The 72,089-nt window shown below is 33.6% G+C and overlaps 1 long non-coding RNA gene across 1 annotated transcript; it reads left to right on the top strand.

Annotated features, from left to right (window-relative positions):
* Nucleotides 1-46,525: 46,525 nt before the first annotated feature.
* LOC143043399 (uncharacterized) lies at nucleotides 46,526-59,321 on the top strand. The gene is made up of 3 exons (XR_012968365.1): nucleotides 46,526-46,609; nucleotides 57,885-57,920; nucleotides 58,597-59,321. It is a non-coding gene; the product is annotated as an uncharacterized LOC143043399 (long non-coding RNA).
* The last annotated feature ends 12,768 nt before the right edge of the window (nucleotides 59,322-72,089 follow it).

Genomic DNA, 72,089 nt, shown 5'->3' with positions numbered 1-72,089 from the left:
ATCCTCTAATCATATGATAACGAGATTAGCGGTAGTCTAGACAATCGATGATAATCACTCGGAACACCCTGTTGTTTTTCTTTGTATTAAGGACCAGGACAAAGACTTTTAGAATTAAAATCAGGTGAATAATATGACACTGTTTACATGTAGCATCGATCGGTCTGTTAATTAGGGGGTCCCATGATTAGGTGTGTATGTGGAAAATTATTATCTTTGCAGGAAATAACTGTGTAATGTCGAAGATGTCAGCAAGCGAAATTACCCCTTTTAAAATTAATTTTCATCTCAATATTTATATCTATATTAAAATTGATGCTTGGTGGTTGTTGTGATATTCACGATGTCCAAGACAGATTTTTTTTTATTATGGGACGACAATTTAGATTTAGATTGTTAGGGGAATACACAGACACTGACCCGATTGTAGATAGTGACGACGACTTTGTTCTAGCGACAGGTGTGCACCCCCCCCCCCCCCCCAAAAAAAAAAAGGTCAAGGAAATTGACAAGAGTTTAAGTGCAGATGTTACTGCTACTTTGGTTACAAATGTCCTGACTGTGACAAGATTCCGAAATCTATCTCTGGGTTCCGTGGACACATTTCAAGACAACATGGAAAACAATTGAAAGGTAATTTAGGCGAAAATGTTATTTTTTTCTTCATTCTTTTAACAAGAACGCATTTGTTAAAAAAAAAAAAATATGCAAAAGTACACGTCCTTTAAAAGTATTTAAAGGTCCTGTCCATGCATGCTATGTTAATTTTGTAATACTCCCCTAAGAAAAACTTTAAGAATCATCAATTCCGCCAAGATTGAATAATTCTTTATATGAAAACAAAATGTCAAAGTGGCTTGGTACTTAATTTAAATGGCTTCGTGGTGCATATATGTCTTATTAAGCATAACAACTTGACAAGATATGTCGGGCTACTTTACACTGTGATAAAAGTTTCAAGTTTTAACACAAGGGGTTCACACTACCTTGTTATGATGTTAATAATTAATCTAGAAAGACTTCATCAATTTGTTAACAACAGGTGACATTTCTGCATGTCCAACTTGTTTAATTACATGAGTTACAAACTTATTAAGAGGAAGAATCATACAGCTACTGATAACATAGCATGTTTGATCTTTACTTCATGTACCTTACAGGATGTTGACTTATTAATAGGTGTCAAATTATAAACAGTTTTATTACCATGATCAAGATTTTTAATTAGCAACATTAAAACCTGAATCAATGGAGCTTAACAACAAGAACATTAGCATGTGTTTAGTAATTTAATTATCATTGCTTTAATTTTCAAGTAATAGAACATTATGACTCTGAAGCCATTTTGAGACCATTCAAGTAGTTTTGTTATCCAACTATCATTTTATTCAGGATTATCCCAGTCCAACCGTTTTATAAACCTTATATGTCATTGTTTAAACAAACACAACCTCGAAATATTGCTTAGTTTTATTTATTTTTGTTCCAAAAGTCGGGAGCCTTATCGAGTACTGAATCTAAAATTTGGGCTTCTTGAATCGGGCTATAAATTCGCCTATAATTTTATTAACTATTACTAAAGAAAGCTTAGAATTACAAATAAACTATGCCTCTACATAAATTGAAGTTATTCTTAATTGAATTGTCTTGATATAGATTGTATTTTATTATAATTTTGTAGTTTTCTGTACGTTAAAGCTGTTTGTAAATAATCAAAATGGCGGATTGTTTGGCGAATTTTCTACTCTCGAGAAATCTCGTGCACACGCGTGAAGTTGACCGCTGGTTAATAGCCGTAACCTTAAGTTGCCAATCTCTGTATTTAAATGTCTCTGTCAAAATGAAGGTCAGATTCTGTGTTTATTGTTCTATTGTTTGTCTGTTGATTTTTTTCTTTTTAGCAATAGCGTTGTCAGGTTTTATTCGGCTTATGGGTTTGAGTGTTCCTCTGGTATCTTGAAAAATAATCAATCATCGGACTAAATACATGTCAAATCTCTGGTCTATAACAACCTAATAAGAAAGTATTTCATAGTAAAGACCGCAGATGCTCTTTGACCATATCCAACTAAGTTAGACATCACGTGACTTTTGTGACGTATAATAGCCGCCATTTTGTATTATATTTCCCCATATAAAATGCATATATGCTTCAATAAAGTTTAATATTCTCATAAACCTGATCCGTTTTCTTACTTTTGCAAATCAATCCTTGATATTCAAACATATTTCTATCAAACAATGTTGGTCCTAACAGTTTAATTTTTGCTTAAATTCTGTCAAATCGGAATCGTAAAACATGCACTTTTACTCGTCATTTCTCCTTTGAATCAATGCTAAATTACCGATACCCATGTCTACTTTTACAACAAATAAAGAAATTCTGTAAAAAAACCACAAACTTTGCAAATCGATTAAGTATATTCAAATATATAGCTGGCGAAAATAACTACTTAAAACAGTTTAATTTCAGGGCAAATTCGGTCAAACATCGATTTTAAAAAGGGAATTTTCCGAGATTTTTCAAAATGGCGACATATGGAAATGTTGCATCAAATCAATGATATCATAGTGAGACTTTCCTAGATTATATTTAATATTCTATAAATAATCTCTGATGTTTCTGTTATTATTTCCTTTAGTGATATTTCGATATCATTGATTTCAAAATCCCTTAATTAAAAAAAAATATTTTAAGTGTGACACGGGAACATTTATTTTGACAGATATTCATCCAGGAGATACTGTTACCAGAAAAAAGTTTACAATATCTATAATAAAAAAAAATCTCTTCTTTTTTTAAAGGTGTTTTCAAGTTTTCTGTATATTTTATCTTTCTTTAGAAATATCTTTATACATTCCTTTTAAAACAAACAAAAAATGTTTTCATCCTAAGAGAAAAAACAACAATGTCCAATTATAATAGATAAATAGAGAGCCGTGGTGTAGTGGTTAATGCATCGGACTACTAACACAAAGGTTCCTGGTTCGATTCCCGTTTGGGATGAAAATTTCAGGAACTCAATTTTCGGCTCTCCCTTGACACCATTTGCGAGTATGGTCTTGAGGAAACGATGATAGTCCGTCGGACGGGGACGATAAATGGCTGACCCGTGTTAAGAGAGAGCCATATCTCTTGCACGTTAAAGACACCCTTGTAGATTTCAAAAGAGTAGGATCATGCCGCTACAAGGCAGCACTCGCACCCGCAAAGTGGAAAGGGATTAATATAAGTTGCAAAACCTGTTTCCCAATCCACTATAAATAAATATGTTAAGAGAAATAGATAAATATTTTATACCTTTAAAATATCATTCCTTGACCGGACAGGTGAAATCTAATCTTATAATGTTACATCATAATATATTGTCAGGTAGACCAAAAGCAACCAGGTGACATTCACATCCTGTCAGTGTGTATACATGTATTACCATGCAGAGTTTAAATTTTGTGATATACAAAAGTTTTCATAAATGTACAAATAAATATCCTCTCCTTCCCGTGTCAAATCAGAAGAAGTATGTTTCATAATAAACTTTAGGAAAATATGAATATTATGAAAATTTCTTTAAAAAAATATTTTTTGCTTAAAAGGCATTCAAATATTTTTATGTTTCTATAATTATTTCAAAGAAATAATCTGATTCAATTTTAATTTAAATGAATTTCGATCATTGAATATGATTTTATACTTATTTATTTTTTAAATCCAGGCAATGAATCGATATAAAGTTTAAATTGTGTAAAAAAAATAGTTATTGTATACATTCCAGCAGAGACGTATAATACGATTGGTTTGGTTTTAACAATGTTGTATGTATCCGATAATATATATGATATCGACAGAGTTATCGGTCCTGAATAGGACTGATATAGTTGGGTATGGAAGCCCGTGATTTATAAGTGTTAATGTCTGTCATTTGGTCTCTTTAGATTGTGGAGAGCTGTATCAATCGCAATAAAACCACATCCTCTTTTTTTTTTAAGATTTGTTATGTTTTGGGTTTTTAAATTTCTCGAAAGCATGATTACAGAAAACATTAACAAGTAGACAAAATAAAGAAATGCATTTCATTGCCTATGAAATCAGAGACAATTATAACCTTCTCGATATGTAGGTGCTTTTGTTTGATTTTTTACTAAATATTAGGTTGAAAAGGATGATTTTAAAAGTTCAATATGTAATAATAACATGAATAGACAACTTTGATAAATTCCACAGTCGCATTCTAGATCAAATAAATACTAAATACATAAGATATTGACACTCAAGATAACATTAATAAATAATTACATTAGATGTATGTTTCATTATAATACTTTATGATCACTTAGTTTTTCTTTGTTGGATTATACATTATTGTAATAGGATTTTGCAATTTATTTGTTTCATATAGTTTATTGATTAATTTATGTATGGTCATTTTTTACAGTTATTTATCATGTTTATCGACTTTTATGTATAAAGTGAAAAGTAAATTTCAGCGGTCACTTTAAGGTTCATCATAACAAATGGACAAATATGGCCGTATTTTCACCCCAAAAACTACTCTATGTACAGACTTACCTGTGCTGTTTGGAAAGTTTTAATGCCTAGCATCCACTAGATATATAAAAGTTAAATGCATTTTGTGTTTAAGAAAGATAAAATCTTTCTTAGTTTTTGATGGGCATTTTTTTTCCTTTCTGCAGAAGGTGTAAAAATAAACAAACACCTGAATTACTTTGATACTGTCCACTCACTGACTCAGTTAAACTCTTTAACTCACCTATAGTTGTGAAGATAACTCTTGTCCATGTCAATTAAGGACAATCAAAACAATACAAACCGGTTTTTTACCTGAGGGAGCATCTCATAGTTGTTCCACAACTTAGTTAATTTTCACACCTTTTGCATGAAGGAAAAAAAATGCCCATCAAAATCCAAAAGAGATTTTATCTTTCTGAAACACAAAATGCATGTAACTTTATTATATCTAGTGGATGCCAGGCATTAAAACTTTTCCAACTTCACAGGTAAGTCTGTACTCAGAGTAATTTTTGGCATGTAAATACAGCCATATTTTTCCGTTTGTTATGATGAACCTTAAATTATCTTAGGGCAAATAGAATATTTAATATCAGGTTGTCAGAATGACCTCTATTCATTTATAACATTGATGTTATGCAATTTTATCTTCAGTTCTGACCGAAATTGACTATTACTTAATTTTGATGGATAAATGCCAAGTAGCATGTGTTTGGACAATGGTCAAACTACGCAGGCAATTTTGAGTGGTGTTAAGATATTTGAACAACATAAACAACAAATGGAAGTTTTTAACGACCTTGACTGGCTATACAGCCCTTGCACGGTCGGCCCTGGCTTGCGCCTTTTTGGGCATTAAATAATTTATATTTTTACCATGTGGTAATTTAAATAATTTAGAATGATAAGAAAGTTTAATAAAAACAAAAATTTAAAAAGCAAAAAATTTTGATAAATAAATGAATAAAATAAGTAAAATTTTTAAGATTAAGTAAATAATAAAATAATAAAAAATAATGAAAGAATATAAAAATAAATATAATAAAATAATATAGAAATAATTTTGTATAAAAATAAAAATAAAAATAAAACAAAATAATAAATAATTATTAAACTCGGAGCCACCGGAAGTAGGAACAGGAGGAAAGCTTGGCCAAGCAAACAGCAGTGAACGGCAGCAACGTTGTCCTGGTACACCAGCAGCCAAGTAAAGAGCGGATAATTTTGATATGCCAAATTGTGTATGTGAATTTATATGCCAAATATTATGTATAAACCACAATAAGCCTAAATTTGTGTATGTGAGTTTTGCAAAAATATTTAGTGGGATGTTTTGTATGTACTAGAAAAAAAAAAGAAAAGTGAAATAAAATAAAATAAAATAAATAAAAAACCAAAGTGTGTATGTAAATTTTGACTGCTTTGTGCTAGCCTACCGTAGTTGCAGGACTTTAGAGTGCTAGTAAACTGGAACACTTATCCGCAGGAAGACAGTGCCCCACGCTAATTAAAACTGGATTAGCGCAAACCAGATCTTGCGAAGTACCATTTTTTAAGTCTTAGATTTGACTAACAACATAAATTAGTAATATTGACATTTATAAATATCTTAACTTATATAAATTATGATTGTTGTATATTATGTTGTGTATATTTTTAATAACAAATTGTTTTATATTATAAAAGAAAAACGTTTATAAATATATTTAAAATATAATTTGGTAAATTTCGAAATAAGAAATTAAAGAAACTAAAGAAAAACTGTTTTCATATAATTTCGAGTTTTGGCCTGGTTTTTGACCAATACTATATTTGGTCATCCTAATCTAATTTTTCATTTGCGTAGTAGTTTGTTTTGGAAACTATGGAAGTTATTGTTGCTAAGTCCGAACCGAATACTATATAAACTAAATCAAGCCGCTGTTACAGTAATAGCGAGTTTCTTGATCTTTCTAGGTGAGTTCTTAGTTTGAAAAATAATTTATTTTTATTTTTATTTTTATTTTGGAAAAGTTAAATAAAGTTTATAAGTAACTTGTATTTATTCTAACTTACAAGGTTTAAATTTATAACAATAATATTTTATTATTCAACAATTAATTGTAATTATATGTTGTACTTTATTAATGTTTTCAATTTATTTTGACTTTGAAATTATATTGTAAAACTTTGATGTTTTATTTATTAAAATAGCGAGTTTCTTGATATTTCTAGTTGGTTTACTTTCCTGTGGCGTTCCCAGTCTTTCTACTGTGAGTCTTACCCCTAAATTGTGCTGTAAAGCAATACAATTGGAAAAGTACGAAAACATCCACACAATACATAGTCCAAATACACATCAACATTTAACTGACTCTTCTATGATTTGGTAGAAAAAAACCTTACAAAAAAAATCATTCCGGATACTAGACTTGAACTTGGCAGTGTTATTATCACAGTTATATGTTTCGGTACCAGCGACTAGACGATCCCGTATTATAATTATCAAGAGAGGAACAAAAGGTATATAGTCAATATATTCCGCAACGCATATTAGAGGAGTAACAAAGGACTAAAATGTCGAATTAAGCGTGCAAATTAAGAAATAGCCAATTTTGAATAATTAAATGGATATTTTTAATAATGGAATGGACTGCTATGACCCTTCAGCCCCTTATTACAGATATATATAAAATCTCAATCGAAAGCTTATCAAGAGAAGAACAAAATGTATATAATCGATATGTTCCTCAACGGATATTACAGGAGTAACGAAGGACTAGAATATCGAAATACGCGTGAACATTGAGAAGTAGCCAATTTTGAATAATGGAATGTATATTTTGAATAATGGAATGGACTGCTATGACCCTTCAGCCCCTAATTACAGGTATATATTATACCTCAATCGAAAGCTTATCAAGAGAGGACCAAATATATATAGTCAATATGTTCCTCAACGGATATTACAGGAGAATCGACGGACTTTAATATCGAAATACGCGTGAACATTGAGAAATAGCCTATTTTGAATAATGAAATGGATATTTTGAATAATGGAACGGACTGCTATGACCCTTCAGCCCCTAATTACAGATATATATTAGACCGCAATCGAAAGCTTATCAAGAGAGGAACAAAATTTATATAGTCAATATGTTCCGCAATGGACATTAGAGGAGTAACGAAGGACTTAAACATCGAAATCCGCGTTAACATTAAGAAATAGCCAATTTTCAATAATGAAATGGATATCTTGAATAATGGAATGGACTGCTATGACCCTTCAGCCCCTAATTACAGATATATATTATACCTCAATCGAAAGCTTATCAAGAGAGGAACAAAATGTATATAATCAATATGTTCCTCAACGGATATTACAGGAGTTACGAAGGACTTGAATATCGAAATACGCTTGAACATTGAGAAATAGCCAATTTTGAATAATGAAATGGATATTTTGAATAATGGAATGAACTGGTAGAACCCTTCAGCCCCTAATTACAGATATATATTATTCCTCAATCGAAAGCTTATCAAGAGAGGAACTAAAGGTATATAGTCGATATGTTCCGCAACGCATATTAGAGAAGTAACGAAGGACTTAAATATCGAATTACGCCTGCAAATTAAGAAATAGCCAATTTTGAATAATGGAATGGATATTTTGAAATATGGAATGGACTGGTAGAACCCTTCAGCCCCTAATTACAGATATATATTGTACCTCAATCGAAAGCTTATCAAGAGAGGAACAAAATGTATATAGTCAATATGTTCCTCAACGGATATTACAGGAGTAAAGAGGGACTTGAATATCGAAATACGCGTGAACATTGAGAAATAGCCAATTTTGAATAATGAAATGGATATTTTGAATAATGGAACGGACTACTATGACCCTTCAGCCTCTAATTACAGATATATATTAGACCGCAATCGAAAGCTTATCAAGAGAGGAACAAAAGGTATATAGTCAATATATTCCCTAACGGACATTAGAGGAGTAACGAAGGACTTAAACATCGAAATCCGCGTTAACATTAAGAAATAGCCAATTTTCAATAATGAAATGGATATCTTGAATAATGGAATGGACTGTTATGACCCTTCAGCCCCTAATTACAGATATATATTATACCTCAATCGAAAGCTTATCAAGAGAGGAACAAAATGTATATAATCAATATGTTCCTCAACGGATATTACAGGAGTAACGAAGGACTTGAATATCGAAATACGCTTGAACATTGAGAAAAAGCCAATTTTGAATAATGAAATGGATATTTTGAATAATGGAATGGACTGCTATGACCCTTCAGTCCCTAATTACAGATATCAAATATATTATACCTCAATCGAAAACTTATCAAGAGAGGAACTAAAGATATATAGTCGATATGTTCCGCAACGCATATTAGAGAAGTAACGAAGGGCTTGAATATCGAATTACGCGTGCAAATTAAGAACTAGCCAATTTTGAATCATGGAATGGATATTTTGAAATATGGAATGGACTGGTAGAACCCTTCAGCCCCTAATTACAGATATATATTGTACCTCAATCGAAAGCTTATCAAGAGAGGAACAAAATGTATATAGTCAATATGTTCCTCAACGGATATTACAGGAGTAAAGAGGGACTTGAATATCGAAATACGCGTGAACATTGAGAAATAGCCAATTTTGAATAATGAAATGGATATTTTGAATAATGGAACGGACTGCTATGACCCTTCAGCCTCTAATTACAGATATATATTAGACCGCAATCGAAAACTTATCAAGAGAGGAACTAAAGGTATATAGTCGATATGTTCCGCAATGCATATTGGAGAAGTAACGAAGGTTTTAAATATCGAATTACGCGTGCAAATTAAGAAATAGCCAATTTTGAATAATGAAATGGATATTTTGAATAATTAAATGGACTGCTATGACCCTTCAGCCCCTAATTACAGATATATATTAGACCTCAATCGAAAGCTAATCAAGTGAGGAACAAAATGTATATAGTCAATATGTTCCGCATTGGATATTACAGGAGTAACGAAGGACTTGAATATCGAAATACGCTTGAACATTGAGACAAAGCCAATTTTGAATAATGAAATGGATATTTTGAATAATGAAATGGACTGCTATGACCCTTCAGTCCCTAATTACAGATATCAAATATATTATACCTCAATCGAAAACTTATCAAGAGAGGAACTAAAGGTATATAGTCGATATGTTCCGCAACGCATATTAGAGAAGTAACGAAGGGCTTGAATATCGAATTACGCGTGCAAATTAAGAACTAGCCAATTTTGAATAATGAAATGGATATTTTGAATAATTAAATGGACTGCTATGACCCTTCAGCCCCTAATTCAGATATATATTAGACCTCAATCGAAAGCTAATCAAGTTAGGAACAAAATGTATATAGTCAATATGTTCCGCATTGGATATTACAGGAGTAACGATAGACTTGAATATCGAAATACGCGTGAACATTGAGAAATAGCCAATTTTGAACAATGAAATGGATATTTTAAATAATGTAATGGACTTGTAGAACCCTTCAGTCCCTAATTACAGATATATATTATACCATAATCGAAAGCTTATCAAGAGAGGAACAAAATGTCTATAGTCAATATATTCCGTAACGGACATTAGAGGAGTAACGAAGAATTTAAATATCGAAATACGCGTTAACATTGAGAAATAGACAATTTTGAATAATGAATTGGATATTTTGAATAATGGAATGGACTACTATGTCCCTTCAGTCCCTAATTACTGATATATATTATACCTCAATCGAAAGCTTATCAAGAGAGGAACAAAATTTATATAGTCAATATGTTCCTCAACGGATATTACAGGAGTAACGAAGGACTTGAATATCGAAATACGCGTGAACATTGAGAAATAGCCAATTTTGAATAATGAAATGGATATTTTGAATAATAAAATGGACTGATATGACCCTTCAGTCCCTAATTACAGATATATATTATACCTCAATCGAAAGCTTATCAAGAGAGGAACAAAATGTATATAGTCAATATGTTCCTCAACGGATACTTCAGGAGTAACGAAGGACTTGAATATCGAAATACGCGTGAACATTGAAAAATAGCCAATTTTGAATAATGAAATGGATATTTTGAATAATGAAATGGACTGATATGACCCTTCAGTCCCTAATTACAGATATATATTATACCTCAATCGAAAGCTTATCAAGAGAGGAACAAAATGTATATAGTCAATATGTTCCTCAACGGATACTTCAGGAGTAACGAAGGACTTGAATATCGAAATACGCGTGAACATTGAAAAATAGCCAATTTTGAATAATGAAAATGATATTTGGAATAATAGAATGGACTGCTACCCTTCAGCTCCTAATTACAGATATATATTTTACTGCAATCGAAAGCTGATCAAGAGAGGAACTATAGGTATATAGTCGATATGTTCCGCAACGCATATTAGAGAAGTAACGAAGGACTTAAATATCGAATTACGCCTGCAAATTAAGAAATAGCCAATTTTGAATAATGGAATGGATATTTTGAAATATGGAATGGACTGGTAGAACCCTTCAGCCCCTAATTACAGATATATATTGTACCTCAATCGAAAGCTTATCAAGAGAGGAACAAAATGTATATAGTCAATATGTTCCTCAACGGATATTACAGGAGTAAAGAGGGACTTGAATATCGAAATACGCGTGAACATTGAGAAATAGCCAATTTTGAATAATGAAATGGATATTTTGAATAATGGAACGGACTACTATGACCCTTCAGCCTCTAATTACAGATATATATTAGACCGCAATCGAAAGCTTATCAAGAGAGGAACAAAAGGTATATAGTCAATATATTCCCTAACGGACATTAGAGGAGTAACGAAGGACTTAAACATCGAAATCCGCGTTAACATTAAGAAATAGCCAATTTTCAATAATGAAATGGATATCTTGAATAATGGAATGGACTGTTATGACCCTTCAGCCCCTAATTACAGATATATATTATACCTCAATCGAAAGCTTATCAAGAGAGGAACAAAATGTATATAATCAATATGTTCCTCAACGGATATTACAGGAGTAACGAAGGACTTGAATATCGAAATACGCTTGAACATTGAGAAAAAGCCAATTTTGAATAATGAAATGGATATTTTGAATAATGGAATGGACTGCTATGACCCTTCAGTCCCTAATTACAGATATCAAATATATTATACCTCAATCGAAAACTTATCAAGAGAGGAACTAAAGATATATAGTCGATATGTTCCGCAACGCATATTAGAGAAGTAACGAAGGGCTTGAATATCGAATTACGCGTGCAAATTAAGAACTAGCCAATTTTGAATCATGGAATGGATATTTTGAAATATGGAATGGACTGGTAGAACCCTTCAGCCCCTAATTACAGATATATATTGTACCTCAATCGAAAGCTTATCAAGAGAGGAACAAAATGTATATAGTCAATATGTTCCTCAACGGATATTACAGGAGTAAAGAGGGACTTGAATATCGAAATACGCGTGAACATTGAGAAATAGCCAATTTTGAATAATGAAATGGATATTTTGAATAATGGAACGGACTGCTATGACCCTTCAGCCTCTAATTACAGATATATATTAGACCGCAATCGAAAACTTATCAAGAGAGGAACTAAAGGTATATAGTCGATATGTTCCGCAATGCATATTGGAGAAGTAACGAAGGTTTTAAATATCGAATTACGCGTGCAAATTAAGAAATAGCCAATTTTGAATAATGAAATGGATATTTTGAATAATTAAATGGACTGCTATGACCCTTCAGCCCCTAATTACAGATATATATTAGACCTCAATCGAAAGCTAATCAAGTGAGGAACAAAATGTATATAGTCAATATGTTCCGCATTGGATATTACAGGAGTAACGAAGGACTTGAATATCGAAATACGCTTGAACATTGAGACAAAGCCAATTTTGAATAATGAAATGGATATTTTGAATAATGAAATGGACTGCTATGACCCTTCAGTCCCTAATTACAGATATCAAATATATTATACCTCAATCGAAAACTTATCAAGAGAGGAACTAAAGGTATATAGTCGATATGTTCCGCAACGCATATTAGAGAAGTAACGAAGGGCTTGAATATCGAATTACGCGTGCAAATTAAGAACTAGCCAATTTTGAATAATGAAATGGATATTTTGAATAATTAAATGGACTGCTATGACCCTTCAGCCCCTAATTCAGATATATATTAGACCTCAATCGAAAGCTAATCAAGTTAGGAACAAAATGTATATAGTCAATATGTTCCGCATTGGATATTACAGGAGTAACGATAGACTTGAATATCGAAATACGCGTGAACATTGAGAAATAGCCAATTTTGAACAATGAAATGGATATTTTAAATAATGTAATGGACTTGTAGAACCCTTCAGTCCCTAATTACAGATATATATTATACCATAATCGAAAGCTTATCAAGAGAGGAACAAAATGTCTATAGTCAATATATTCCGTAACGGACATTAGAGGAGTAACGAAGAATTTAAATATCGAAATACGCGTTAACATTGAGAAATAGACAATTTTGAATAATGAATTGGATATTTTGAATAATGGAATGGACTACTATGTCCCTTCAGTCCCTAATTACTGATATATATTATACCTCAATCGAAAGCTTATCAAGAGAGGAACAAAATTTATATAGTCAATATGTTCCTCAACGGATATTACAGGAGTAACGAAGGACTTGAATATCGAAATACGCGTGAACATTGAGAAATAGCCAATTTTGAATAATGAAATGGATATTTTGAATAATAAAATGGACTGATATGACCCTTCAGTCCCTAATTACAGATATATATTATACCTCAATCGAAAGCTTATCAAGAGAGGAACAAAATGTATATAGTCAATATGTTCCTCAACGGATACTTCAGGAGTAACGAAGGACTTGAATATCGAAATACGCGTGAACATTGAAAAATAGCCAATTTTGAATAATGAAATGGATATTTTGAATAATGAAATGGACTGATATGACCCTTCAGTCCCTAATTACAGATATATATTATACCTCAATCGAAAGCTTATCAAGAGAGGAACAAAATGTATATAGTCAATATGTTCCTCAACGGATACTTCAGGAGTAACGAAGGACTTGAATATCGAAATACGCGTGAACATTGAAAAATAGCCAATTTTGAATAATGAAAATGATATTTGGAATAATAGAATGGACTGCTACCCTTCAGCTCCTAATTACAGATATATATTTTACTGCAATCGAAAGCTGATCAAGAGAGGAACTATAGGTATATAGTCGATATGTTCCGCAACGCATATTAGAGAAGTAACGAAGGACTTAAATATCGAATTACGCCTGCAAATTAAGAAATAGCCAATTTTGAATAATGGAATGGATATTTTGAAATATGGAATGGACTGGTAGAACCCTTCAGCCCCTAATTACAGATATATATTGTACCTCAATCGAAAGCTTATCAAGAGAGGAACAAAATGTATATAGTCAATATGTTCCTCAACGGATATTACAGGAGTAAAGAGGGACTTGAATATCGAAATACGCGTGAACATTGAGAAATAGCCAATTTTGAATAATGAAATGGATATTTTGAATAATTGAACGGACTGCTATGACCCTTCAGCCCCTAATTACAGATATATATTAGACCGCAATCGAAAGCTTATCAAGAGAGAAACAAAAGGTATATAGTCAATATATTCCGCAACGGACATTAGAGGAGTAACGAAGGACTTAAACATCGAAATCCGCGTTAACATTAAGAAATAGCCAATTTTGAATAATGAAACGGATATTTTCAATAATGAAATGGACTGCTATGACCCTTCAACCCCTAATTACAGATATATATTATACCTCAATCGAAAGCTAATCAAGAGAGGAACAAAATGTTTATAGTCAATATGTTCCGCATTGGATATTACAGGAGTATCGAAGGCCTTGAATATCGAAATACGCGTGAACATTGAGAAATAGCCAATTTTGAATAATAAAATGGATATTTTGAATAATGGAATGAACTGGTATAACCCTTCATCCCCTAATTACAGATATATTTTATACCTCAATCGAAAGCTTATCAAGAGAGGAACTAAAGGTAATCAGTCGATATGTTCCGCAACGCATATTAGAGGTGTAACGAAGTAATTAAATAACGAAATACGCGTGCAAATTAAGAAATAGCCAATTTCGAATAATGAAATGGATATTTTGAATAATGAAATGGACTGCTATGACCCTTCAGCCCCTAGCTACAAATATTTATTATACCTCAATCGAAAGCTTATCAAGAGAGGAACTAAAGGTTTATAGTCGATATGTTCCACAACGCATATTAGAGGTGTAACGAAGTAATTAAATAACGAAATACGCGTGCAAATTAAGAAATAGCCAATTTCGAATAATGAAATGGACATTTTGAATAGTGGAATGGACTGGTAGAACCCTTCAGCCCCTAATTACAGATATATATTATACCGCAATCGAAAGCTTATCAAGAGAGGAACAAAATTTATATAGTCAATATATTCCGCAATGGACATTAGAGGAGTAACGAAGGACTTGAACATCGAAATCCGCGTTAACATTAAGAAATAGCCAATTTTCAATAATGAAATGGATATCTTGAATAATGGAATGGACTGCTATGACCCTTCAGCCCCTAATTACAGATATATATTATACCTCAATCGAAAGCTTATCAAGAGAGGAACAAAATGTATATAATCAATATGTTCCTCAACGGATATTACAGGAGTAACGAAGGACTTGAATATCGAAATACGCTTGAACATTGAGAAATAGCCAATTTTGAATAATGAAATGGATATTTTGAATAATGGAATGGACTGCTATGACCCTTCAGTCCCTAATTACAGATATCAATTATATTATACCTCAATCGAAAACTTATCAAGAGAGGAACTAAAGGTATATAGTCGATATGTTCCGCAACGCATATTAGAGAAGTAACGAAGGGCTTAAATATCGAATTACGCGTGCAAATTAAGAAATAGCCAATTTTGAATAATGAAATGGATATTTTGAATAATTAAATGGACTGCTATGACCCTTCAGCCCCTAATTACAGATATATATTAGACCTCAATCGAAAGCTAATCAAGTGAGGAACAAAATGTATATAGTCAATATGTTCCGCATTGGATATTACAGGAGTAACGATAGACTTGAATATCGAAATACGCGTGAACATTAAGAAATAGCCAATTTTGAACAATGAAATGGATATTTTAAATAATGTAATGGACTTGTAGAACCCTTCAGCCCCTAATTACAGATATATATTATACCATAATCGAAAGCTTATCAAGAGAGGAACAAAATGTCTATAGTCAATATATTCCGTAACGGACATTAGAGGAGTAACGAAGAATTTAAATATCGAAATACGCGTTAACATTGAGAAATAGTCAATTTTGAATAATGAATTGGATATTTTGAATAATGGAATGGACTGCTATGACCCTTCAGTCCCTAATTACAGATATATATTATACCTCAATCGAAAGCTTATCAAGAGAGGAACAAAATGTATATAGTCAATATGTTCTTCAACGGATATTACAGGAGTAACGAAGGACTTGAATATCGAAATACGCGTGAACATTGAGAAATAGCCAATTTTGAATAATGAAATGGATATTTTGAATAATGAAATGGACTGATATGACCCTTCAGTCCCTAATTACAGATATATATTATACCTCAATCGAAAGCTTATCAAAGGAGGAACAAAATGTATATAGTCAATATGTTCCTCAACGGATACTTCAGGAGTAACGAAGGACTTGAATATCGAAATACGCGTGAACATTGAAAAATAGCCAATTTTGAATAATGAAAATGATATTTGGAATAATAGAATGGACTGCTACCCTTCAGCTCCTAATTACAGATATATATTTTACTTCAATCGAAAGCTGATCAAGAGAGGAACTATAGGTATATAGTCGATATGTTCCGCAACGCATATTAGAGAAGTAACGAAGGACTTAAATATCGAATTACGCCTGCAAATTAAGAAAGAGCCAATTTTGAATAATGGAATGGATATTTTGAAATATGGAATGGACTGGTAGAACCCTTCAGCCCCTAATTAAGGATATATATTATACCTCAATCGAAAGCTTATCAAGAGAGGAACAAAATGTATATAATCAATATGTTCCTCAACGGATATTACAGGAGTAACGAAGGACTTGAATATCGAAATACGCTTGAACATTGAGAAATAGCCAATTTTGAATAATGAAATGGATATTTTGAATAATGGAATGGACTGCTATGACCCTTCAGTCCCTAATTACAGATATCAATTATATTATACCTCAATCGAAAACTTATCAAGAGAGGAACTAAAGGTATATAGTCGATATGTTCCGCAACGCATATTAGAGAAGTAACGAAGGGCTTAAATATCGAATTACGCGTGCAAATTAAGAAATAGCCAATTTTGAATAATGAAATGGATATTTTGAATAATTAAATGGACTGCTATGACCCTTCAGCCCCTAATTACAGATATATATTAGACCTCAATCGAAAGCTAATCAAGTGAGGAACAAAATGTATATAGTCAATATGTTCCGCATTGGATATTACTGGAGTAACGATAGACTTGAATATCGAAATACGCGTGAACATTGAGAAATAGCCAATTTTGAACAATGAAATGGATATTTTAAATAATGTAATGGACTTGTAGAACCCTTCAGCCCCTAATTACAGATATATATTATACCATAATCGAAAGCTTATCAAGAGAGGAACAAAATGTCTATAGTCAATATATTCCGTAACGGACATTAGAGGAGTAACGAAGAATTTAAATATCGAAATACGCGTTAACATTGAGAAATAGACAATTTTGAATAATGAATTGGATATTTTGAATAATGGAATGGACTGCTATGACCCTTCAGTCCCTAGTTACAGATATATATTATACCTCAATCGAAAGCTTATCAAGAGAGGAACAAAATGTGTATAGTCAATATGTTCCTCAACGGATATTACAGGAGTAACGAAGGACTTGAATATCGAAATACGCGTGAACATTGAGAAATAGTCAATTTTGAATAATGAAATAGATATTTTAAATAATGAAATGGACTGATATGACCCTTCACTCCCTAATTACAGATATATATTATACCTCAATCGAAAGCTTATCAAGAGAGGAACAAAATGTATATAGTCAATATGTTCCTCAACGGATACTTCAGGAGTAACGAAGGACTTGAATATCGAAATACGCGTGAACATTGAAAAATAGCCAATTTTGAATAATGAAAATGATATTTGGAATAATAGAATGGACTGCTACCCTTCAGCTCCTAATTACATATATATTTTTTACTTCAATCGAAAGCTGATCAAGAGAGGAACTATAGGTATATAGTCGATATGTTCCGCAACGCATATTAGAGAAGTAACGAAAGACTTAAATATCGAATTACGCCTGCAAATTAAGAAATAGCCAATTTTGAATAATGGAATGGATATTTTAAAACATGGAATGGACTGGTAGAACCCTTCAGCCCCTAATTACAGATATATATTGTACCTCAATCGAAAGCTTATCAAGAGAGGAACAAAATGTATATAGTCAATATGTTCCTCAACGGATATTACAGGAGTAAAGAGGGACTTGAATATCGAAATACGCGTGAACATTGAGAAATAGCCAATTTTGAATAATGAAATGGATATTTTGAATAATGGAACGGACTACTATGACCCTTCAGCCTCTAATTACAGATATATATTAGACCGCAATCGAAAGCTTATCAAGAGAGGAACAAAAGGTATATAGTCAATATATTCCCTAACGGACATTAGAGGAGTAACGAAGGACTTAAACATCGAAATCCGCGTTAACATTAAGAAATAGCCAATTTTCAATAATGAAATGGATATCTTGAATAATGGAATGGACTGTTATGACCCTTCAGCCCCTAATTACAGATATATATTATACCGCAATCGAAAGCTTATCAAGAGAGGAACAAAAGGTATATAGTCAATATATTCCGCAACGGACATTAGAGGAGTAACGAAGGACTTAAACATCGAAATCCGCGTAAACATTAAGAAATAGCCAATTTTAAATAGTGAAATGGATATTTTTAATAATGAAATGGACTGCTATGACCCTTCAGCCCCTAATTACAAATATATATAATACCTCAATCGAAAGCTAATCAAGAGAGGAACAGAATGTATATAGTCAATATGTTCCGCATTGGATATTACAGGAGTATCGAAGGCCTTGAATATCGAAATACGCTTGAACATTGAGAAATAGCCAATTTTGAATAATGAAATGGATATTTTGAATAATGGAATGAACTGGTAGAACCCTTCAGCCCCTAATTACAGATATATATTATTCCTCAATCGAAAGCTTACCAAGAGAGGAACTAAAGGTATATAGTCGATATGTTCCGCAACGCATATTAGAGGAGTAACGAAGGAATTAAATAACGAATTACGCGTGCAAATTAAGAAATAGCCAATTTTGAATAATGAAATGGATATTTTGAATAATGAAATGGACTGCTATATGACCCTTCAGCCCCTAATTACAGATATTTATTATGCCTCAATGGAAAGCTTTTCAAGAGAGGAACTAAAGGTATATAGTCGATATGTTCCCCAACGCATATTATACATGTTATAGGAGTAACGAAGGACTTGAATATCGAAATACGCGTGAACATTGAGAAATAGCCAATTTTGGATAATGAAATGGACATTTTGAATAGTGGAATGGACTGGTAGAACCCTTCAGCCCCTAATTACAGATATATATTATACCGCAATCGAAAGCTTATCAAGAGAGGAACAAAATTTATATAGTCAATATGTTCCGCAATGGACATTAGAGGAGTAACGAAGGACTTAAACATCGAAATCCGCGTTAACATTAAGAAATAGCCAATTTTCAATAATGAAATGGATATCTTGAATAATGGAATGGACTGCTATGACCCTTCAGCCCCTAATTACAGATATATATTATACCTCAATCGAAAGCTTATCAAGAGAGGAACAAAATGTATATAATCAATATGTTCCTCAACGGATATTACAGGAGTTACGAAGGACTTGAATATCGAAATACGCTTGAACATTGAGAAATAGCCAATTTTGAATAATGAAATGGATATTTTGAATAATGGAATGAACTGGTAGAACCCTTCAGCCCCTAATTACAGATATATATTATTCCTCAATCGAAAGCTTATCAAGAGAGGAACTAAAGGTATATAGTCGATATGTTCTGCAACGCATATTAGAGAAGTAACGAAGGACTTAAATATCGAATTACGCCTGCAAATTAAGAAATAGCCAATTTTGAATAATGGAATGGATATTTTGAAATATGGAATGGACTGGTAGAACCCTTCAGCCCCTAATTACAGATATATATTGTACCTCAATCGAAAGCTTATCAAGAGAGGAACAAAATGTATATAGTCAATATGTTCCTCAACGGATATTACAGGAGTAAAGAGGGACTTGAATATCGAAATACGCGTGAACATTGAGAAATAGCCAATTTTGAATAATGAAATGGATATTTTGAATAATGGAACGGACTACTATGACCCTTCAGCCTCTAATTACAGATATATATTAGACCGCAATCGAAAGCTTATCAAGAGAGGAACAAAAGGTATATAGTCAATATATTCCCTAACGGACATTAGAGGAGTAACGAAGGACTTAAACATCGAAATCCGCGTTAACATTAAGAAATAGCCAATTTTCAATAATGAAATGGATATCTTGAATAATGGAATGGACTGTTATGACCCTTCAGCCCCTAATTACAGATATATATTATACCTCAATCGAAAGCTTATCAAGAGAGGAACAAAATGTATATAATCAATATGTTCCTCAACGGATATTACAGGAGTAACGAAGGACTTGAATATCGAAATACGCTTGAACATTGAGAAAAAGCCAATTTTGAATAATGAAATGGATATTTTGAATAATGGAATGGACTGCTATGACCCTTCAGTCCCTAATTACAGATATCAAATATATTATACCTCAATCGAAAACTTATCAAGAGAGGAACTAAAGATATATAGTCGATATGTTCCGCAACGCATATTAGAGAAGTAACGAAGGGCTTGAATATCGAATTACGCGTGCAAATTAAGAACTAGCCAATTTTGAATCATGGAATGGATATTTTGAAATATGGAATGGACTGGTAGAACCCTTCAGCCCCTAATTACAGATATATATTGTACCTCAATCGAAAGCTTATCAAGAGAGGAACAAAATGTATATAGTCAATATGTTCCTCAACGGATATTACAGGAGTAAAGAGGGACTTGAATATCGAAATACGCGTGAACATTGAGAAATAGCCAATTTTGAATAATGAAATGGATATTTTGAATAATGGAACGGACTGCTATGACCCTTCAGCCTCTAATTACAGATATATATTAGACCGCAATCGAAAACTTATCAAGAGAGGAACTAAAGGTATATAGTCGATATGTTCCGCAATGCATATTAGAGAAGTAACGAAGGTTTTAAATATCGAATTACGCGTGCAAATTAAGAAATAGCCAATTTTGAATAATGAAATGGATATTTTGAATAATTAAATGGACTGCTATGACCCTTCAGCCCCTAATTACAGATATATATTAGACCTCAATCGAAAGCTAATCAAGTGAGGAACAAAATGTATATAGTCAATATGTTCCGCATTGGATATTACAGGAGTAACGAAGGACTTGAATATCGAAATACGCTTGAACATTGAGACAAAGCCAATTTTGAATAATGAAATGGATATTTTGAATAATGAAATGGACTGCTATGACCCTTCAGTCCCTAATTACAGATATCAAATATATTATACCTCAATCGAAAACTTATCAAGAGAGGAACTAAAGGTATATAGTCGATATGTTCCGCAACGCATATTAGAGAAGTAACGAAGGGCTTGAATATCGAATTACGCGTGCAAATTAAGAACTAGCCAATTTTGAATAATGAAATGGATATTTTGAATAATTAAATGGACTGCTATGACCCTTCAGCCCCTAATTCAGATATATATTAGACCTCAATCGAAAGCTAATCAAGTGAGGAACAAAATGTATATAGTCAATATGTTCCGCATTGGATATTACAGGAGTAACGATAGACTTGAATATCGAAATACGCGTGAACATTGAGAAATAGCCAATTTTGAACAATGAAATGGATATTTTAAATAATGTAATGGACTTGTAGAACCCTTCAGTCCCTAATTACAGATATATATTATACCATAATCGAAAGCTTATCAAGAGAGGAACAAAATGTCTATAGTCAATATATTCCGTAACGGACATTAGAGGAGTAACGAAGAATTTAAATATCGAAATACGCGTTAACATTGAGAAATAGACAATTTTGAATAATGAATTGGATATTTTGAATAATGGAATGGACTGCTATGTCCCTTCAGTCCCTAATTACTGATATATATTATACCTCAATCGAAAGCTTATCAAGAGAGGAACAAAATGTATATAGTCAATATGTTCCTCAACGGATATTACAGGAGTAACGAAGGACTTGAATATCGAAATACGCGTGAACATTGAGAAATAGCCAATTTTGAATAATGAAATGGATATTTTGAATAATAAAATGGACTGATATGACCCTTCAGTCCCTAATTACAGATATATATTATACCTCAATCGAAAGCTTATCAAGAGAGGAACAAAATGTATATAGTCAATATGTTCCTCAACGGATACTTCAGGAGTAACGAAGGACTTGAATATCGAAATACGCGTGAACATTGAAAAATAGCCAATTTTGAATAATGAAATGGATATTTTGAATAATGAAATGGACTGATATGACCCTTCAGTCCCTAATTACAGATATATATTATACCTCAATCGAAAGCTTATCAAGAGAGGAACAAAATGTATATAGTCAATATGTTCCTCAACGGATACTTCAGGAGTAACGAAGGACTTGAATATCGAAATACGCGTGAACATTGAAAAATAGCCAATTTTGAATAATGAAAATGATATTTGGAATAATAGAATGGACTGCTACCCTTCAGCTCCTAATTACAGATATATATTTTACTGCAATCGAAAGCTGATCAAGAGAGGAACTATAGGTATATAGTCGATATGTTCCGCAACGCATATTAGAGAAGTAACGAAGGACTTAAATATCGAATTACGCCTGCAAATTAAGAAATAGCCAATTTTGAATAATGGAATGGATATTTTGAAATATGGAATGGACTGGTAGAACCCTTCAGCCCCTAATTACAGATATATATTGTACCTCAATCGAAAGCTTATCAAGAGAGGAACAAAATGTATATAGTCAATATGTTCCTCAACGGATATTACAGGAGTAAAGAGGGACTTGAATATCGAAATACGCGTGAACATTGAGAAATAGCCAATTTTGAATAATGAAATGGATATTTTGAATAATGGAACGGACTGCTATGACCCTTCAGCCCCTAATTACAGATATATATTAGACCGCAATCGAAAGCTTATCAAGAGAGAAACAAAAGGTATATAGTCAATATATTCCGCAACGGACATTAGAGGAGTAACGAAGGACTTAAACATCGAAATCCGCGTTAACATTAAGAAATAGCCAATTTTGAATAATGAAACGGATATTTTCAATAATGAAATGGACTGCTATGACCCTTCAACCCCTAATTACAGATATATATTATACCTCAATCGAAAGCTAATCAAGAGAGGAACAAAATGTTTATAGTCAATATGTTCCGCATTGGATATTACAGGAGTATCGAAGGCCTTGAATATCGAAATACGCGTGAACATTGAGAAATAGCCAATTTTGAATAATAAAATGGATATTTTGAATAATGGAATGAACTGGTATAACCCTTCATCCCCTAATTACAGATATATTTTATACCTCAATCGAAAGCTTATCAAGAGAGGAACTAAAGGTAATCAGTCGATATGTTCCGCAACGCATATTAGAGGTGTAACGAAGTAATTAAATAACGAAATACGCGTGCAAATTAAGAAATAGCCAATTTCGAATAATGAAATGGATATTTTGAATAATGAAATGGACTGCTATGACCCTTCAGCCCCTAGCTACAAATATTTATTATACCTCAATCGAAAGCTTATCAAGAGAGGAACTAAAGGTTTATAGTCGATATGTTCCACAACGCATATTAGAGGTGTAACGAAGTAATTAAATAACGAAATACGCGTGCAAATTAAGAAATAGCCAATTTCGAATAATGAAATGGACATTTTGAATAGTGGAATGGACTGGTAGAACCCTTCAGCCCCTAATTACAGATATATATTATACCGCAATCGAAAGCTTATCAAGAGAGGAACAAAATTTATATAGTCAATATATTCCGCAATGGACATTAGAGGAGTAACGAAGGACTTGAACATCGAAATCCGCGTTAACATTAAGAAATAGCCAATTTTCAATAATGAAATGGATATCTTGAATAATGGAATGGACTGCTATGACCCTTCAGCCCCTAATTACAGATATATATTATACCTCAATCGAAAGCTTATCAAGAGAGGAACAAAATGTATATAATCAATATGTTCCTCAACGGATATTACAGGAGTAACGAAGGACTTGAATATCGAAATACGCTTGAACATTGAGAAATAGCCAATTTTGAATAATGAAATGGATATTTTGAATAATGGAATGGACTGCTATGACCCTTCAGTCCCTAATTACAGATATCAATTATATTATACCTCAATCGAAAACTTATCAAGAGAGGAACTAAAGGTATATAGTCGATATGTTCCGCAACGCATATTAGAGAAGTAACGAAGGGCTTAAATATCGAATTACGCGTGCAAATTAAGAAATAGCCAATTTTGAATAATGAAATGGATATTTTGAATAATTAAATGGACTGCTATGACCCTTCAGCCCCTAATTACAGATATATATTAGACCTCAATCGAAAGCTAATCAAGTGAGGAACAAAATGTATATAGTCAATATGTTCCGCATTGGATATTACAGGAGTAACGATAGACTTGAATATCGAAATACGCGTGAACATTGAGAAATAGCCAATTTTGAACAATGAAATGGATATTTTAAATAATGTAATGGACTTGTAGAACCCTTCAGCCCCTAATTACAGATATATATTATACCATAATCGAAAGCTTATCAAGAGAGGAACAAAATGTCTATAGTCAATATATTCCGTAACGGACATTAGAGGAGTAACGAAGAATTTAAATATCGAAATACGCGTTAACATTGAGAAATAGTCAATTTTGAATAATGAATTGGATATTTTGAATAATGGAATGGACTGCTATGACCCTTCAGTCCCTAATTACAGATATATATTATACCTCAATCGAAAGCTTATCAAGAGAGGAACAAAATGTATATAGTCAATATGTTCTTCAACGGATATTACAGGAGTAACGAAGGACTTGAATATCGAAATACGCGTGAACATTGAGAAATAGCCAATTTTGAATAATGAAATGGATATTTTGAATAATGAAATGGACTGATATGACCCTTCAGTCCCTAATTACAGATATATATTATACCTCAATCGAAAGCTTATCAAAGGAGGAACAAAATGTATATAGTCAATATGTTCCTCAACGGATACTTCAGGAGTAACGAAGGACTTGAATATCGAAATACGCGTGAACATTGAAAAATAGCCAATTTTGAATAATGAAAATGATATTTGGAATAATAGAATGGACTGCTACCCTTCAGCTCCTAATTACAGATATATATTTTACTTCAATCGAAAGCTGATCAAGAGAGGAACTATAGGTATATAGTCGATATGTTCCGCAACGCATATTAGAGAAGTAACGAAGGACTTAAATATCGAATTACGCCTGCAAATTAAGAAAGAGCCAATTTTGAATAATGGAATGGATATTTTGAAATATGGAATGGACTGGTAGAACCCTTCAGCCCCTAATTAAGGATATATATTATACCTCAATCGAAAGCTTATCAAGAGAGGAACAAAATGTATATAATCAATATGTTCCTCAACGGATATTACAGGAGTAACGAAGGACTTGAATATCGAAATACGCTTGAACATTGAGAAATAGCCAATTTTGAATAATGAAATGGATATTTTGAATAATGGAATGGACTGCTATGACCCTTCAGTCCCTAATTACAGATATCAATTATATTATACCTCAATCGAAAACTTATCAAGAGAGGAACTAAAGGTATATAGTCGATATGTTCCGCAACGCATATTAGAGAAGTAACGAAGGGCTTAAATATCGAATTACGCGTGCAAATTAAGAAATAGCCAATTTTGAATAATGAAATGGATATTTTGAATAATTAAATGGACTGCTATGACCCTTCAGCCCCTAATTACAGATATATATTAGACATGTTAGACCTCAATCGAAAGCTAATCAAGTGAGGAACAAAATGTATATAGTCAATATGTTCCGCATTGGATATTACTGGAGTAACGATAGACTTGAATATCGAAATACGCGTGAACATTGAGAAATAGCCAATTTTGAACAATGAAATGGATATTTTAAATAATGTAATGGACTTGTAGAACCCTTCAGCCCCTAATTACAGATATATATTATACCATAATCGAAAGCTTATCAAGAGAGGAACAAAATGTCTATAGTCAATATATTCCGTAACGGACATTAGAGGAGTAACGAAGAATTTAAATATCGAAATACGCGTTAACATTGAGAAATAGACAATTTTGAATAATGAATTGGATATTTTGAATATTGGAATGGACTGCTATGACCCTTCAGTCCCTTATTACAGATATATATTATACCTCAATCGAAAGCTTATCAAGAGAGGAACAAAATGTATATAGTCAATATGTTCTTCAACGGATATTACAGGAGTAACGAAGGACTTGAATATCGAAATACGCGTGAACATTGAGAAATAGCCAATTTTGAATAATGAAATGGATATTTTGAATAATGAAATGGACTGATATGACCCTTCAGTCCCTAATTACAGATATATATTATACCTCAATCGAAAGCTTATCAAGAGAGGAACAAAATGTATATAGTCAATATGTTCCTCAACGGATACTTCAGGAGTAACGAAGGACTTGAATATCGAAATACGCGTGAACATTGAAAAATAGCCAATTTTGAATAATGAAAATGATATTTGGAATAATAGAATGGACTGCTACCCTTCAGCTCCTAATTACAGATATATATTTTACTTCAATCGAAAGCTGATCAAGAGAGGAACTATAGGTATATAGTCGATATGTTCCGCAACGCATATTAGAGAAGTAACGAAGGACTTAAATATCGAATTACGCCTGCAAATTAAGAAAGAGCCAATTTTGAATAATGGAATGGATATTTTGAAATATGGAATGGACTGGTAGAACCCTTCAGCCCCTAATTACAGATATATATTGTACCTCAATCGAAAGCTTATCAAGAGAGGAACAAAATGTATATAGTCAATATGTTCCTCAACGGATATTACAGGAGTAAAGAGGGACTTGAATATCGAAATACGCGTGAACATTGAGAAATAGCCAATTTTGAATAATGAAATGAATATTTTGAATAACGGAACGGACTGCTATGACCCTTCAGCCCCTAATTACAGATATATATTAGACCGCAATCGAAAGCTTATCAAGAGAGTAACAAAAGGTATATAGTCGATATATTCCGCAACGGACATTAGAGGAGTAACGAAGGACTTAAACATCGAAATCCGCGTTAACATTAAGAAATAGCCAATTTTCAATAATGAAATGGATATCTTGAATAATGGAATGGACTGCTATGACCCTTCAGCCCCTAATTACATATATATATTATACCTCAATCGAAAGCTTATCAAGAGAGGAACAAAATGTATATAATCAATTTGTTCCTCAACGGATATTACAGGAGTAACGAAGGACTTGAATATCGAAATACGCTTGAACATTGAGAAATAGCCAATTTTGAATAATGAAATGGATATTTTGAATAATGGAATGGACTGCTATGACCCTTCAGTCCCTAATTACAGATATCAATTATATTATACCTCAATCGAAAACTTATCAAGAGAGGAACTAAAGGTATATAGTCGATATGTTCCGCAACGCATATTAGAGAAGTAACGAAGGGCTTAAATATCGAATTACGCGTGCAAATTGAGAAATCGCCAATTTTGAATAATGAAATGGATATTTTGAATAATTAAATGGACTGCTATGACCCTTCAGCCCCTAATTACAGATATATATTAGACCTCAATCGAAAGCTAATCAAGTGAGGAACAAAATGTTTATAGTCAATATGTTCCGCATTGGATATTACAGGAGTAACGATAGACTTGAATATCGAAATACGCGTGAACATTGAGAAATAGCCAATTTAATTTTGAACAATGAAATGGATATTTTAAATAATGTAATGGACTTGTAGAACCCTTCAGCCCCTAATTACAGATATATATTATACCATAATCGAAAGCTTATCAAGAGAGGAACAAAATGTCTATAGTCAATATATTCCGTAACGGACATTAGAGGAGTAACGAAGAATTTAAATATCGAAATACGCGTTAACATTGAGAAATAGACAATTTTGAATAATGAATTGGATATTTTGAATAATGGAATGGACTGCTATGACCCTTCAGTCCCTAGTTACAGATATATATTATACCTCAATCGAAAGCTTATCAAGAGAGGAACAAAATGTGTATAGTCAATATGTTCCTCAACGGATATTACAGGAGTAACGAAGGACTTGAATATCGAAATACGCGTGAACATTGAGAAATAGTCAATTTTGAATAATGAAATAGATATTTTGAATAATGAAATGGACTGATATGACCCTTCACTCCCTAATTACAGATATATATTATACCTCAATCGAAAGCTTATCAAGAGAGGAACAAAATGTATATAGTCAATATGTTCCTCAACGGATACTTCAGGAGTAACGAAGGACTTGAATATCGAAATACGCGTGAACATTGAAAAATAGCCAATTTTGAATAATGAAAATGATATTTGGAATAATAGAATGGACTGCTACCCTTCAGCTCCTAATTACATATATATATTTTACTTCAATCGAAAGCTGATCAAGAGAGGAACTATAGGTTTATAGTCGATATGTTCCGCAACGCATATTAGAGAAGTAACGAAAGACTTAAATATCGAATTACGCCTGCAAATTAAGAAATAGCCAATTTTGAATAATGGAATGGATATTTTAAAACATGGAATGGACTGGTAGAACCCTTCAGCCCCTAATTACAGATATATATTGTACCTCAATCGAAAGCTTATCAAGAGAGGAACAAAATGTATATAGTCAATATGTTCCTCAACGGATATTACAGGAGTAAAGAGGGACTTGAATATCGAAATACGCGTGAACATTGAGAAATAGCCAATTTTGAATAATGAAATGGATATTTTGAATAATGGAACGGACTGCTATGACCCTTCAGCCCCTAATTACAGATATATATTAGACCGCAATCGAAAGCTTATCAAGAGAGGAACAAAAGGTATATAGTCAATATATTCCGCAACGGACATTAGAGGAGTAACGAAGGACTTAAACATCGAAATCCGCGTTAACATTAAGAAATAGCCAATTTTGAATAATGAAACGGATATTTTCAATAATGAAATGGACTGCTTTGACCCTTCAACCCCTAATTACAGATATATATTATACCTCAATCGAAAGCTAATCAAGAGAGGAACAAAATGTATATAGTCAATATGTTCCGCATTGGATATTACAGGAGTATCGAAGGCCTTGAATATCGAAATACGCGTGAACATTGAGAAATAGCCAATTTTGAATAATGAAATGGATATTTTGAATAATGGAATGAACTGGTATAACCCTTCAGCCCCTAATTACAGATATATTTTATACCTCAATCGAAAGCTTATCAAGAGAGGAACTAAAGGTATATAGTCGATATGTTCCACAACGCATATTAGAGGTGTAACAAAGTAATTAAATAACGAAATACGCGTGCAAATTAAGAAATAGCCAATTTCGAATAATGAAATGGATATTTTGAATAATGAAATGAACTGCTATGACCCTTCAACCCCTAATTACAAATATTTATTATACCTCAATCGAAAGCTTATCAAGAGAGGAACTAAAGGTATGAAGTCGATATGTTCCGCAACGCATATTAGAGGAGTAACGAAGGACTTATATATCGAATTACGCGTGCACATTAAGAAATAGCCAATTTTGAATAATGAAATGGATATTTTGAATAATGAAATGGACTGCTATGACCCTTCAGCCCCTAAATACAGATATATATAATACCTCAATCGAAAGCTTATCAAGAGAGGAACAAAATGTTTAAAGTCAATATGTTCCGCATTGGAAAATCCAGGAGTAACGAAGGACTTGAATATCGAAACACGCGTGCAAATTAAGAAATAGACAATTTTGAATAATGAAATGGATATTTTGGACAATGGAATGGACTGCTATGACCCTTCAGCCCCTAATTACAGATTTATATTATACCTCAATCAAAAGCTTATCAAGACAGGAACAAAAGGTATATAGTCAATATGTTCTGCAACGCATATTAGAGGAGTAACGAAAGACTTAAAAATATCGAAATACGCGTGAACATTGAGAAATAGCCAATTTTGAATAATGAAATGGATATTTTGAATAATGGAATGGAATGCTGTGACTCTTCAGCCCTTTATTACAGATCTACATTAATCCTCATTGTGAAGCTTATAAAGAGAGGAACAAATGGTATATAGTCAATTTATTCCGCGGAGTAACGAAGTACTTAAATATCGAAATACGCGTGAACATTTTGAGGGGAATTTTTGTTGAGACCGGACCGAAAAATCCGAAAATCTTGCACGCTCGTGGACGAGGTTAAGAGGGGAACACGTAGGTGGTTGGGGTTGAAGGGAAAAAAGTGTGGGTTGGGGTCGTTGGAAAAGGTATCATTGTGGAATCAAGAAAATACACCAAAAAACCACAGATGGTAAACACAATGGATTGTAAGATTACAAATATGTCTGATCAGAGATAGAATATGGCGCAAGAGGTAGAATTTTTGGAAAATACTGATGAGGAAACTCTCAAATGGCGGGAAGTAGGTCAGGACTCACCCTGGATTGTCAAAGTCATTAAAGATGTTGACACGAAGTGTGGGTTCGCAAAAATTATAACCTTGTCCTGGAAAGGGAAAAATATCCGCACTTGGGGATGTGAAAGACTAAACAAACAGCTGACCACCGTTTGGGCAAAGATAGAGACCGATGGAGCTGTGCAAATCGTGAGCCATGGGATGAAAAAAAAACAGGCGCACCGGCTATGATTACCACGACTTTTATATTTTTGATAAGAACGGTATGGTTGGAAGTGTAAGGATATGTTATTTAGGCCTAAAAATCGGGTCTAAAACCATTGAATTGGGGATGTTGGGAAAAACCTAAAAAGAACATTTTGACAGATCCTCGCTGAAATTGGACATGGGTTACTGCAGCTGATCTTTATGGTCATAGTAGTTTTTGTGGCAGGCGACGACTTTCCCAAACTCGGCATCATCGATCTGTTCATCATTAGCTAAAGCAGAGCTGACTTTTTGAACTGGGGCAATCGCAAGGTATTGTGGTGTTTCTTTTTTTTTTCGTTACATGCCTAGAAATTACTGTGAGATCCATTACTGTAGAAGAATTCAAGCAAGCTAGAAACCCCAGAGGAAGGGTGGTTATAACACCTGTACCGGTCAAAGCTGAACCCAGGGTACTGCTGGTTAACCCAAACTAACCACATAACAAGCACCCAGTGCTACAGATACAGCTTTGTTCAGGCGTTTATAGGCATTCAAGGTAGGTTGATACCTTCAAATTTCTGCATCGAGTTGATTCGACACACATTGACTTTAGTCTTTCGGTACCAAGAACCTAAATCGTTCATTTATTTAATAGGAGCATCCCGAGGAGGGGAATGTTTTTGAAGGGGCTGTAAACATCTAAACAAAAGATCAGAACGACTCCATCGTGGAATTGCTAACCACGCTTCAAGTAGAGTCCATACCCATAGGTAATCCGGGCATTTGAGGATTTGAGGTAGAGACCGTTGCCACTGGGAAACTTTATTTTGCAGGTACTTTGGGCTCGAACTCGATCAGGATCTGAATGTCAACGGTCGACTCTTTCAACCGCTTGGACTGGTGACTCACATCAATGACAAACAGTGGATACAGATCGACGAAATCGGAGGGGTTAATGTTGCAGTTGCTGATAAAACGGTCCATGTTGAAGTAGTTTTTACAGAACTCTGCGACATTCTTGTACACTCTGGCTACCTTGGTTTGTGTGAAACTGGCATTGAAGTCTACCAACGCGTAGCGTTCTACGTTGAGAGTGACGTAGATAGTTCGCAACCGGCAGTGGTCGAACACGGCTTCATTTTGAGTCCGATCGTACTTTTACCGATCTGAAAGGCTACGATGATGTATCTCGGTTTCTTCCAACCGCTCTTGGCAGACAAACGCCAGTGGGACTGTAAGGTTTGGGTAACACTTGTAGAATCACACTGTCGTATTCGGAAACTACAATCGATCTTACTTTTGCTTTTGGATGGTCTTTTACAACCGCAGTTTTTTTTTATCGGAAGGAAGGAAAGACATGAGGAACAAACCAAGAGATCTTACTCAAATTGATTTTCGCCACGTCGTTGACGGCAGCAGCAGGATGGCATTGTCGTCAGAGTCGCAAAAGAGTGACAATTCGTGCTTGAATCCATACACAATCGTCTGCAAAGCCTAAATATGTCTCTGGGGGTATGGTGAATGAAAACGATCCTTTTGTTGGCGGGCTTGGAGTAATGTGACCATAACGTGCTGCAAACCCTATGTTTTCGGCCTCGGCTTCGGTAGATGAATCTTTGTACCACAGCTAGTTGAGACCTTGGGATTTGGAGAAATTGTTGGGATAAATCAACATTCCCAGCATAGTGATAGCAACGACTGGGTCGTTGATATGTTCGATCAGCTGGCCTGGGAGCTTGCATTAATTGTAACTGATGGTCTTGAAGAGATAATTAATTATTCAATTGTGAATGAGAGACTACCGTGGTTCTTTTACAGTCGCTCCTCTACCGAGAGATAACTTTCAGCGGGATGTAGGAACAAGTCTTGGGTTTCGATGTTGATTTGGATCTCACCTGGATTAATCAGGTTGGCACCAGCTTGAGGTTCGTATTCGTGAACCTTATATTCTTGGAGACTTTCGTCGAAGGTCAACCCTTCGGAGATTATAAGGATGTTGGACATTATGTGTTTATTTATAGCGCTGCACAAAGTCGTGGATGGTAGCAATGCCAGAACCGGATCGCGAGATCAGGCGTAACCTTTCTTGATTTTCAACATTTACTTATAGGATACTATAATGAAGCGTCATATATTCTTCGATGCTGATATATCTACCCTTTTTCATACCATAGATAATCGACACAATTTCTTTGCGCACACCATTATTTCCTGCTCGATATGCTGCAGCACACCGTTTCGAGCGATCGAGAACCTGCTTGAAGTTGGAAAAAACAGGGTTTGCAGCTCACTGCCAAACTTATACTTCTGGTAGATGTGGGACATGATTCCCTTCCACTTGTAATTCTTAGTTGCCTTCGGGGTTCTTGAAAATATGGAATTGCCTTTATACATAGCACCGGAACTTTTCAGGATCTCTGCATAGTCGTCAAGGTCGTCGTGCTCGAACGATCCTGGTTTTTTTTCACCATGACTTCCCAGAGGCCAAGGGTTCCTTTGTACTGCACACTATCCATGAAAAAATATCGCCGTCAAAAGTAACTGGTGAGCTTTCGCGATAAAGAGACCATCGTTTTCAGATCGCAATCCAAAGGTGTGGTCGGCGGAAGTAGTCATACTGAGCTGCAAATGCTGCTGTGCTCGAGCTCCGAGGACGGTTTCTGTAGGTGGTACAATTAGTAGTGTGTCGGCAAACTCGGGCGGGGGTGGAGGGAGGGCTGGCACTGTTGCAGGAAGGTCTGCGTTCAATCTTGTCTAGGCGATGCTGCATATTACTGGCTTGCATCTTCCGTTTGGTGTCTTGCAATACCCAGACAAGTGCCTCACGCTGCTTAGGGTCGATGATCTTGATAATCGTCATTTATCTAATAGGATCGAATGCTGTTGAACGCCCCTAAGCGTTGGTGTGAACGCCCATAATCAATGAGTTGCACATGAAGGTATTACACAGCTGATACGGATCCCTTTTTTTTCGAAAGATTCAAGTGTCATGGGTATGTGCACTGGTGGCCTCGAATGGTCTTGGCAGGGCATTGGGGTTGAAAAAATCGCTCTACCTTATCATAATGAAGGAGTTCCATGCGTTGAAATCACCTCCACCGCTTTAGATTGGGCGAAGGATCACGCAACCGCATTTTCAACATATGCTCCTCATATCGACTGGAACCCACTCAAAATTGCAATTGCAGGGCCATTCGAACTTGCAGGGCTGGGGTTCTTCTGTGTCCAAATATTCTTCATACTTCATACTTTCCATAAAGAAATCTTCGGGCTGATCCATTCTGTATCTTATACCTCATAGAACTCATTTAATTTGCACATTTTCCATTTGCCTTGGTGCTTGTAAAAAGATGGTTACAAATCCATAGAGCTTGGATCAGCAATGCGTGCACAGAGCGTCAAACTGTACTGTTCCTTGGTGAGATCGTTGCAGTGATCGCCTCGGATGTGGTCGATATTCTTAACATTCTGCTGAAAGAGGCAGGGGAAGTTGGTATTCCCCCGGATCGACTGGCGGGGCAGTGTGAAGTAGTTCTGGCACAGGTAGAAACAATCGACGTTGTCTTCACACGTGTTCTGTTTTCTCAGCATCAAGTGGTCGAACACCATGAGGTTCACCATGAGGTTCTTTCGGCTGGGATCAAGTTCTCGAGGGTCTGGTACATCGCTCCCTTGCTCGAAGAAAAAAGTGTAGATACCACTCGGGTGTCGTGGTGGTGGTAATATGTTGACCACATCGATCAACGAGTAGGGTGACTTTCCCTTGCACTGTAGGAGGTCTCGGATATCTTCTTTAGGGAAGCTTTTTTCCAGCGCTTGCTCCAACAGCTGGTAGATAGGTTGGTGAAGCGATTATTCGTAGACGTACACTCGATTGTAGTCGGAGCCATCCATCGCGCAGGAATAGGTTGTTCAGCATCGTCGTCTTACCACAGTCCGACTTCCCAATGATCAACCGTCTTATCGACCGCTGAAGTAGGAGGTATTACTCCTCGTGGGGGCGTTGGCACTGTAGGAAATGTCTTCAACGTTCATTTATTAAAATAAAATAGCGATGATTTTCTGCGTGAAAGTCATAGAAAGACGGACACAGTTAACACCAGCGAGGTAATGACCAGCAACGGGCGACGGAGAAAGGTTGGCAACTGCAAGGTGTGCGATGCCAAGAAGTCTCAGTTTGTTGCTACAACCGGTACAGGGTTCATGAACAAACTAATCAACGAGTACCCAAAGAAATGCATCTACCCGGACACAAGTTCACCGGGCGAGGGACTAGACTTAGCAAGCGACTACTTCCCGATGGCACCCGAAGGCTTGGTCAAAATCCATTAATCAAGTTGACCAGGCAGCATATCACCACGATCTTTGTTATGTCCAGCACAAGGATGCAACTGCACGCAATACCATCTGTGACGAAGCAATGTTAGCCTCGCTTAACACCATTCCCAACTCTACCACACGCGAACGCTTGGATTGCAGCATCGTCGGACCCATCATCGGTACCAAAGTTCGATTTGGTCTGGGTGTTAAAAAACTGTTTGCTGGACCGATGAGCTAGCTGTGGAGTTGCACAAACCAGTTCGACGCTATTTTCATAAACGCTGTGTAGCGGTGGGTGGTGATGAGAAGTGGGCGGCCGACATCGTTGATATGAGTGACTTCTCCATGGACAACAAGGGAAATAAATTTATCCTGAGCATTATCGATGTCTTCTCAAAATATGGGTGACTGATACCACTCAAGAACAAGAAGGGGGTGACGGTGCGGGATGCCTTTCAAGCGGTGTGCCCAAGAAGCTATGGACAGTGAGTTTTACAACAAACATGTAAATCAGCTGCTTCAAAAGCGTGGTATCGATCTCTGCTCCACCGGGAACGAAGAGAAGTCGAGTATTGACAAACGTTGGAACCGCACCTTGAAAGAGAAAATGTTCAAATACTTTTCAGCCAACTCCACACGCACCTATATCAATGTCCTGGATGATCTTGTTCGCCAGTACAATACCACCAAGGACCGCTATCAGGATGCCCCCTGTTGCCGCAAGTCATAAGGAGCATGAAAACAAGTTGCAGCAGCATTCCTCCCATTAAACCACCGCGATTTTCCGAAATACCAAAAAGAAAGGTATATTCGAGAAGGGATAAACCCCCCGCTGGACCGAGGAAGTATTCACCATTTCCCTAGTTTTGTCAGAGGTCCACCGGTCAATTTTTTCTACAATCTTTTCATCCATCTCCTCAAGGGTTTCAACCAAGTCCGTGGCCGCGGTGAGAATCTAGTTTCCAGAGTGAAAGTATCTCTCGTTCTTATTATCTGCCTTACCCGTTGGATTAATCTTTACAAAGGTACAGTGCATGATCACATTGGTTTGGCCCTTACAATGCCCAATCTTCTATAAGTTCCATCCGTGACACCCGAGAGACCTCCAGGGAGGTCTGCACATCCATGCCAATAATGGGGGTCATATTCCAGGTAGTAAATACATCTTTAAAGGCTTTCCTCGGCGAATGTACCTCAATGTTATCCCAAATGGCTTTCCTATCTTCCCAAATCTTTTCCTGTACCTTTCTTTAGCAGTCGATCTATCGACAGCCTGCTAACCCCTTTCAACCCAAGTTGTTTTGTCTGGGTGATAATCTCCTTCCTCGTGTGGGGTTTGGGACGACGATGAAATTTAGGATTTGTCTTCGTTTCTATCAACTCTCAACCAACTGATCTTTCCTCAACCGGGAGTACCCTCGAAGGTGGTTCATTTTGGCTATACCTCTCAGGGCTTTGACGTTTTCAACTACTAACTCCATGTTCACTATTGGATCCATGTCTTTATCTTAACAATAAAAAAAATCAATTTAGGTCAACCCAAAACCACCATCCCCAATTCAGATCCAGTTTTCGGGTCACAAAACATATCCTAACACTCTCGATCCTACAATCCTTATAAAAAATAAGAAAGTCGTGAAACGTACCCGTTGCGTCTGGATTTTTTCATCCGATAGCTCACAAATTGGACAGCTCCATCGGTCTCTCTCTTTGCCAAGACGGTAGTAAGCTGCTTGTTTAATCTCTCACATCCCCATGTGCGAATAGTTTCCCCTTTCGAGCACAAGGTTATAATTTTGCAGACCTTTACTTCGTGTCAACATCTTTAATGTCTTTGACAATCCAGGGTGAGTCCTGCCCTACTTCTTGCCATTTGAGAATTTCCTCTTCATTGCAGCGCTGTTCTCAATTAGCCTTAACAGGGTCCAGGTTTTTTTCAGAATTTCTACCTCTTGCGCCGTATTCTATCTCTGATCAGACATATTTGTAATCGTAAAATCCATTGTGTTTATTCTATCTGTGAATTTTTATCTTTTTGTGGGTGTGTTTCTTTCTTCCACAAACACATTTTCCCTCGACCCCAACCTCAAAATTGGGGTGTGGCAGAACTCTCATAATCATACTACTGTTCCTCACTTAATAAGCTTTCAAATGAGGTATAAGGTATAAGGTATATCTGTAATTAGGGGCTATAGGATTGCAACAGTCCATTCCATTATTCAAAATATCTATTTCATTATTCAAAATTCGATATTTCTTAATTTTCACGCGTATTTTGGCATTTAGGTCCTCCGTAACCCCTCTTATTGTCATTGCGTCACATATCCCATATCAATAAGCTTTAATTCGGTGTATAAATTTTGCCTTGATTAGGGACTGAAGGGTTGCAGCAGTCCATTCCATTATTCAAAATAAACTATTTCTTAATGTTCAAGCGTATTTCGATATTTAGGTTCTTTGTTACTCCTCTAATATGCTTTGTGGAACATGTTGACTACATACATTTTGTTCCTCTCGTAATAAACTTTCGAATGAGGTATAAGGTTTATCTATAATTAGGGGCTAAAGGGTCGCAGCATTCCATTCCATTATTCAAAATATCTATTTCATTATTCAAAATTGGCTATTTCTTAATTTTCACGCGTATTTTGGCATTTAGGTCCTCCGTAACCCCTCTAATGGTAATTGCGGCACATATCGTTTATACTCAGTTTATTCTCCTATCAATGAGCTTTAATTTCATTGCATAAATTTTGCCTTGTTAGACTGAAGGGTTGTAGCAGTCCATTCCATTATTCAAAATAAGCTATTTCTTAATGTCCAAGTGTATTTCGATATTAATGTCCTTCGTTACTCCTCTAATATGCATTGCGGAACATGTTGACTATATACATCTTGTTCCTCTCATAATAAGCTTTCGAATGCGGTATAAGGTTTATCCATAACTAGGGGCTAAAGGGTCGCAGCATTCCATTCTATTTTTCAAAATATCTATTTCATTATTCAAATTATCTATTTCATTATTCAAAATTGAATATTTCTAAATTTTCACGCGTATTTTGGTATTTAGGGCGTCCGGAAACCCTCTAAAGGTCATTGCGGCACATATCGTTTAAACTCAGTTTATTCACCTATCAATAAGCTTAAATGTGGTGTATAAATTTTGCCTTGATAAGGGACTGAAGGGTAATAGCAGTCCATTCCATTATTCAAATAAGCTATTTCTTAATGTTCAAGCGTATTTCGATATTTAGGTCCTTCGTTACTCCTCTAATATGCGTTGCGGAACATGTTGACTATATACATCTTGCTCCTCTCGGATTAAGCTTTCGAACGAGGTATAAGGGTTTATCTATAATTAGGGGCTTAAGGGTCGCAGCATTCCATTCTATTATTCAAAATATCTATTTCATTATTCAAAATTGGATATTTCTTATTTTTCACGCGTATTTTGGCATTTAGGTCCTCCAGAAACCCTCTAATGGTCATTGCGGCACATATCGTTTATACTCAGTTTATTCACCTATCAAAAAGCTTTATTTTGGTGCATAAATGTTGCCTTGATTAGGGACTGAAGGGTCATAGCAGTCATTTCCATTATTCAAAATATCCATGCATTATTCAAAATTGGCTATTTCTTAATTTGCACGCTTAATTCGATATTAAAGTCCGTCGTTACTCCTCTAATATGCGTTGCGGAACATATCGATTATACACCTATTGTTCTTATCTTGATAAGCTTTCGATTGAGGTATAATATATACATCTGTAATTAGGGACTGAAGGGTCCTACCAGTCCATTCCATTATTCAAAATATCCATTTTATTATTCAAAATTGGCTATTTCTGAATGTTCACGCGTATTTCGATATTCGAGTCCTTCGTTACTCCTGTAATTTGCGTTGCGGAACATATTGACTATATACCTTTTGTTCCTCCCTTGATAAGCTATCGATTGAGGTATAATATATATCTGTAATTAGGGGCTAAAGGGTCATAGCAGTCAATTCCATTATTCAAAATATCCATTTCAATATTCAAAATTGGCTATTTCTCAATGTTCACGCGTATTTCGATATTTAAGTCCTTAGTTACTCCTCTAATATGCGTTGCGGAACATAATGACTAAATACCTTTTGTTGCTGTCTTGATAAGCATTCGATTGAGGTATAATATATATCTGTAATTAGGGGTTGAAGGGTCCTACCAGTCCATTCCATTATTCAAAATATCCATTTCATCATTCAAAATTGGCTATTTCTCAATGTTCACGCGTATTTCGATATTCAAGTCCTTCGTTACTCCTGTAATATCCGTTGCGGAACATATTGACTATATACCTTTTGTTCCTCCCTTGATAAGCTTTCGATTGAGGTATAATATATATCTGCAATTAGGGGATGAAGGGTCCTACCAGTCCATTCAATTATTCAAAATATCCATTTCATTATTCAAAATTGGCTATTTCTCAATGTTCACGCGTATTTCGCTATTCGAGTACTTAGATACTCCTGTAATATGTGTTGCAGAACATATTGACTATACACCCTTTGTTCCTCTCTTGATAAGCTTTCGATTGAGGTATAATATATTTCTGCAATTAGGGGCCGAAGGGTCATAGCAGTCAATTCCATTATTCAAAATATCAATTTCATTATTAAAAATTGGCTATTTCTTAATTTGCACGCCTATTTCGATATTAAAGTTCTTCGTTTCTCCTCTAATATGCGTTGCGGAACAAATTGAATATTTACCTTTTGTTCCTCTCTTGATAAGCTTTCGATTGAGGTATAATATATATCTGTTATTAGGGGCTAAAGGGTCATAGCAGTCCATTCTAATATTCAAAATATCCATTTCATTATTCAAAATTGGCTATTTCTCAATGTTCACGCGTATTTCGATATTCAAATCCTTCGTTCCTCCTGTAATATCCGTTGCAGAACATATTGACTATACACCTTTTGTTCCTCTCTTGATAAGCTTTCGATTGAGATATAATATATATCTGTTATAAGGGGCTGAAGGGTCATAGCAGTCCATTCCATTATTCAAAATATCCATTTCATTATCTAAAATTGGCTATTTCTCAATGTTCATGCATATTTCGATATTCAAGTCCTTTGTTACTCCTGTAATATGCGTTGCGAGACATATTGACTATATACCTTTTGTTCCTCTGTTGATAAGCTTTCGATTGAGGTATAATATATATCTGTAATAAGGGGTTAAAGGGTCACAGCAGTCCATTCCATTATTCAAAATATCCATTTCATTATTTAAAATTAGCTTTTTCCACATTTTTACGCGTATTGTGGCATTTCGGTCCTCCGTAAACCCTCGTATGGTCATTGCGAATCAGGATAAAGCTATAGTGTCACAGTCATTTTTTTTTATTTATTGCACTATTCACCGCTTCAAGTTGAATAATGAAACGTAAACTATTTCATTATTCATTATTCATTTTTTAATATTAAATAGTGAATAGTGAACTATTTCATTAATCATTATTGAATTTTGAATAATGAACTATGAATAATGGGCGTACTTCAGCGCGGTTGATATAACAGTAAAATATACAACGATTCATGTTGTAACATGCATAGTAAGGATATCTGCAAGTTATTTAAAAATCTTTAACGGATTTCGGAAAGATTACCTCAGTCTGTACTATTTTCTTCAGTTTTCTTGTCATGTATAGAAAAGAGTAATGAAGTTATCAATCATCAATAAATTGTAAAATATATATTGAGTTATATTCAATTAAAGTATTAAACTTAACAACACAGCGGTACATGTACATGTAACAATTACCAGTTTTAGAATATGTTACTATTTCTATTGATAAACTGCATTATTTCTGCTCTCTATCAACAAGAAAAATTACACCATAAAAAGTCTCAAAATTGTATTATTTTTTTTTTAGGATTTTCTACTTTCAAATTGTCTTGAAGAAATTATCTGGGTTTAAAGCACATTCTAATCTCGTGATTCTGATATCTTATTTGTCAGGATACATTTAAATACATTTTAACAATTAAACTGATTCTATTTTAAACTGCTTCTATTTTTATTTATGTTTTGCACGACAACAATCTAGCTTAACACTGTAACTGCAATTATTTAAAGTCCGATATAATGGTGATAATATCAAAAGTCTTGCTCAAGTAAAACAAAAAGGATATAAAACAATGTAAAACACTAATTACTTAATTGAGATCAACATTATACATTTATTTCCCCTGCTTGAAGAGGAAGATATGTAGATTTGTTTACCAAAGAATACTATTCATATTTCACAAGAGCTTTGCCAGAGGGAAATATGATTTTTCGAGGGTACCTGAGAAAATCTTCGTGTCTCCCGAAGCCAAGAGAAATGAATGTTTTATTATACTGCCTAATCTTTGTTTACTCTGAACATACAATATTAGTTCTCACACATTTTTTCTTATCTGCTGGGTTTTATAACTAAACACGGCATTCACATTGCTAAATAGTACGGAGCAAACATTAACTAATAGTCTTTTTTTAATGTCTATAATAACATAATATTGATTTTTGCTATCGCTATTTAAAAAAATAAGAAGTTCAAAATGTAATGTACATTGTACGCGTGAAACGTCGCATGATTTAATCCCAACATTTCAGAGGGGAATATGAAGATCTGTTCAATGGCACGTGGGAAAGTCTCACCCAATCAAATATTGATTAAACTGTCAATATGTATAAACAGTGGAATACAATAAAGTATGATGGATGGTTGAACGCCAAATGCTATTGTAGTTTGAAAAAATATGAAAAACAATATTTCAAATTTTGACTACTTATGTGATAGACCATCGATGTATCTATATATTGTATTGCGTGATGTGTTTTTTTCTATTAACTTTTTTTATATACAAAACATCCTTTGTTGTGTTGTTTTATTGATATTTAGGTTGGAGACATCAATATGGCTATAACATAATGACCATGAGAAACAATACAACCGCTTCTGCTTCGGATTTCTTTTTCTTCATTTGTGCTAATAAAAACAAAGGTTTGTGAATACAGACAAATATATGCAGCGCATAGTATTCATGTAGCTATTGCAACCGGGCGGGCGCCGTTGGTGAATATCGGTTTTAACTATATTTCACCGCTCGACACACAGTTTTCGAACTGGATTCGTATTTCAGTCCAACAGATACTGATAAAAACGAACTAGAGGCTCTAAAGAGCCTGTGTCGCTCACCTTGGTCTATGTGCATATTAAACAAAGGACACAAATGGATTCATGACAAAATTGTATTTTGGTGATGGTGATGTGTTTGAAGTTCTTACTTTACTGAACGATTTTGCTTCTTACAATTATATCTATCATGAACTTTGCCCATTAGTAACAGAGAACTATATTTGATAAAAATTTACATAAATTTACCAAATTAATGAAAATTGTTTAAAATTGACTATAAAGGGCAATAACTCCTTAAGGGGTCAATTGACCATTTAGGTCATGTTGACTTATTTGTAGATCTTACTTTGCTGAACATTATTGCTGTTTACAGTTTATCGCTATCTATAATAGTATTCAAGATAACCAAAAACGGCAAAATTTCTTTAAAAATTACCAATTGGAGGGCAGCAACCCAACAACCAGTTGTCCAATTCATCTGAAAAATTCAGGGCAGATAGATATTGACTTGATTAACAATTTAACTTCTTGTCAGATTTGCTCTAGATGCTTTGGTTTCATAGTTATAAGCAAAAAACTGCATTTTACCCCTATGTTCTATTTTTAGCGGTGGCAGCCATCTTGGTTGAATGGCCAGGTCATCGGACACATTTTTCAAACTAGATACCCCAAAGATGATTGTGGCCTAGTAGTTTCAGTGGAGATTTTGTAAAAGATTACTTAGATTTATGAAAAATGGTTAAAGATTGACTATAAAGGGCAAGAACTCCTAAAGGGGTCAACTGACCATTTTGGTCATGTTGACTTATTTGTAGATCTTACTTTGCTGAACATTATTGCTGTTTACAATTTATCTCTATCTATAATAATATTCAAGATAATAACCAAAAACAGCAAAATTTCCTCAAAATTACCAATTCAGGGGCAGCAACCCAACAACCGATTGACCGATTCATCTGAAAATGTCAGAGCAGATAGATCTTGACCTGATAAACATTTTTATCCCATGTCAGATTTCCTCAAAATGCTTTGGTTTTTGAGTTATAAGCCAAAAACTGCATTTTAGCCCTATGTTCTATTTTTAGCGGTGGCGGCCATCTTGGTTGGTTAACAAGGTCACGCCACACATTTTTTAAACTAGATACCCCAAAGATGATTGTGGCCAAGTTTGGATTAATTTGGCCCAGTAGTTTCAGAGGAGAAGATTTTTGTAAAAGATTACTTTAATTTACGAAAAATGGTTAAAAATTGACTATAAAGGGCAATAACTCTCCTAAACGGGTCAACTGACCATTTTGGTCATGTTGACTTATTTGTAGATCATACTTTGCTGAACATTATTGCTGTTTACAGTTTATCTTTATCTATAATAATATTCAAGATAATAACCAAAAACAGCAAAATTTCCTCAAAATTACCAATTCAGGGACAGCAACCCAACAACTGATTGACCAATTCATCTGAAAATTTCAGGGCAGATAGATCTTGACCTGATAAACATTTTTATCCCTGTCAGATTTCCTCAAAAGGCTTTGGTTTTTGAGTTATAAGCCAAAAACTGCATTTTACCCCTTTGTTCTATTTTTAGCCGTGGCGGCCATCTTGGTTGGTTGACAAGGTCACGCCACACATTTTTTAAACTAGATACCCCAAAGATAATTGTGGCCAAGTTTGGATTAATTTGGCCCAGTAGTTTCAGAGGAGAAGATTTTTGTAAAAGATTACTTTAATTAACGAAAAATGGTTAAAAATTGACTATAAAGGGCAATAACTCCTAAACGGGTCAACTGACCATTTTGGTCATGTTGACTTATTTGTAGATCTTACTTTGCTGAACATTATTGCTGCTTACAGTTTATCTCTAACTATAATAATATTCAAGATAATAACCAAAAACAACAAAATTTCTTCAAAATTACCAATTCAGGGGCAGCAACCCAATAACCGATTGACCGATTCATCTGAAAATTTCAGGGCAGATAGATCTTGACCTGATAAACATTTTTACCCCATGTCAGATTTGCTCTAAATGCTTTGGTTTTTGAGTTATAAGCCAAAAACAGCATTTTACCCGTATGTTCTATTTTTAGCCATGGCGGCCATCTTGGTTGGTTGACCGGGTCACGCCACACATTTTTTAAACTAGATACCCCAATGATGATTGTGGCCAAGTTTGGTTTGATTTGGCCCAGTAGTTTCAGAGGAGAAGATTTTTGTAAAAGCTAACGCCGGACGACGACGGACGACGGACGACGGACGACAGACGACGGACGACGGACGACGGACGACGGACGCCGGACGCAAAGTGATGAGAAAAGCTCACTTGGCCCTTTGGGCCAGGTGAGCTAAAAAGGCAATAATTAGATGAAGATGCAGTATGAGTGCCAATGAAACAACCCTTTATCCAAATCACAATTTGTAAAAGTAAACCATGATAGGTCAAAGTACGGTCTTCCACACGGAACCTTGGCCCAAACCGAACAGCAAGCTACATGTATAAATGACTAGTGTAAATCCATTCTAATGAGTAAACCAACGGTCTAATCTATATAAAAACGAGAAACAGTTATGAACCACATCAACAAACGACAACTGTTGAACATCAGATCAGATCCTAATTTAGGACAAGTGCAAACAAATGCAGCGGGTTTAAACGTTTTAATAGGTACCAACCTTCACCCTTATCTGAAACAATAGTGTAACATCACCACATAGAAAGGCACACTAAGATGTCGGATGAAAAATTAGGTCAGTATATGTATTGTCTGTAAAGTGTTTCTATATCATTTTCTTTACAAAGCATACATTGGTACGATGTAAGTTTATAAAAGATCACAAATTACTAGCAAGAACTGTGTATGCATTAGGAAATTGGATTTGAACCTATGCCAACATTTTTGTCATACAATTTCATACCTAAATTTCACAATGTTGGCATAAGTGGAATTAACCCATTCTAAGCATGCGAATAGAAAACTAACGCTGTCAATTTTCTTTAAGTAAATACAAATACATGTATAAAAATAATTGAATTTAAAAATAAACTTTTAACCACAAATACTTTCTCAATTGAAGTGATGAAGTAGTTACAAAAAATGTGTAAAACAGTTTAATAACCTTTTTTTACATAAAGAAGGCCGTTAGTTTTCTCGTCTGAACTTTTTTACATTATCTTGTCGGGGCCTTTTATAGCTGACTATGCGGTATGGGCTTTGCTCATTGTTGAAGGCCGTACGGTGACCTATAGTTGTTATTGTCTGTGTCATTTTGTTCTTTTGTGGATAGTTGTCTCATTGGCAATCATACCACATCTTCCTTTTTATATTTAATTAAAGGCACACAGTTCTGTAGTGTTCAGTTGCAATACACAGATAGTACACCAACTGAACAAACTTGTTTATATAGTACACGGAGAAAGTATCCCATTAATCAAATAAAGTAATAAACGTTGGTACTAAACTTTTGCATCTTTGAAGTGACCGTTGAATTATTTTTATTTTTATTTAAACTTTTCCAATACACTTAATAGTAACATGTGTAGTGTATGGTGGCCGGTTAAGGCCATTTCGCGTTTTCACCCTTCATTTTATAAAGGGCGAAAACGCGAAAACGCGAAAAGGCGAAATAATTTTTCTTTCCGATTTCGCATTTTAGCGTTTTTGACTTCGCGTTTTCCGGTTTTTGACTTCGCGATTTCGCGTTTTCGCTTTATAGAATATGAAGAGCAAAAACGCGTAAACGCGAAAACAAGAATTGGCCGTGACCGGCCACCATAGTAATGGGGTTAACGTAACATGATCATTCAGTAATCTGAATGGAGTGCTTACTTATATCATAAACCCAACTGGCTAAACTTGAACATGGTCAACACAATTTTTTACATGGTCATTTATCTCTGGGCAACTAAACTATGTATACATTATTATACTTCAAACATTGAAGAAAATTTAATTAAAACTTTAAAGTTTAAAATTGTTAAGATAAGAATTATTTCCGGAGGTGTTATTCATATTTCCGGAGGTGTTATTCATAAAGACACAACACTAACTTTAATTATATTGCTTGTATTTAAAATATACCGGTGACACACGCATAAGAGAAAAAGGTAGGGCAACGTTATTGTTTATGATATATATTTGCCGCAAGTCTATTGTTTTCTACTTCGTATTTTATAAATATAGATCCGTTTTGTTACACATTGTGATCAATTTATTTGGCAATCGTCAATGGCAGTCAGCATGGTTAAAGAACATCAGTTGTTCGACCTGTTAGTCACATGCGTATGGGTTTGTTAAAATATGTTTTTCCACTCTTTTGGTCTTTTTGAAAATGTTGTTTGTGCTGTATTTAGACCCCTCTACAACGAAACATGCTCACGTCTGAAAATTGCGATTTTTATTCAACGCAATGATAGGTTTGAACGTTGTTTTTAATTTAGCACAACTTTTTGGAATTTTGGATCCTCAATGCTCTTCGACTTTGTATTTGTTTGGCTTTATAAATATTTTGATATGAGCGTCACTGATGATTCTTATGTAGACGAAACGCGCGTCTGGCGTACTAAATTATAATCATGGTACCTTTGATAACTAATTAGACTTGTATATATAATATATTTGTATATAAATATAGTTTAGAAAATTGGATATTAAGTATCAAATACCACTCAACCTCATATTTTGATATGAAAAAAAGAGTTGTATGACAGAAGTTTATTTAAAAAAAAATCTATTCTACTCTTCTACATTGTAGCATAATCTAAATATAGATAATAAATAATTGAAAAGATACTATCTTAGTATGCATAACATCACATAAGTATTTCTTATAGACATACCGCTTTGTACCGCTACTCTTAACTTATAAATACAATAATTGTAGTGTAGAATGAAGGTGTGCTTTAAATTATTTCATTGTCATCACAATATATTAATATTGTATCTCATTTCAAAGGGATAGCTTAGACAGCTTAACACCATGATGTAATTGCCTATTTGTATTAAAATGTATTTTAATTAAAATTTTAGAAATGCCATAATTTAGCAAATGAATTTTGAAAATCTTTGATTTCTTTAAATTACATAAGGTATTACAAGGAATGTCCCTGTCTAATCAGATTGGTTGCCTGACATTAATCAAAAACTGCTGTGATACTACTTCACTGTTATATCTGGCGGAATGTCGTTAATCAATCTGTAAATGATTGATAAATTTCTTTAATTTTTTTTTTTATAAAGACAAAAATAAAGATAAAGAGCACAGGGGATCGTTTTTTTGATTACCCTATTTTTTTAATCAGCTACTATAACGAAAGCTTCGAATTCGTAAAATCAAATTGAATAACTGAATTTCTTAACAATATTCTTGTTACAAATCCGATATATATAAATTGTTTTTCATCAACATATTAAGGTATATTGATACCTGGTTTATTGATACACAGGCTCTGTGTTGAAAACCGTACATTGACCTATAACGGTTTACTTTTATAAATTGTTATTTGGATGGAGAGTTGTCTCATTGGCACTCATACCACATCTTCCTATACCTATATAAACGTTTCTTTTTTGGTTTCCACACATCGCTTCTCGTAAGAGCTTCAACATGTTATCTTCCCTGTTAATTTATACACATATTTGAGCCTAAGCAGCAAAATCGCTTGTATTTAATGTTAAGGTATTTCCTGATAATCTTTAATAGCTCGTTCAGTTTGTGTGCTTTGGTATAATGTAAGCTTTTGAGAAGTTCCTTGAACCAATTCAAAATGTTCGATAAGATTTCATCATATGATTACAAAAAAAAATCATCTTTGTCTTGCAAACACAAATTATAAGCCTGGTATCTTTTAAAGAGATTTTTTTTTACAATCACTGGTACGATGCCACTGTTGGTTGAGGTTTTCTACCAGCCTCAAGGGTGCTCTCAGTCAAGTTGTCAGCACTGTTGTGTTTACATAAATTATCAGTGATATGGTAAATCATATAAATTAACTATTTCATGTGTTTCCAAATTTTGAATTGTTCGAACTACTACGGAAGTTTGCTGCACATGAATATCATGGGCAACATATGACAAAACCTGATGGAAATATGTGGACCTCGTGATCTTCAATTTTGTTTTTGATTTGGTCATTTATCCTTTTTATTTGAACCATCATTGCCGAAGCTTTTTTTGAGAAACGCTCGCTGGCGAACAAAATTATTGACTATTTGATAACCGAGAATTGTATTTTCTTATATTTGATTATTTTGTGTAAAAAGTAATTAATAATCATATGCATGTGATTATATTCGCAGAAAATTATGATTATGTTATTACTTGGACACACCCCATGAGGGGCCTGAATAATGAAACTTAGAAACTTTAATTCTTGCATTACTTCTTTTTGTTCTGAAATCCAAGAGAAAATTGATCCGTAAGTTACTAACATGATAAACAAATCATATAATACTAACCTATTCATTATAAAAAAAAATCGATACAAACTACGTGTTGTTCGTCCGGTCATATATAGACAATAATATTGCATTGACTTGACATATCAACGATATAAGGATGAGGCTTAGAAGGTGCGAGGCTGTGCCGAGCTTTTTCCCCGTTTCGGGCCGAATCCTTATATCGTTGATATGTCAAGTCAATGCACTATTATTGTCTTTATATTGCAATCTAAAAAAAACATTTTCAATTGTTGTTTAATGTGTTAATGCTATTTATTTGATTTAAATATTGTGGAAAATCCCCCTTTAATAAGGCCTCTTATCATGCAGGCGGGAAAATATACAACACGATGAAATATACATATATGATTACCTGTTGAAATCCGAAATCGATAATGAACGTATTTGTTTGAATATGGACTAAAATATCAGCAATAAGCATAAAACATAATGATTTATATGTTGCAAACAAAGATTATTAACAAATGAAATATGTTTTTTCCACAAATTGTAAAATAAACAAGTTTCAGTCGTTCCACGCATCGCTGTTTACATTGGAAACAAGAAAAGATTGAAGAGGTCGTATGAATAATAAAATATAATTTCGGCAACTTCTATTTAGATATTTTGAGGAACAGTTCTATCGGGTCAGTGACTGTATATGACAAAGAAATATATAGTCAACACATGTTGACTGCTCAAATAGAACGAATGCAGTATAAATCAAATTACATGGGGGATAGACGACCTCTGTCAATTTACAATTGTTCTATTAATAAAAGTTTATTTGACAAATCTTACTAGAAGTTGTAAAGAAAGACTACATACAAAACCACTTGACTTATAATTACATAAAAGTTACTTACGTCGTAAAAAAAACATCAATAACCTTGAAATAGTTTCCGTAAGGGTTAAGGTCTGTATGGTATTTCAATGGTTGAAAGAAAAGTTCGATATTGTGTTTGTTAAACAAAATCCCTATATGACCATCAACAAAGCGGCCAACTATATATGACAACTACAAAGTCAACATGCTTTTCAGTATATATCTACTGCCTTTAATGCATTATCGTTTAGCATATCAAGGCTGTTTGATGGTCCATCAAATATATCAAAATGTTCGGTTCAAAAGTCTAACGAAGTAATTAACCGTATATATTGGATGCATACCTAAGAACTTCAATAACACCAATAAATGATTGACCATAAAGTTTTATAATACTATTTTGCGATATAAAAGTCCTTTGTTCATTGATAATCAAAAGTGGAAATCAGCAAATTAATGAGATGTCGGTTTTTTCTATGTAGAACAAATAATTAATTTAACGAAATATGTTGCTCGGGTTCTTGTAGTCTATATCACATTCTTATTCAATTGATTATCGTTATACGCTGATTTTTTTTCTCTTTTTATTGCGACCTATGTTAGCTCATTGATAGATACAATATAAAATAACAAAATAACAAATAGAAAAGAGGTAAAAAGAAAATATATTGATGATGATGTAACATTTCATGTTAGTCAGAACGTAAAACAAAAAATCAAAAGGGCGGGTATGTCGATTATGAACAGCTTTGTAATTGATAATGAAAGGAAAAGGTTACATACGAACAAGGGCAACATTTTAATAAAAACAGTTGTGCTCTAACAAGGATAAAAAACATAGAAAATTTGTCCGACATTTGTCTTATAAAAATAAGTAAATCCTCATGAATTACAAAAAAATATATGATCTTCATTTGAATTCAGTTCATCGTTTCAGGTTTAACATATAAGAGTCCTTCATATATCGTGCTTGCTTTGGCATTTGCAATTGGCACACATCTTAAACTCATTATCCGCTTTTAATAGCGGTTGACCCGACATTCATTAATGACTGCGTTGGTAAATTTGACACATTCACTGTGTTTCCTTTAAATATACGTCATCTGGCGTCACACTGCATTTAGCATCATTAATTTTAAGCAATTGACAACCAAACAATGCATATGCCCACTGGATCTCGATGTGTTTGAGATATAGAGTAAATACAAATAAATATATCAGTTTGAAAATTGAACCCAACAGTGTTAGAACTAGATTTTTATGCTGACAAATTTGTGTCCCTTAACAGGATTTGAGCGCGCACCTTTGATATACTACAGCACCAATCACATAGCCTTATGTCAATCGCTGTAGACCACACTAATTTATGTAAAAAAAGAAAATAATGAAACACAAATATGTAACATAGCCAAAAAATACAACCACTGAATTATAGGCTCGTTACTTGGGACAGGCACATACATACAGAATGTGGCGGGGTTTTACATGTTAGCTGGATCCTAACTCTCCTCCTGACCTGGGACAGTGGTGTAATAGTACAACAACAGAACGAACTATAACAATCAGTTGTCTATATCTTGATTAAAGTAAGGCTGCTGCGTTCATCGTAAATAAGAGGCACAAAATCAATAAAGTATACTATAGATATACTGGAGTTTCACAGTCAGTTAGCTAAATTAAATTTGACCTAAAGCAATAACATTCGTGGCTTAACCAAAACTTAACATTTGTAGTTGGGTATTAGACCAATTGCTCTTCAAAATACTGACCATTATAGTGTATCCTTAAAACTATACATGTCAAGAACAATTAAAGGGCGCAATAATAAGCGACTACAATATGTTATTGATAACTAGTCTGTGAACTTTATGGAGCTATTCGTTTTGTTGATTTTTGCAAAGCTTATTAATAACTTTCGACAAAGATAGATGTATCTACATAAACACAACTAATGGGACAACAATCACACCCCAACTTTATTACAAAAAAGGAATCGTAAAAACCCTTAGATATTTATCCACATTGAACATTACATATTACAATGTGTTTATATCAGACACAAATAATTATTCAAATCTCTTCCTGGGTTATGTCAGCAAATGATAACATTTTGGATTCACGTAAAGGGCATACAGACAAAGATGCAAAAAAAAAAAAAAAATGAAAACAACACGTCAAATTATGTCATGCGTCCGATATACGTATCTAGATATATAAATGCAGATGGAAAATGTCTATTGTTTACAAAATTCACTGAACATAATATTATGTAGGTGAAAGACATGTTTGATGAAAGTAGTCATATGTCAGAAAATATGATTTTATTTAAACCAAAATAAACCAAAAAAGCTTACAACAGTATTTTCCATAAAGAAAGTTATTCCAAAACACTTCAAATCTATTTTAAAACTATAAAGCTCGTTGAAAGCAATAGGTGAAAAATGTAAAAATACCAACAATCTGCAACATATTACTGAATTAAAGGATCCATTCCTGAAATGAGTAATTAAGAAAAATATTCATTACTATTTGCAGTTATAAACAAGAAAAGTGTTAGCTTTCTCAGGTTAGAAGTATCTTTGTTTAAAGAAAATGTGGCAACATAAAATTTAAAGAAAATCTTGGATTTATATTTGAGTACCTATAAACATGATATACAGTAACAACATGCAGATTTTAGTAACAACTTATCTAAAATAATTTAATTTTGGATGTAACGCGTCTTCTAATTTGCTAACGTTTTTTGGTTATCAGCCCATAGACATAATTTAGTCATGTGACAGCGACGTCAACCACGTTTTTTTCATGGTTTTCTACGGTTTAAAATAGAATTTAGAATTAAATAATAAGAAATGACTGTAATATTTTTTCTGTTTATTTGAAATAACATAAAAAATGTGGTGCACACTGTTATATAACCCGCTACGCGCGTTATTAAGTCTGCACCAAATTTGTTATGTTATTTCTTCATAGACAGAAAAAATATTACAGTCATTCCTTAAATGTTTAATTGTAATTTCTCCTTTGAATTATCCAAGGTAATGAATTACAAGATCTGTGATAGTATTAGAATTTAGTTCGTGCAATTTCTGCTAAGCCTCAGACGTTAATAACCATGTTTTTTTTCTAATATACATGGATACCACTAAATACAGATAAGAAATATACAAATTACTACTTCATCCTCAAAAAGACAGACACATAATAATAATAACAGTCATTTTATTATCTCTATAAAATTTAATTTTGGATATAACGCGTCTTCTGATTGGCTGACGTTATTTTGTTATCAGCCCATAAACATCATTTAGTCATGTGACCGTGACGTCATCAACGTTTTTGCATGGTTTTCTACGGTTTAAAATTGAATTTAGAATTAAATAATAAGAAATGACTGTAATATTTTTCTGTCTAGTTGAAATAACATAAAAAATGTGGTGCACACTGTTAAATAACCCGATACGCGCGTTATTCAGTGTTCACCACATTTTTTATTTCTTCATGTTATTTCTTCATAGACAGAAAAAATATTACAGTCATTCCTTAAATAAGGCTAAATCATAAATGAACAAAAACAAATCCGGTTTAATCATGCTTATAACGATAAACATAACCCATGTAAAGATATTATATGTCACGATCAATCTATTAGAAAATATATAGGTATCACACACGCGGGAAAAAAGGGGGAGGGGTGGGGGTCCTCAACATACAGATTTAGATTTACACCCTCCGCCTAATGTATATATTGATTCCTGATATAATCCCACACCCATTAATATATTTCACAAGCAAATCTCAACCCATTTATATAAATGTTCATGCTAACACATGTAATATGACATCCTATTTAGACAGTAACCACATGAGATCATACATATTATTAGATAAAACAAATCAAAACAGTAGTTTTTAGAGACTTACACATTTATGACCCATTGACATATTATCTCCTTAGAATTGCGCCCTATTTATATATTCGACATTCAAAAAAGTAATCCATTCCAGTCTGTATAGATCCTTATATAGTTAGATACCACAACTCTTCCCGTGGTATCAAATGCATTGAGTGAAGTTATTCTCAATTGTTTTATCAATATCGATCATTGTAAATGAGATTACCTTGTTAAATTAACATTTATTATGTTTCAAATACAACAGAGACTGATATCGATATCATCATTTGACACCAGGTTTACCTACCATTTTCTTAAAACATATTATAAAACTAATCTTGTCTTATTTTATTTCAAAGTTCTATATATTCATGATCATAAATTTATTTTTATTCACAACGATATATATATTTATTCATGAACAATTTATGCAAATATGTGCAATTTTGCACCACATGCACTTGAAAAATAGCACGGTGACTCATACTTTTTAACATATTTTTGAAAAAAAGCATGGAAAAATCTTCATTTGGCAAAGTATAGGAAAATCTATCTGATGAAATATATACCAATGACCCACTTTAGAAATGTGTAATCATCACTAAAAGCCATTTAAAATAAACGATTTAAATGGGAAATGATAATATGAGTTTGGAATAGCAGGTATATACATGTAACTGATTGGAATGAGGACTAGATAGAAATAAAAGTTTCAGGTCTCAATTCCCGACTTTAGTGTACTTTGTGACGGATTGATGCGTCTTACTCAAATCATAAATATAATTTAAATGATTCCATTTAAAGTATAATTATATAAACTATATTTCAAAGTGTATATATATGCAAAATAGTACAAATGTAGCGAATTAATGACGCCTCATAATAATCGAAAACCGGTTACTGTCGTATCTTATCCACAACAATTTGAAACAACGATTAAAAAATTTGATTAATAAAGATCTGTAAACCAAATCGAGGTAACTTTATATTACTTATATATAATTCGTACATTTGCATGTCCAAGTATTTGAGTGGTTTTTTTTAACTGAATAACGCTCAAAAAGGGTCGTTTTTACGTAAAATGGGTCATTCCAGTTTCTTACTACGTTAAATATTTATGCTTTAATTTCAAAATATGTCCATGTGTGTGTTTTTATGGTGTATTTAACTTCATTTTTAAGCGTCTTCCCATATTTCGTCGCTCCACTTTATTAGCAATAGAAGAGTGTTTTATCTGCGAGATTTTTATAACTAATCTTATTAGATTTTAAACGGTTATTTATTGATAGAATTTAACAATTTTATTTCCTTATTCTATTCTATACAAAACTGCTGAAAGAAAACGAAAGGCTGAGCAACACGAACCCTATCCAAAGAAAAGAGTGGTACTCTTCTGTATCATTGGTGGCCTTTTATATATAAACATTGACATAAACTTGATAAAGACACAATAACAAAAAGTGTTGTTATAATATTTCCTATTGGCATAGAATAACGTCTTCTATCCACATTGACAAAATATAAAAGAAAAAGCTAATATAAAACTTGACACGGAATTTCCCTTTAATTTCGGAATGATACAGATACCAAACTGTGGACTAGCAACTCTTTTGATATCGAAAATATTATCCACAACGCTAGCTGCAGTCTTAGTAGTATACATTCAGTGATAAGTATTCTTCAGTGATTTCCCAATTAAGAAAAAGAATTCGTAGTAAAGCTATTCTTTACCAGTTGATCGACTTGTGCTGATGTCCGTGTTACTTTCGATTGGATGTTTAACTTAATTCTTAGAACCCTTGGTTCAATGGCCTTCTCGTAAGCATCACCAAAATCATGATAGGAAACGCACGCTCGGAAAATTGTGTTTCAACCGGAACATATATACTGTTCATGCAGGGGCTGTCTGAATATTGCATAAATTGTAGAAATATTCTAATCCGCCGTCGCTGTGATATAGCCTTTTTGCGCTAAGGCAGCATAAAGAAAACACCAATCAATTAAATAAATCAATCTGAATATTACTACATTGAAAGTTACAAAATATGTAGAACCCGTATTTTATTCACATACCCTTACAATATGTTGTTTCACATTAACTCCGAAACCTGACTTTGATCATTGTTTTTGTTGATTGCTGATAAAATTGATGTCAATAATTTAAAATGCTTTCTTGGAAAACTTGAATTACCCAGTAATAGAACCTTGTCAGTAAGAATGCGTGTTTCATTTTTGTATCCGGTACAGAAACGGGAGATCCAACTTTTCGTCTTTGGTTGATCTTCCAAAGGAATTTAAATCATATTTTCGATTGTTCAGGATGTTCTCTTTATTACTGTCGTTGGAGTAAGTGATTGGTATTCTGAAGTAAATTGTCATTGTCTAATTCAGTTCCGTAATCAAGCAGCTTATGTGATGTGATTTACACACACACACACATTGTTTACCGAATTTATCTGTGGGACAACATCGTATTTGTTACGGAGAAAGGAAAAGAACTGAGCATCATATGGGTCTTTTAAGCTTGGTGTAGCAGGAGTGTTCATAGATACATGCAGCCTTTTTGTTTATTTTAATCAACGAAAACTATTTGTGCATTCCTAGCTTTCAAAATGTTTGGTTTTGTGCGTATGTGATAAAGGTACATCAAGAAAAGAGCGTGGGAGTTCTAAAGTAGGAAATTATCTTTTTTATTAATTAAACTTCACTTGATATATTAAGGCAGTTTCTATTCTTCTGATTAGCTGCAAACATAGCAACACCATGTCTGTTTTTCCGGCCATCCTGAGAAAAGGTTAACTTTGCTTTTATGCGGTTAAAACTGACCATACATAACATTAAATACTAAACAATTATAAATATGTGTTGTTGGTTATGTGGTTATTGTCGCATCAATTGCAGAATGTTGTTACGAAAATCTTCTACAATGCGAACAAGGAAAATTGAAACCATTTATTTTCTGCACGTTCTGTGTGCAGACGTCAATTTTCAAAACATTCATTGCATACGCGCATTTCCAATCTGACACCTCATTCTGGACACTTTCTACGCCACATGACTCTCCTATTGATATTGAACATTGCTGCCATTGTTTTAGTCTAGCTGGAAAATAGACATTCCATCTAGACTACAAAGTGCAACAGTAACAATATTGTTTTCGTCAACATAATCGTTCACGCTTTCCTGTTTCTTTTTTTTCTGAAGTGGTTTAGATTGTTGATTGATAGGTCAGATATTTCGGAAGGCACATTTTATATGACACAAGGGAATTTTAAAGATATTAAGTTATCCAAAGTTGGAATTTGACTATTTCTGTACACACCGTTTTCTTCAATAATTCGTTGAATGTGTCATTCGAAAATTATTAGTGCAAATAACATAAACAATTAACTTAATCAAACGAGCCCAAAGATTATCATTAAAAGTTACCTATTTTTTTTTTCAAATGTTCTCACCAAAGATTAAAAGTCTGTTCCGTAAAATGTTTTTAGACGCTTTAGAAATTCCGCATCAAGTTAATACTGGTAACATAAAAACAAATTGAAAGGAAATAGTTACAGAACGAACCCTTACATTGGTTTTTATATCTATTTTGAAAAGCCATATATATGCATTTATCTTACCTCCTATACATTTCCAGGAATATGATTGGTTAAAAGCGTCCGCATGCAAACCGTGTATATTTGATATTAGGTTAGTAGGGTGGCGGGGCTTATCTCATACACGGTTAGTAGTGGAGTTACGTCCCTTTATATTCCATATAAGGTAAGAAGGGGGCGGGGCTTATTTCATATACGGTTAGTAATGGTGTTATGTCCCTTTATGAAAACAAAACGGTACTGAGAAAAAATCTTAAAAGTTCCAACAGAGTGAAACAAAGAAATTGATGATTAAGATTAAAATAAATTCATAAAACACATTTAAACCTTACAAGTCGTTATTGTTGGCATCTGTTTTTGTAGGATCAATGGAAGTTTTTTCTTAATGCTAACAGTATTGAAGACTTGCTCATTCTGAGAATCACTAGTCTTAATTTCACACGTTCAGATAGTCGGTACATAGTGTGCTAGTGACGTAATACGGTATATATGGGGTCAGTAAATTCCATATGGGGATTCGAGCTTCGCTCTCACCCCATATGGAATTTACTGACCCCATATATACCGTATTAGGTCACTAGCATACTATGTAACTAATAATATCTTTTTTTTTAATTTTCAGTAAGAAGAACAACAATGCCGTATGCAAGTTATGTTGGTAAGTACATTTCAATTCGCCTGTACACTATGCAAAGTTGTGCAAGGTTGTGATACGATTTTCATTGATTTCAGTGAGATGTGCTAATTTTTCCTGGATCATTAATTTGAAAAAAGCTAGAAAAGGGAAGCGTCAAGAGAAAATCAAAAACTAGACACGCATACATATAATCTAAACACATATCATTATAGATAAACGATGCTTTGAAAGGGTGTGAGTCCAGCACAACCTCTTTATTGGTCGTCTTGCTAAGCAGTAAGAATCCGGTCATATATTTCTGGAAACATCACAAAGCAATGATTTTAACATTGCTGCACTACGTTCACTCGATAAATTCCATAATGTACCAGGAAACTTATTATCCTTTATATAAGACCCTACCTATGGTTTAACAAAATCTTTAAAGAAAAAGGAAAATATCCATTTGGAATTATGTTATATTTGCCTGTACATTTTCAGAAGGAAAATATTTGATATATGACAATTACACACATGCAATGCTTAAAAGTAAACAAAACAGTACCGAACTCAAGAGGAAAATTCAAAACGAAGAGTTTGAAATTAAAAACTTGAACACATCAAACGAACGGATTACAACAATTTAACGATGATTGGAGGCTAAAAAGTCTTAGCAGTTAAATTACTAACATAAAAGTTAAATCAATTTTTATTTTAGTATGGAACAACAAGGGAGGAACAGGCAAAACAACTCTTACATTCCAACTATCAGCTGAGTATGCAGAACTAAACCCTGAGAAAACGATTGTGGTGATAGATATGTGTCCACAGGCGAATGTTTCCTCAGCCTTACTTGCAAAAACCAACAATCCTTTAAATCCAGGACACGTAGTTTTAGAAGGACAACAATATGTTAAGACGGTCTGCGGTTATCTTTTGACAAAGCTTGAAAGAGTTTCCACTGAACCGGGGAAAACAACATTAATGAATTTTCTAACAAAGGTACATTTGACCAATACAAATATTCCTGAGAATGTTTTTTTGATGTGCGGGGACCTCTATCTCGAAGAACTGTCGAGACGACTAGAACAAGAAAGACAGTTGATGGCCATTGGTGACAAAAGTCCATGGAAAATGGTTACACTTTTTATAAAGGATTACGCAACACGTCTGAGTCAGAATGGAGATTTTGTATTTTTCATCGATACAAATCCTTCCTTTTCCATTTACACCGAGATGGCCATAAGTGCTGCAAAACGCCTAATAGTACCGTACACGGCTGACGATTTTTCATTGTCGGCCATTAAAGCCATGTTGTACCTTGTATATGGCAATCAAACCGATGAAAGTGACCATCGACGCAGCTTGGTTGAACATCAGTATTACTGGTTAGCTGAAAATCATCAGGTAAATAGGCCGAAATTACACCTGTTTGTTAACAACAGAGCAACGTATCACACCACAAGAACCGCGGCAGCATTTGAAGGAGTAGCAGATGAAGTAAAACAACTTGTGGGGAGACTTTTTGAGACCAACGAATCAGGTTTATTTTCGCAACAGCTGAATGATTTATGTCCTGATCTTCACGATTTTCACACAGCGGGAGTCATCTCTTTACACACTGGAATTCCTATTTCAAAACTAAAACCAGGAAAGTACACTGTGTATGACCAAACAGCACAAGTTCAAAAAAATATTGATATCTACAAAGCTGATATCAGAAGAATAATTGAAAGGCTTTAAAACTGTGTGTTTTAATGTTTTAATTACACTTTTAATGTACTTTATAAAGATTAAATGTAGAATTTGTTTTGGATTTTGTGTTTGTAGTTTGACAGACATTGAAAATTAAAAAATAATTCACATGGCGATATGTAAACCAAGTTTGAAAATTGAACCCAACAGTGTTAGAATTGTACGGAAGCCGATAAGGGCCATTCAAAAAAAAATTATGTCGTAATTTCGACATAACATGTCGTTATAACGACATCGCTATGTCGTAATTTCGACATTTTCATGTCGTAATAACGACATCGCTATGTATAAAATTATCTGTATTATGATTGCCAAGAGAATAAATGACACAGTAATTAACAACTATACGTCATCATAATGCCCCCAATAATTAGAAAAGCCCCCGCATAGTCATCTATGAACGAGGGAGGAAAGATACCAGAGGGAGAGTGTTATTATTCAATTATTAGCTCCCTTGGTAAAACTCCAAATTTCATATTTAATGCATTTTATTGTTAAATAATTTACATAAAGCTTTATAAGTTTATATTTGTTAATTGCATAGCTTTTGCTATTTCAATTCATTGGTTAAAGATATTTATTTATATTGTAAAGTTTAATATTTGCATCGTCGCAAAATCTTTGGATACCTTCTTTGAATACCTTCAGTGAGAAACTTATATATTTTATAAAAAAACAATTGAAGTTAATAAATTAACGTGTGAGAAATGGCTGCACAGACAGATTAGGGAGTTAATACTATGTGAATATGCGAGCCTAACTTGCCAGCTAAGCATCCCATCTCCCTCGAAATAAGGGTGAATTAAAATACCAATTGCTTTAATGCTACTTTCAAACGTTGGGCACGTTATTCCTACAACACGTTACACTTAAAATGCGACGTCGAAGAGGGTCTTTGACTTCGATTTATTTTTGCAAGTTTTATTCGGTTTTTTATATTGTTGGTTGATTCTGGTTCTGTTTGTTTTGTGAAAAATTACCTCGAGTTGTGGAAATCGATATGATAATGTTTACCCTTTAAGTTATTTCAACTTAAATTGCAGTACTATCGCAAGTAATGTAGGAAGGAAAGATGGGACGGAAGTACATGTATACGGTTTACATAAATTTTTTTTATCATAGGATGTTTAACTTTCAAGTTGCATATCATCTGTCATTGTAAAATTTCTATATCTTAATTCATCCCCAATACACATATATCTGACACGCTGCAAGTAAATCGACCATTTTTACCCTTGATTAAATTTGAATAGAATTGTTTTTTCCCTGACACATAAGTTGTCGAAATACACCCCTTCAATTACTTGAACCTCGGCTTGAGAATGATTTCCCAAGTCATCTTCAGATATATACATTTTGAAATATAGTAATCTACTCCTGGGTCGTCCGCGAAAACGGCAAATAAAAATATAATCCCGGTTTTTTTTTTTAATTCGATGAAACGGTTTTCGTTGCTGTTACGGATTCGTCTTTCAATTACCTCCATTTCATGCACAAGTTTATATTGACGAAAAGTTCCGGATTCGCTAGTACAGGAATTACTTTCATCACGTAATAGCAGGACAAATCGCGAAGTAAAACATTCCGTGAACTGGTATTAAGTGTTTTGATATTGGTGATTGCACCTAACTGAAGTGACGACTTTAAATGATCTATTTCGGAGTACTTCCGTAACATAAATTTCAATTTATTTTATAAAATGGGATTTTCCCCTCTTTTCCAAATTCTTTTAAATAAATCGTTAAAAGCTATACAATTAATAAAAATTGCAAAATTTAACCTGTGTCGAACCTATTTCCCCGGGCAGAGTCTTTAGCAACATGCACTATTTTTTTTCGGCAGCAATCATTAACATCTTTCTCCAAATTTCATAACACGATTTGTTTTAATTATCATAAACATTTAATTGAAACTTTAGCACATTTAACGTCGGAAATTAGCGTCTTTAGGATTTTAGACGTTTTCAGACATTTGGAAAAATTGGCTACCGTTTTGTAATGTATGGAAGCATTTTATTCCTTTAAGACCCAAATATGTAGTTAGTAAGGAAAGAATCTTGGCATTTTTTACTCTTCGTATATCTAACTTTTGTTTTGATCAATTATAAAAAAAAATACGCCTTAACTGCTTTGAAAAATGAAATATCAACTTGGACAAAATGGCTACCGTTTGAAAAACGACTGTGTAGAGAAGATTTTATTGAATCAGCAATATTTGAACTCACACGAGGCAAATATTTGTACTTTTGTTAGATATTATTATTGTCTTACTATTTTTATTCATTTTCTACTATAATATGCAGTCGAGTCAAATGAAATTTGGTAAAATAACGGCTTTAACGCCACAAAGAATCGACACATGTCGTTGTTCCTGTCAAGAATCAAGAAGATCAGAGAATAAGAAATAGGATCACTATACATAAGAGTTAAAACAGTTTTTCATAAATGTAACGTTGGATGCTTTTTAATCTAAACGACTTTGTTTGACTGTACAGCACTAGCACTATGGGCCATGTTAATCTAATATGGTATCTGTAACATATATAAGTTTCTCACTGAAGGTATCAAATAAGGTAACCAAAGATTTTGCGACGATGCAAATATTAAACTTTACAATATAAATAAATATCTTTTACCAATGAATTCCAATAGCAAAAGCTATGCAATTAACAAATATATATACTTATTAAGCTTCATGTAAATTATTAAACAAAATAATACATTAAATATGAAATTTGGAGTTTTACCAAGGGAGCTAATAATTGAATAATAACACTGTCTGCCACACAGCATTTCGGGGACTCTCCCTCTGGTAGCTTTCTTCCCTCTTTTATAGCTGACCATGCGGGGGCTTTTATAATTATCGGGGACATTATGATGACGTATAATTGTTAATATCTTTGTCATTTAGTCTCTTGCCAATCATAATACATTTTCTTTTAAATATAGCGATGTCGTTATTACGACATAGCTATGTCGTTAAAACGACATAGTGATGTCGTTATTACGACATGAAATGTCGAAATTACGACATAGCGATGTCGTTATAACGACATGTTATGTCGAAATTACGACATAGTGATGTCGTAATAACGACATGTTATGTCGAAATTACGACATGCTATGTCGTAATAACGACATATTTTTTTTTAATGGCCCTTATCGGCTTCCGTAGAATTGCATTTTGATGCTGCCAATTAGTTTGTCCCTCAACGAGATATGGGCCCACACCTTTGATACACTACAGCACCAATCGCTTAGCCCATGTCTATCGCTTTAACCGTATCGACCACATCACCTACATTGAAATTTGAAATATAATTTCAATAGTTGTAGTTTTACATTTGTACCTTGTCAGGTAAGGCAAATATGGAGATAGATAAAAGACATGCGTTTTAAGTGTGTGTAGATATTATATTATTTTCTTATACACAATGTATTTGTATTTGTGAACTCAACAATTTTTGTTTATCTAAAGTTTATATACTTAGGGTGACCTAAGTTGCTCCACAAGGGTAATTAGATTCTGTTACACATGTGGCACCTGTCATATTGTTCATATAAGTACACAGCCTGTGATATGTCAATTTCGGTAAGTCTTATATTGACAAAAGTGAGGACGGAATTGTCGGGACGAAAATTGGAACATATTCGTCTTTACCTATAAATCAGATAGTCCATAACAGTCAACTATCTCTTAATTTCAAAACAACAAGGCGATAAAATTTGATACTTACAGGGTATATGTTTGGCGATCCTACAATCTTCCACTAATTTAATCGCAAGAAAAATTAAAAGAAAAGGTTCCGGGGTGAAGTCCTATGAACAATTTCATTTCACAATTTTCTTTGAAACAACATGGCCAATGTGAAATGAAAATAAATGCATCGAAGGACAACTACTGTAACATTATACAACCGTTGATCCTTTGAGACGAAAATAATGGGCAACGGAGAGATTCTCTATTCTGATAAGCCAATTTGTCAGTAAGCGTACTAAACTACAAGGAGAACTGTTTTACAACTTCATACGACGAATGATTCGGATAATCTATACAATCTCAATAATTGTTACTTGAATGGCCAATGTGTAAGCATTTTCAAGTTAATATGTTGTAAACGTAAAACAATAACAACCCAACAAAAAAACAACCTGTAGACATAAAAAAGGTAACATACAGTCTTCAACACAATCTATGCACTATATTATGGTCTGAATTGTTTTAAGTCTATGCAATATTGTGAATAATATAAAAAAGGAACAATTGCAGATCCGCCAATAAGTCCATTGGATGTGTACGATTTGATATTTATATTGGATTCATGATTTTTATTATTGTCATTTTGACAAGCTGTCAGTAACTGCTAGTACCTATCGATCCATACTTAGTAGCATGTTTTTGAACATTGTAGTGATTTAATGACTTTTCAAATGATTATCTAGTATGTTTAAATGTAATGGTTTTACACTTCGTTTATAATATCTTATTCTGTTGATGTTTTGTATATATAATAGGCTCTTGTAGTTCTCGTATAGATTTATTTTAATGTTGTCATGTCGGGTCTTTAAATTCTTGCTATGCGGTACGGGGTTTGCTCATTGTCCGTATGGTGACCTATAGTTGCTTACATCTACGTTATTTGGTTTCTGGTCGATCATTGTCTCATTTGCGATCATACCATATCTCCTTACATCATACCAAAAATATCTGTACAGTAAAATTCCTAAAGTCCAAAATAACATATAGAAGAGAGGAAATCGTGAAATAAATAAAACAAAAACAACAACCAATATGTTCCTTGCAGATGATAAATTTACACGTTTTGTTGCAATTGTGATAAGTCATTTTTTATATAATCCTATGACAGTTCGATTGAGAGAAAACAAATCCGGGTAACAAACTAAAACTGAGCGAAACACATCAACTATAATTGGGAAACAACGAAAAAGCAGAACAAGTGCAACAAAAAACAAACGACCATGCAACATACATAAACACGAACTATTAGATAACAACTGCCATATTTCTGACTTGGTACAGGACAATTTAAAAAAAATGGTGGGTTGAACCCGGTTTTGAGGCTAGCTAAACCTCCGCGCTTTATGGCAATGTTAATTATACCGCTAAAATGACAATTTTACCTGACGGAATACAGTACATAAAAATGCAAGAACACCCAAGACAGATACATAGTTACATTAATAGATAATGTGATAGTATATTTCGACATTTAAACCGCATAATAACGACTGTGATTTTTTTCAATAGGAACAACATGAAATAGAAAACACAGTACCGTATTAAAGAATGCTTGTGATGTAATTTACGAGAACAAGCTCGACGTGCTTGACCTGATAAGAAATCAGGCTACCCAACACTTAAGAGTACACAAATGTGACAATCTAAAGCGTTGAATTATATTCTGAGTAAAATGCAACTCTAACTGGTTCGATATAATGTAGTTTTTCTACAAAAAATCTTTACATTTAATTTGGTCAAAATTATAACAAAAATATTGCCGATTGAATAACTTTGAAATTGTTTAAGTCTATGTTCAAACAATGTAATTCAGGTGGACAATTTACAATATTTGCTTTAAACATGGACAGTAATGAGATAATTCAGAGAAGTTTGTTAAATGAACCCATATAAAAAAAAACTATATATCACTCCATTAAAACCCCGACAAAAATAAAACGTGCTTTTGTGTAAAGTGTACTTTTTTCAATAATGTACCATCATTTTCTATATTCCAACATGTATTCTGCTCGACATGATTACACATTCACTTTAAAGCGGTTGATACATACGCCTCGGTCAATAATTGAATACCTTTACGTAACGATGTTGTATACGTGAACGATTATTCTGTCATTGAGTAATTGTCTCATTTTTATGCCCCATTTGTATGCCCCATTTATGGGCATTATGTTTTCTGGTCTGTGCGTCCGTCCGTTTGTTCGTCTGTCCGTTGTTACGTCCGTTTTTCCCGCTTCATTGTTATAGTTTTTGTTCGAGGTAGTTTTTGATGAAGATGAAGTCCAATCTACTTAAAGCTTAGTGCAAACGTTCCCTATGATATGGTTTTTCTAATTTTAATGCCATATTAGAGATTATTCCACATTTTCACGGTCCATTGAACATAGAAAATGATAGTGCGGAGGGAGCATCCGTATACTTTGGTCACATTATTGTTTTATACCTCACATGGAAAGTATATTTGCATGTTCTACGATAGTGAACCATAACAGGTCCATGTCTGTTTATTTTTGTGTGTGTTTTTTAGCATTAGGAAGATCTGGTCTCTCTTCTAGCTCTTCCTTGTTAATAAGTAGATTAGACAATAGAGACACAGTCATAACAAACATCACAATGGGTAAGGTTTTCCCGCGAGAGAAAATTCTGTGCTGGTGATTTGGTTCTATCAGGTGCTGGTGATCATTTAAAATATGTAAACAAAAACAAAGATTTTTTACGCTTTTTCTGATTAAAATACGGAAGGAAACACTCGAGATTTTTTCTTTTTCTTTTTCTTTGATTTTATTTTGTTACCTGCTAAATCAAATGTAATGTTTTTGGACATTGTTTTTTTTGCCAATTGCCAAAGCTTGAAATTTTTCAGGGTTTGCCTTCATTTGATTGGAAGCAAACCATTCTATCAGAGCCAAACTGTCTTTTTCAAGTGTGGAGATAACGGTGTCTATATCTCTATTTGCATAGATAATGTGTTGTCATCAGCATAATTATAGAGTGAACTGTTTGTAGTGAAGTGAAATATGTCATTAATGAAGATGTTAAACAGTATAGGACCTAGAATAGAACATTGTGGTACTCCTTTGTATATGCTTTGCCAATTGCTCAGACTAGAGCCAACTCGAACACATTGTTTCCTGTTAGATAAGTAATTTTTAATGAGTTTTAATGAGGAAGTTGAAAGACCATATGCTGCAAGCTTAAGTAGTAGAAGATCGTGAGGGAGACAATCGAAAGCCTTAGATAGATCCATTAGAATTGAGGCAATAAAATTATTTTGATCAAGTGCCATTTTCCAGTCCTCTATAATCCTGAGTAGAGTAGTTTGACATCCATATTTTGGTCGAAAAGCAGATAAGTATGGATGAAAGTGTGTATTGAAGTATGGTTGTAAATTGCTCGTTCAAAAAATTTTGAAATTGCTGGAAGTATACTTACTGGTCTATAGTTGCCCACATCAAGTACATTGTTCTTTTTATGCAATGGTACAACTTGTGCCTCTTTTAATTTGTCTGGAAAAGTGGCTGATTTAAAAGTCTTGTTTATCAATTCAGTTATTGGTTTTGTGATGACTGGTTGTGCTAGTTTTAGAACTTTAACTGATATGCCATCTATTCCTGTTGCCTTTTTTATGTTTAATTTTTTAAGTTGTTTATCTACAAATTTATTTGAGATGGCACTAAATTCTAGTTGTTGTGTGGCAGTTTTGTTTTCGTGGTTTTTTTTAACACTTGGATGGTTATTATTAGCAGGTGTGTTGTTGCCAATATCTTTAGCCACATTTATAAAGAAGTCATTGAAATGTTCTGCTACTTTCTTTTGGTCACTTATTATGTTTTCTTTATCACATAGAATGATATTTTTTTGTGAAGTTGCTACCTTTGTTTGTAATAAAAGGTTTAATAGTAGGCCAGAAATCAGATGTTTTTGATCCGCCTATGCATCGTTCGTAAAAATATGTTTAAATGGATTTTTTCTTTATTTTATTGACTAGATTTCTCTGTTGTCTATAGAGTTCCCAGGTATTACCTGATTTTTGTTTGTTATACCTGTTGTACAGTTGTCTTTGTTTGTACACTGCTTTTCGTAGCTCATGGTTCATAAATGGTGCTGGTTGTTAATATTGTTTTCTTTTTTTTCAATGGAGCATATTGGTCTCAAACATTTACCACAGCCTTTTCAAAATCTGAATATGATCTACTATTTTAGAAAATTCAATTTTTTCTAAGTCTGAAATAAAATTATCTTGATCTAATTTTTTTAAAGCTTCTATAAGTTTTATATTCTGTGGTCGTATTTGAAATTTGACCCTTTATCTGTACACTGATCATATTGTGAGCATCACTCATACCAGTATTAAAATTTCTTATATTCATACATAAACTAGATTTATTTGTCAGTACAACATCTATCAGACTTGGATTATTCCCCTTAGTATGACATGTAGGTTCATGGACCAGATTGGTTAAATCACAAACATCACAAGCATCTTTTAAAGTATTACTTTTCTCATTTACTAGCATATCATAATTGAGATCACCTAACATTAAAATATTATCATATTTTGTTGAAGCTTTGTCAAAGGTATCTATTAAGTCTTTGCTAAATTCTGAATTTGACATATATGGTGGTCTATATAACCCTGTTATTAGCCATTTTCTATTATTGACAAATAGGTCTACACAAATTGATTCTACTGAGTTAAATTCTAAATTACACTTCCTGTCACATACCAGATGTGATCGAGCATATGTGACAAGTCCTCCCCCGTTCTGATTTCTATCTGCTCTCCAAAATTGATAGTCATTTACACGAAACTGAGCATCTGGAAAAGAACTGTCTATTTTAGTTTCAGCAATAAATAACATTTCAACTAGACTAGATGATAGCAATTCTTCAATTAAGCAAAATTTATGTCTTAGGCTATTTATATTTAAGTATGCACAGGTGAGTTGCATTAGATGTCTCTTTTTAAGTTCTCTGAGTTGGTCAAATACATCACTTTCACTTGGTGAGCTGCTGCAAATAAGTTCAAAGACGCATTTTCAACTAACAGATAAACCATGTTTCCTTAGATTTAAATGTCAATCGGTACAAATAAAACAAATTCCGCAAAACTTAATTTCACATTTTAATTTTGGAGTAAGCAGAATTTTTAAACTGTGCAGTAAATATTGTGCTCATAACAGTTATTTTCATTAATATGTATACATCGGACAGTATAAACTGAAGGGCATGTGGAAAATACCAATATAGTGTTTTAAAGTTAAATTTATTGATCATAAAAGGATGAAAATTGCATGGAGGTAAACATATATAAATGAGGAGAAATTGATAGTATTTTTGGTGCGAAGGACAGCAGTAAATGGTAGAATCCTCAACAAAATCTCAATAACTTTGTTGGAATGAATAAGGACTTTTTTAAGGTTAAAAATCCAATGTTCATGGAATTTGATCCACTTTTTAGCTCCCATCCGGACGAGCCATGTAAGCTGTCGGCATCTTGTTGCACTAACCGCCGGTAAACTTTCACATGTCTATCTCTTTCTGAAATATTTTACCGCATTGATATGTGACATAATTCTTAGTATACTAGTAACTGGTGTTGATGATGGAAGTTTTTAACGACCTCGACTGGTGTCACCAATGTATCAACAAAAAAAGAATTACCACAATACTATAATCATTATTTGTGTCAATTTGTTTATACAAAGCAAATCTGCAAAATCTTACAAAAGAGTATTTTCTTTTAAAGTAATTATAGTCTTTCGATTTCTTGATGTATAGTATATGGACATTTTTCAACAAAAGCGTGAATTTCAGACCTAAAAAAAATGGAAAATCAACTTGTCTAAAATTTTGTTTCAAGAGTTATTTTGAATCCTTCTATTAAAGACCTGTTTGCAAATAAAAAGTGCAATCTTAAAGTTCTCTTTAAAATGATATTATTAATTTATGCACTGTTTCGTTTTGGACATTTGTCCGCTACGAAACTGCTTCCAATTTCACAGCGTATTGCATGTTATTGTCTCATAGACATTCCAGTTTGTTTTACTTTACATACTAGAACAATCTCCTTTTTTTCTAAAAAGGAGAACCATTTTTTATCGATAAAGATTAGCCATTACTTCACATATGAAGGCAGAATTGTTACGTAGTTATTTCTAGTGGACATTTTGATGAGTTTCGTAGTTAACACATCCTATGTTAATATAAACATACTGAAAATTACATGAAATTAACCCTTGTTATTTGTTTTTTACAATTTTAATTGAAAAAATAGTAAAAAACGACTGTTTCGTAGTGGACATATTCACATGTTTTATCCCCCCCTACAATCCCTAAATTGCAATAGTCACAAGAATGATTCTATTCATTTAAGCACGTACCAAGCTGTACATCGACATTTTTTCATAGTTTTAATACCAGATACTGAGGAGATTTGACCCATTTCGTAGTAGACATTTACAAAAATACGGTATCACTCTGGTCCATTTGATGTGCTCAATCTTTTAAGCCAACAATCTTAAGATCATCACTTCTTTTGTAAGACCCTAATGCGTATATCTCTTGCAAACATTGATTTAATAAGGCTGTTAATAATAGCAAAATTTAACGAGTTCGTTTCGTAGTGGAAATTTTGTCAGGAATGTCAGGGACACACCATCCTTTGTAACAAACTGTTTATCGAAATCTGTTGGCGCTAAACATACTTTGAATCATTCAAGAACTAATTATATTTAATTTTTACCTTTTTTATACAATATTTTACAGTATGAATGTTGAACAGGGGGTCAAGGGACATACCATTTTTGTTCTTTTGAACAATTCAAGTATCAATATATCTTATTAATTCCTCATAAAGTATGGGTTTTTTTGCTCAAAAATTTAAAATCAACTTCAATGTACTGACTGCACAATAAATTGCCTGAAAAAATCAAACACATTTTTTAATAAGTTGTTGGGGCAAGAATTCACGTTTTTGTTGAAAAACGCCCATTATATATTTCAGATGTCATGGATTTCACACCTGATACCCATATATTACCAGGCCACCGTTTCACAAAGCTTTTTTAAGGTCAAGTTACAGTAAATGGGCTATGTTACAGATTTCAGTAAAATTTTGCATACAACTCTGGCTCGATGAACTTCAACTGAAATCGAAAAAATAATGCACTTATCTCAATTATCATTTGAAATATTACTGATTGAATTCTTACAAAATGGGTGAACATTTGTATAGAAAGCACATAAAATCGGCGAAAACCCTTCTAAAATTTGTCTTAAAATCGCCAAATCTCTAAATTTACTACATAGATTTTTCTTAAAAAACTATATGCTGTTGATACATAAATTTCCGTTATAATGATGCAAAATAAAGATAGGGTCACCGACTTCGTTTTTACGGTATACATCAACAAAGTTGCGTTATTTGTGAAAAAATCCAACAAAAGGTCGAAATAATCGTAACGTTATCGCGCTGCAGGCCGTAAAACGTTGATTTTTGACGTTTTTCACAACCAACAAGGTAACAAATTGATTATTAGACAAAGCACGAAGTCTGTGACCCTATGATTATTGTATATCATTAAAACAGAAATTTATGTGTCAACAATATATATAGTTTTTTAAGAAAAATCTATGGAGTAGAATTAGAGATTTGGCGATTTTAAGACAAATTTTAGATGTTTTTTTGCCGATTTTATTTGCTTTCTATACAAATATTCACCCATATTAAAATAAATCAATCTGCAATTTTTCAGATAGTAAAAGAGATAAATGTATTATTTTTCGATTTTCAGTTGTTGTTCAACGAGCCAAGGTTGTATGCAAAATTTTAGCAAAATCTCGAACATAGCCCATTTACTGTTCCTTGACCTTAACTTACGATCATCGTATCAGTTTACGATCGGTTTACGCATGGTTTTACGTTCTCTTTACGTTTGTTTCACAAAGGCATCGTAAAAAACTACTAAGTTGATCGCAAGTTTCGTCGTGTGTATCATCGTAAGTGTATCGTAAACCGAAAAGAGTGCTTTCTTTCACGTCCGCACTTTTATCGAGTATGGCATACCAAATAAACATTTTTAGAAATAATCATTATGGATGGCGAATTATTTTTATATCAACATTAATACAACTGAAGAATTTTAGTCCGTTTTCAATATTAATTCAAGATATATGACGCTTACAGTAATAGGACAAAAGTGATATCCCACTCAAAAAATGTCCTATTATTTCAACTAACTTCAGTACTTTTCAAAAAATATTACCAAGTAAGTCTACATTGTATGAGTGATTTTAATAAAATAGATACCATAAGATGCAGAAATGTCTGAAGTTTAATTGTTTATTTGGCCATAGTTTTAGTCAGGTTCTTTTTCATTGTTCAATGGGTAAATCACAAATGCAATTTTTCATGATTTTAATTTGGTTAGAATACATAGTAAACTTTGCCGTGAGTCAAGCAATATTTTTCTTTGTGTTCACCTCGTCAGTAATAATACATATATCAACAACACTGTGTACCAATATTCTTTTTGGAGACAAAAACAGCCAAATATGTTAAACGAAACTATCCGACACAATGAGGGCCTAGGTTAGTGGCAACGAGGCGGGAGGGGGGGTGGAGTGTGCATATCTTTGTTCTGTAATTCTTTTAGCCATTCTTATCTCTTTTCAGCATTAAAAAATATGCTAATA

Source organism: Mytilus galloprovincialis, chromosome 8 (genome assembly GCF_965363235.1).
Source record: "Mytilus galloprovincialis chromosome 8, xbMytGall1.hap1.1, whole genome shotgun sequence".
NCBI classification, from domain to species: Eukaryota; Metazoa; Mollusca; class Bivalvia; order Mytilida; family Mytilidae; genus Mytilus; species Mytilus galloprovincialis.
This window is presented reverse-complemented; position numbering and strand designations above follow the sequence as displayed.